The sequence below is a fragment of the Neophocaena asiaeorientalis genome, unplaced genomic scaffold (genome assembly GCF_003031525.2).
Source record: "Neophocaena asiaeorientalis asiaeorientalis breed wild unplaced genomic scaffold, Neophocaena_asiaeorientalis_V1.1 scaffold489, whole genome shotgun sequence".
Classification (NCBI taxonomy): domain Eukaryota; kingdom Metazoa; phylum Chordata; class Mammalia; order Artiodactyla; family Phocoenidae; genus Neophocaena; species Neophocaena asiaeorientalis.
In genome coordinates this window covers 3305399-3366092 of record NW_020174791.1, presented here as the reverse complement: position 1 = coordinate 3366092, position 60694 = coordinate 3305399, and the positions used below count along the sequence as shown (strand labels likewise).

Sequence of the window (60694 nt, the reverse complement as noted above, 5' to 3'; positions counted from 1 at the left end):
GGGGCCGCCGGGTGGGGAGGAGCGCCGGCCCCAGGAGGACCCCTGGTCCCCACTCACCACGCTGTGTCCCAAGCACGTTCGCTGGACCCGGGCCCCGCCCCGCCCCCATCCGCCATCGCTCCTCTACCCCGCGGGTCAGGTTGGCTGGCGGCGGCTGCCGCCAGTGGTGACACCGACCGCCGCGTGCTCCGTAACTACTGGGGTGTGGCCCTGCTTAGAAGGAAAGTGTTTTCGGAACCAAGACTCGGTGTGAGCAGCTGCGACAGAACTGCGCCCCTCGGCTGCCGGCACAGCTGGAGGGAGCGGCCTGGCCCCGGCCCTCGTGGGCCTCGCCCACCCCAAGCAGCCCGGCGAGTCCTTGCACACCACCTGGACCTGAGGGGCCCTGGGCCGGGCGTCTCAAGTAGGGCCCCTCTAGGGTGATTTGCCAACACTGTTCTTCCTCCCTCCCCCCATCCCCTCACTGGAGGACCCAGAGAGGAGGGAGGAAGGGGGCCAAGGGGGAGCTGCGCCCCCGCGACCCCATGTCCAGGCACGGTGGGTTCCCCCAAAGCATGCTGTATTGACGCGTTACCCACCACCACGGCATTGAATCAAGTGTCCCAGCGGTGTGCCTAGCTCCTGGGATGCGTCTGTCAATAAGCTGATGCAGGGCCACTGTGGATGAGCCCGGTCGGCTGTCAGCTACTACTGTTCCTTCTCTACCCCAGGGCCTCCGGGACACAGAGCGCCTGGCTCAGGCCACGTGTGGACCGGAGCCCCCTGCAGCAGCCTGGTCTCTAGGTTTCTCCAACCCCATACCTGCCGCTGACAGTCTTCTCTGGCCGGGACTCCTCGCCCTGTGTTGAGAGACCTGGAACACAGCTGGGCACAGCAAAGGACACCTGTCATTGCTGTCCTGGCAGCACTGGGCCATGGGGTTCTCAAGGGTGAGTGGAAAGGGGGGCAAGGATGGCGGGAATTTGGGGGGATTTCTCAAGCTCCGTAACTTCCCCATCTGGTTATTTTGTAAACCCAACCGCTTCCCCAAAGTGACCCCCCAGCCACACCCACAGAAGAGAAAAGCCTTTTGAGCTGTGTTTTTGGATGTGAGCGTTAACATACTACTACTAATGCTTGGCCAGGCCTCCCAAGAACCTTCAGCAGGACAGTCTGCGGAGAAGGCAGCTCCGGCCTGGTAACTAGCCAAGGTCACACAGCAGGCACCCTTCCTGTGCCCTTTCTAAAAGGAACTTGTGCAGGTGTGTGGCTGTAATCATGGCAGTCTGTCCATTCTGGACCTCAGGCAGGAGCACTTCCCCATTTCAGAAATGAGAAAACGGGGGCTGTGGCTTCCTCCATCGGAGCCTGTTGTGCAATCTCCCAGCAGGCCCTGGGCCCACTCCGGGGATTCCGGAGCCTCCCAGTCACACCCCGCAATCCAGAAGGCCAGTGCTGGGAGGGGCACTTTAGGGCCTCCCGAAGGTTCCTAGAGGAGATCTTGATTGGGCTGAGGGCCAAGGCTGAGCTGGAATGAGCCGGGCAGTGGTGGGGACAGGGAGGGGTCAGCAGCAGGGACACAGGCAGGCGGGCGTGGGGGTGGGGGATGGGTGCCAGTCAGGCCAACGTGGGCGGTGGGCTGGGCAGACGATGCCGGGTCTGCTTCAGAGGGTCTGAGTTCGGGAAAGGCCAGAGGTGTAAACTTTCCCAGTGCCAGAGGTGCAGGACTCTCTTAATGTGGTATTTGTTTCTTTGTGTTCTTTTTCCTAAACATGGCTCCCCTGCTGTTTAAGCTTTAGACCCCCCAAAACCTGGACTCCTACTCTTCTGAGGGCTGAAAGATGGGGGACCACAGAGGATGCAGTGGATAGGGCTGCTTCTCCAAAGCTGGACTCATTCAGGCAGGGGGGTGCCCTTGGATTCAGGGTGCAGGGTGTAGAAAGGGTTTTCCTCTTTGGGGTTCTGCTCCCAGCTCTTGGGGAAGTAGGCCTCAGCTGTGCCTGCTGGAGGGGAATGGGGTAGAGGGAGGCTTCCCAGCACCCAAAAAAGGAAGTGGCCAGGGGCCTGGGTGACAGGTGTGGCCGGGAGGCACCGAGGCTCCCTATGGACAGGGAGTGTCTCAGGCTATCCAGAGGCCACCTTCCCCAGTTCTGGCCTCCAGCCAGCATGCCCCGGACAAGTCCGGCCCCTTCTGTCCCACTTTTCCCAGCCCTCCCCAGGGGCCAGTGTCCGGAATCACGGACTTGGCGGTCTGGTTGGGCTGGCTTTGGGATCGGGCAGCCCCTCTTCTTGCCGGGCCACTAAGTGCCAGGCGCACAATACTGCAGGGAACAAACCCTCCAGGTGTTGGGGCGGGGGCACGGCCTGCTGAAATCCAGGAAGAGCGCTGCCAGAGGGTAGCTAGGCTGAGGGAACCTGGCGGGCGGCGGGAGCCTGGGCGGGGTGGGGGTGGAGGTCTCTGAGAGCAAAGTCGTGAGCAGCCCTTCCCTGCTCTAGCACCTCACAGACGTGGGACTCGCCAGACTCTCCCAAGGGGTCTAGGAGCAGGTGCTCCTGTTGCAGTTTTCACACGGGGAATCAAGAGGCACAGAGAGGCCAAGTAACTGGCCCCAGATCACACAGGGAGGACGTGAAGGGGCAGAATTTGGCCGAACCCCAGGAGTGGGGAATGGTTGGGGGGACACAAGCAGAGTGGTGTGGGTGGGGTGGCCTTTTCCTGCTCTCACACATTAGGAGGAAGAGGAACCGCTGGGATGGGCAGGGGGGCGCCGAGAACCCTGCTGTGCGCTCCGCGTGAAGGGTCAGGCATCATGGGTGCTGGTGCCGGGTGGGGTGGACACCTCGAGTGGACGTGAACGCTGGGTGCTGGAAGAGGCGATGAGACCCAACATCGGGGTGCAGGTGACCCTAGAGCTCCCTGCAAGGCCCCAGTTCACGTCCAGCTGCCGAGGGTCTGGCGGAGCGTGGACATTGCACCTGCAACAGGTGTGCTCACCAGAGCCAGCTGCTACCTCAGACACTAGGGGCGGAGGCCAAAGCAAGGAAGGTGGAAGGGCAGGCACCCTGGAGGAGGGTGGGGCAAGGAGATCATCACTTCCCAGGTGCATCCAGGCCCAGCAGGCTGAGGGGTCCCAGGCTTCAAGCGTGAAATCCGAGGCTCACGCCGGGCAGCGCAGTGCGGAACGCGCTTCGCTTCGCACCACCGCCTGGCTGTCCTCTTAGTGCCCCCGGACACCCACTTTCAGTGACCACTTTGCTGAGAAGGTGGGAGGGCGGCCTCGAGGCCAGCAAGCAGAGGGGCTGAGTCTCAGCTCCCCTGGCCCCAGCTGAGGGCACCCAGTCTAGCCAGCCCTTGCTGAGGCTCCTGTGCCCACGCCATGCCCCTCTGAGGGTGGCCGACAGCAGATGTGTCCCTGTGCCAGCATAAAGGCTTGCTTCCTGACCCCAGGAGACCCTCCCTCCCAAGGACTCAGGCTGCCAGCCCAGGGAGCACCTTAGGTGCTCTCTGGCATTTTGAGACAGCTGGCAGCGCTAAAACGTGCAAAGAGCAGATTTATTCCAGAGAGATGTGGGGGAGGAGGTTGAAACCGGGCGAACCCACTGTTCAGGCTGTCAACCGCCGGGAGGCCGCGCCCATGGTCCTTGTAGGAGAGACCCCTGCCATCGCGCCAGTCCCACCCACCCTTCCCCACGGGCAGGGCCAGGAGGACCGACTGCCTGTGTCTTCCTGACAATTGGAAAAGGGAGCTTCAGGAGGGAGTACTTCCCGCTGAGAGCAGTCTTCACTTACTTATGAATCTGACCCGTGGGAATTACCACGTTACCTTTCGTAACCTTACACAGAATACTTCGGACTAAAAGAAAATCATGTCCTTTAGCACGAAGGCACAGAAGGCAGGGCTGGGGTCCAGGGAAGCGGTGGAGTGAGAGGCTTCCTCACTGACGTGCAATGAAGTGTTTGCTTCTCGTGGGTGTGGGGCAGATGCTCATTTTTTCTTGCAAGACGCAGGTCTTTTCATTCGGACAAAGATGAAAACTGTTCTATCGTCTGAAGGGAAGTATGTCTCTGGAGTAACGTCCTTAGTATCTTAGGGAGGGAAGAGTAGGGGAGGGCCACCAGTAGGGGCAGAGGCTCAGAGAGGAGAGAAAGGTCGGACAGCCACTCGGGAGACTCACGCTGCCGGGGGATGAGAGGACCACGGTCTGGGTGGTGACAGGGGGCCAGGGCTGGTGGCATGCTGCCATCTGAGGACTGGCCATCTGAGGACTGGCCGCTCCTTTCGTGGACTCTCTGTGAGGGGGACAAAAACTCACATGGGCAGAAGAGGGGGCAGCCAGGGGAGGGCAGCTGCCCCCCAGACACCGAAACAGCCCCACAAATGAGCAGCCACGCCAAAATCCCTCATGTCAAACTGCTTTATTACATCTTAAATAACAGTACAGTGAATATAGGATCTATCTTGCATCCAGCTTCCTTGCAGTACACTGACTTTAAAATTAAATACAAAAGGTGAGGGACAGGGTGCAGAGAGCTCTACAGGGGTGCCGAGGGGGGTAGGGCTGGGGTGGGGGTGGTGGTGCTTGTCCCACTCTTTGCGGGTCCAGGGCACAGGGCACACAGGATGGTGCAAACACAGGATGGAGAAGCCGCTGCTGCCTCTACGGGAGTGCTTGGTGCGGGGAGGAGGCCTGTGCCGTCCCAACGCCACTGCTCCACACTGGACGCGCACAAAACCAGGGACGTCTGCATGTTAGAAAAATGGTCTGCCTCGGTGCAAAAGGCTGGTTCCACGGGAGAGCCGGGCTGTGAGGAATCCACAAAGGGAGGCCGGGGTCTCCATTCCCTGTCACCCCGCCCCACCCCCCAATTCCAACAGCAATCGTTTGGAACAGGACTTGTTTTTAAAGGAATAAAGAAAACAGTGAATGTCCCGCTAGGTGAGTGTGTAGAGCCGCTGGCTGCACGGCTTCCGATGCGATGCGTGTGCAGAGAGGAGCAATGGCTACAGCTTTAAAGAGGTTATTTCTGAAAAGAAAGAGAACATCTAAGGACTGAGTCCTATATGCACTTTTGAGCATTTCTACAGCATGCGATTCTAAGAGTAAACCCACCCGATATGGCAAACGATCAAATTTTTTAAAATTTAACTTAGAAAGTTTGAGATCATTATTTTCAAAACATTGATTTGTACATTGTTTCATACACAAATAACTGACTGACTATCCAAGCACAGGACGGGCACCTCGCTTGAGAGCAGAGGCTCCTGACGGTCAGGGTGGGGCACACGGTCGTGTCGCGCTGTTGCTGTTGTATAAACTTCCCTCCAACTTCACAAGGAGACCCAGGGTGAGATTAAAAACTGAACTGAGAAGGTAGAGAGGGCGGGTTGGGGAGCAAAGGTGCCTAACTGGTGTTCACTGTTCGTCCACGGCGCGAGCTCTGTTCCTTGGCTTCTCAGCATCACCCTTCTATGCCGTGTGTGCACACAGCCATCATGTGACACGAGACGGAAAGTAAAACAACTAGGGACTAAATGTACATCATTAACAATTCCAGAGAGGCTGCACTAGACCCTCTTTCTCTGTTTAACTACTGAACAGAAAGGAATATATTTTAAGAAGGAAATATGAATGTCTGCAAAATCCTGTTACAAACACAATCTGAAACTTAGAATCAATTACAAGATGAAGTCCTCAACTTGTTCGCCATGAACATCACAAAACAGGATCACTGATCTAGAATTCAAAGAAACTAGTAGAAAAGTGTGTCTGCCTTACAATTACACTCAAGTTTACCTTCTGGTTAACATTTTTATTATAGTATTTCCTTTGAAATTCATTCAAGACAAAAAAAAAAGAAAAACAAACAAAAAAAGAAAAACAAAGACAATGGTCCCGGAAGGAATGCACGATTTGTTTTAGTTTACAGCACAGAGATTCTTCTCTTAATGGGAATTGTGCTCTTGGTTTCAGCAATAAGTGAAGGGAAAAGGTCTTGCCCTTTTGAAGTTCTGAGGGGTGCAGGGCATCCGCGTTAGTAGGGGTGGATTGGAAATGCTATCACTGTAACGCTCCAAGGTTGGAATGGTCTTCCAGTCACAGCGGCGTCCACCTGCTGCTTTAAACAGAGTTTAGAGAAACATGAAGAGAAACGGACACCCTGGTGCAGGCGCACAGTCAGTATGATGGGTGCACCCGCTCGCGGCTGAGGGCACAGGAAGTGCTCCAAGCTGACACCAATGCTCACGTACCCACAAGTCCAGATCAGCTACATCCAAACTAATCTTAGAAACCCCGACCCACAATTTCATACGTAGAGCTACAGGCAGGGAGGGCACGGAGCTGCCCCTTACCTGTTGGTGTTAGTTCCAGATCTTGAGGAAGCTGTCCCAGGACCCTGTTGCCACGGCCATCCCGTCGTCAGTCACCCCCAGGCAGCTGACGCGGTTGTCATGCCCGGCCAAGACCCCTGGGAGCAGATGACAGCACGGTCACCCCTGGATCCAGCCACTCCCTGAAGCAGACCCAGAAGCCCCCAAGGTTCAGTCCCTGCCAGGCCTCAGTGGCGAGGAAAGGGCACCAGGAAGGAGAGGAAGCCTGGTCAAGTGGAAACTAAACTGAAGCTCACGCCCACACTTGGCCAAGGCGAGGAAGGGTCAGCGTGCTCCTCTCCCGTGGTGGACGTGCCCATGGCCGCGGGAGGGATTCACACAGAAGGAAAACACACTGGAGAATCTGGCAACGTGTCTGTTATCAAGACACGTGGATAACAGCATGACAACAAGGAACACACACAACTGAAAGGCACTGACACACACACTGAACAACCTAGGGCCTCTTGCACCGACTCCTGAGCACTCCTGACGGTAAAATGCTTAAATAAAAAATGGAACGGGGGCTTCCCTGGTGGCGCAGTGGTTAAGAATCTGCCTGCCAATGCAGGGGACACGGGTTCGAGCCCTGGCCTGGGAAGATCCCACATGCCGCAGACCAACTAAGTCCGTGCGCCACAACTACTGAGCCCGCGCGCCTAGAGCCCATGCTCCACAACAAGAGAAGCCACCGTAATGAGTCCCAAAAAAAAAAAAAAAAAAAAAAAAAAAAGAAGCAACAGAAAGCACAACAAAAACACAGCACGACAGTGAAGGCTGTAGGCTGTTCTCCATTTGTTCGTGATGCCCGGGGCCTGGTGCAGAGCACAGAATACAGAAGGCTGGTGATGGACGCTGAGGGAGGGCCTTTGGGATATCACAGAGTGAACCCCACCCCCAAGACAGGCAGGGCCTCCTGTCGACACACGGCAGTCATCAGCCAGAAAGTTCCACATTTTTCCAGAGGAATCCGAGCCACAACTCGGAGCACCCCCATGCGCCTCTTGCACTCCGCTGAGTGTCAGCAGGCACGGTCGGGGCAGAGGCCGCGGGCGCTGGGGGCACGCGGGGGAGCAGGAGAGGCAAGAGGGGCTCAATGCAGAGCGGGAGGCCACGGGCTCGGAGCCACGCTCCCCTCCCCACCCTCTCCTGATGCTCATGGAGCATTCAGGCGCCTGAACCCCCGTCTTCAACACGGCAAGTTCTTGTCTTTTGCACAACCTGCGTTTTAATGCGCTTGGGAAGGACACACCTCTCGCCTGCCTTTCACGTGTGAGCTCCAGTCTGTGCTTCCAACAGGCCCGACGGGAGGGGGCCTGTGAAGACCACACGGCCGGCCCGCTCCTGCCCAGCGTGTGCCGCACAGCGGCCGAGAACCCGCCGCCACCGGCCTGCCTCCTGTCCCCCTGCCGGGCCCACACGTCTCCGCTCGCGTCTCAGCCGGCCAGGCGCAGCCGCGGCCTACCTGCCCTGTCGGCCTTGAGGGCGTCCCAGACGTTGCAGTTGAAGTCGTCGTAGCCCGCGAGCAGGAGGCGCCCGCTCCTGGAGAAGGACACGGACGTGATCCCGCAGATGATGTTGTCGTGGGAGTAAGTCACGAGCTCCTGATCCGCGCGGAGGTCGAACAGCCTGCAGGTAGCGTCGTCCGAGCCAGTGGCAAACGCGTTGCCGTTTGGAAAGAACTGGAGAGAGAAAGCGAACCAAGATGATTTGCAAACGCACAGAAAGAAATACTGGGAACGTAAACTGCCCGACAGCAGAGCGACTGCGGGCCCCGCACGGGGTGGCGCGACGTGCTCGTCCCCCCCGAAGAGCCGGCTTCCCCTCCCCGTTCGTCTTCCCAAGGGAGCGGCGGGAGAGTGGCCATCACTGACGGGCTGGGCTCCCTGCAGGCTGCTGGCAGCCAGGCCGAACCCGAGGAGGACGGCTCCTCGCGAGACCGGGGCCGCCTGTCACGGTGCCGGGGACAAGGGCAGGCTCCCTCAACCGCCGCGCCCCGCGCCCCCGCAGAGCTGGGCCGAGGGGCTCAGCCGCGGCGCTGCCCGTCCCCTGATGGGGGAAGCCGCGTGATACAGTCACTGGCCACCCCAAGGCCGGGAGATACACCAGGCCTCAGCAAGGACAGATCAAGTCACAGCTAAGTCTCCCACAGGGAGTTTTTTTCAATTTGACTGTATCTGCATAGAAAAGAGAGACCATCTAATCCTGAAAACATCTTCAGATTTGACGATGCAGCCCGTGGCTCCAGGGAAGGACTCTAACTTGCTAACGGCCGGCGAAGGGCCCCTGACCCGCACCTCGGACCCCAACTCACACAGATGGCGTTGATGTCGGACTCGTGGCCGGTGAAGGTCTGCCGGCACATCCCTTCTCGCACGTCCCAGAGTTTGGCTGAAGCATCACAAGCACCAGAGACAAACAGTCTGGTGTCCGGAGCGAGTGAGAGGCTCATGACATCGCCGGTGTGTCCCGTGAACGTGGTCGTCTGCTGGCCGGTCTCAATGTCCCACAGGGCACTGGAGCAGAGCAATGACAGCGGTCACCCCGCTTGCTCAGGAGACTAGTCCTGTGACACACGGTCCTTCAAACCCCCCAGGACTGCAGTAAACGTCTGCACTTAAGACAAATCTAAAACCTGTAATCCGACTTTGTTTAGAAGGGTTTGTTACAAAGCAAACGAATAAACGCAGTAAACAAACACAATACAGATGAGCACACGCCCACGGGCTTTACGGTAACCGTGTTTTCCACGTCAACTCAAACACCAACAAAAGAGGGAGCCCGAGTCCCTTTCAAGGAGGGATGCATGCGGCTCCCCGCGTGGGCTCAGCGAGGGGCAGCAGGAAGCTCCCGGCTGCCATCCCAGGCTGGACAGAAAACGCGCTCCCTGCTGCTGCCAGCTCCATGCCTTCCAGGGTCCCACGGGCTGGGACGAGGAGACGACGGCCCTTAACTGGGGTCACTCAGCGGCGGCAGAGCTAAGCTCGGGCCCACAGCCGTCAGCCTGGGTGGCTACACGGAGGGCAGTCAAAGGTGAGACACAGCAGTGCCGCGAGGACAGCGTGTGCTGTTTCTGTGCTCCACCCACAGAAGCAACGCCACCGGAAGCTGCTCGTTTCCCGTAAGCCTCGCAGAAAACCCGGCTCAGCCCAACCACCCAAATCCAAGCGTGCAGGGCCCCTTGTAGGGCCTGAGGGATGACAGAAGGAAGCAAGACATTCCCAGGGTCTGAAGAACATCCCTCATGAATGAAAAAGCTTTCAAAACTATCTTCTAATACAGAAATTCTTCCCCAGCTGACAGTCCGGATAGATCATAAATCTTTGGTGAACCTCTGGACATACATAAAGGACACCTCATGAAACAGGACCCAGCCGGGGCACCCCCTGCCCACTGCGTGGCCCGCTGGCTCCTGACTACCACATGCCTCAAAGGACCAGAATAACCCACGAGGAGAGTTTAAGCCTAAAATGATTCAACTATCTAAAGACTGAAAAGGATATGCTTTGGTGCTTCAAGTGAAAACATTACAGAGGTTTACGTGGTCTATCCAAAAGTAAGGTGAAACTCTAAAAATTAATTAGCTTGATATAATTCACGTGAAATTGTGACAAGTGACAAGTCTTTTAAAGCTGTGCTCAGAGTCCACAATGAGGCGGCGCTCACCTTAGCGAGGGACTAAAGCACACCCACTCCCCCAAGTGCTACTAAAGACAGCCTGGAAAGGTAAAATCTGCAGGGGGGTTAAGAAAAGCGGGCATTTCATGCAAAACTGTAGTTTCAAAATCAGTTCTTTGCTGTTCAAAATCCAACTCTGAGCTTTCAGATCTGCACAGCGCACCACGAACCCACCCACCACTCACTGCCACGTGTGTCTGAAGCCGCCTGGCCATTTCCAGTTAAAATGGCCTAACTGAGAACTCCCCTGCGTCTTGAGCTACGGGCCAAAGCAAGCAGCATGAGGACAGGTCTGGCGCGCAAGTACTCACCAGGTGGTGTCTCCAGAGCTGGTAACAATCTGATTGTCATCCAGAAAACGGCAGCAGGACAGGTAACCTGGAAAACAGAGCCACACGATGGCCCCAGAATTCGAGCCCCCAACCCTATGACCTTATAAATGGAAGAACACGTTGGCAGAACAACTATGGCGGGAAGGTCCACAGCAAGGGAGACAAATACCTCGTCCACCACCCCCTGGCCCCTGCCGTGTGTGCTGCGAAGAGGAAGAAAGCAGCACAGACAACACGCACTGCCGGGCAAGAGTCAGAGCCCGGACAGGCCAGTGCAGCCCCAGGCCCAGAGGACTGGACTCCGGGTGACCACGGCGCCCCAAGAGGCTCGGGAGGCAAGCGCACCTGTCCGCCCTTGCCCTTTTGGACACGTCGGGAGGAGCAGAGCCAGAGATGAGGATGGGCGTGGGGGTGGGTTTGTTTTCTACGGGACAAGCGCTGCTTCTGTCTTAGTGTAGGTGACCCTGAGAACTGCACGTGCAAGGTAAGCACACCTGCCCCCAGAAGGCCCAGGGGATGGTGGCAGAGCAGCCCCTGCCCCCAGCAGGCCGGGCTCTTGCCAGGGAGAAGCATGCCTGCCAGGTCTTCCCAGGCCACACCAGAGCCACGTGTGACGCTGTGTCAATCAGTTAAGATCAAAGACAAAATACAGAGAGGAGGCCCACTGAAGGCTGCTGATGTGGAAAGTGTAAGAATATTGGGAAAATAAAGCACTTATCTAACATATTACTGTACTGTCTCCCATAGAAAAAAACAGAGAGAGAGAACAATTTCAAAACAGCAACTACATGCCTAGACAAGGACCTATGGTCAAGTGCTCCCTGGAGGCCACGTCACGTCCACAGGACACCAGGGACCACACGGGCTCTCTTCCCGCTGCGTCTCAGCCTAAGTTCCGCTCCGAGGACAGCACGCACTTCCTGGCACACTCTCACCCTCGCTGAAGCCAGCCTTCTGGGAACCAGCCCCGGGACCCTCACACCCGCCATCACAGCACTAGCCTGTCTGACTTGGGATCCCAGCAGACAGGGAGGAGCGTCGTGGAGACGGCAGCACCGCCTGGTCTCACACAGGGCCATACAGGGGCACTCCTAGGTCAACAGCACAAAGAAACACGACCTCAAAGATGACCTCTGTCCCACCTTGTGCAGGCGGTGGTCCAGCCCCAGGGAGTCCACGAGCTTCCCGCCCCAAGGACCAGAGGCTGCCGGCTACAGCCTCGGCTCTCGAGCACTAGCAGCCTGCTCTGGCCTCTTCAGGGCCTCGGACGGTCAGCACACGTCAGCTGGCCGACCCTCAGGGGCCAGGCAGGCTGTGGGAAAGGACCAAATCTACAAAAACCACACATGGTCCCTGGGGACCACAAATGCTGTGAAGACTCCAAGACACATGCAGGTGAAGAGGAGGGGCGGGGCAGCACACACGGAGCCCGGCCTGGTCCTGGGGCGAGGGCATCTCAGGGACCTAAGAGACTGCGTGTGGAGAGCACTGGGGTGGCTTTGGTGTTCATTTTCTAACTTCCTGTAGTTTGAGCTTTCAAAATATACACAGTTGACCCCGAACAACGTGGGGGCCGGGGGTGCCAGCCTCCTTGAGGCTGAAAATCTGCACAGAACTTGGAGTCGGCCCTCATGACAGCTGTTCCTCAGTCTCCTTGGGGACGCTGCCCACCCGGGCTCCTGTGTGCTGTATCTGGAGAAAAACCTCAGGTGTAAGCGCACCAGTACAGTTCAAACCTGTGTTGTTCAAGGGCCAGCCCGATCCAAACACTACTTTTCATTAGACAAAGTCAGAGCTGCTGGCTCATAACTCACTTTTTTGGTCTCTGTATTTTGTACATCGAGGGAAAACAACAATAACCAGGTAGATATTATATTTTTTACAAAAATCTTTTTTCCTCCCAGAAAGAAAAGGTGGGAACCAGCTTTCCCTTTTATATTTATTTATGTGGCTGTGCCGAGTCTTAGTTGCGGCACGCAGGATCTAGTTCCCTGACCAGGGGTCAAACCCAGGCCCCCTGCACTGGGAGCACGGAGTCTTAACCACTGGACCACCAGGGAAGTCCCGGAACCAGCTTTTAGATTAGGTTAACAAACAAGTACTGAGCCTCAAGACTCAACAGCCCTGAGACGGGAGCTCACCAACCATGAACACCAAACCGTCCAGCCGGCGGGCTCGGCAGCCGACCCCACAAGCCCAGCGTCCCAGGAGGCCAGTGACGCCCCGCGTGCAGGGGGACCATCAAGGGGCACCCGGGCTCCGGGGAAGCCTGTGGGGCCGTTCTGGCTGGGAGGTGGGCAGTGGCTTCAGAGTAGGCCCGATTCTCAGCGCAGCTGCTAACCTGCAGTGCATGTTCCCGTGAGCTGGCTCACGAGCCCCAGGCTTCCCAGAGGAACTGGGATCATTCTGGAGAATTATCGGGAGGAACAGAGCTGTCTGCACATTTAAGTTCTCAATGAACGGGGGCAGTTACTGTCTTTGCTTATATAAGAGCGAGCAAATTCCCTGAAGGGGCCGTGTGAGTGTGTGAGTGTCCTCAGCAGAAGGGTGGCCGGCCCAGTGGCGCTGCTGCCTTACGAAGGCCTCCAGAGGGGCAGGGAAAACAGACCCTGACAAAAGTGGGCACCAAGTGTGGAGGTGCCAGGCCTCACGGAGACAAGTGGCAGCGGGACACAGGTGCGCTGGGGACAGCCTGGCGCGGGGACGAGCTGGCAGCAGTCCAGAGGGCAGGAGGCTTGAAGTGAGGCAGGGCAGGCGCTCAGGTCAAGGACCCGTGGGAGGGAAGGGGGACGGTCTCATGACAGGGTGTCGCTGATGGGAACCTGGGCCAGAGAGGCAGACAAGCTTACCTCCTCATCCAGAGGGCAGCTGAGCCAGACGGCAAAACCAAAGACCAACGTGCACAGACACGTGAGCCGCCGCGAGTGCTGCCCCGAACCAAACAGCGCAGCCAAGGGAACTCATCCCAAGAACATGGTTACGGCCTGAGAAGTCACTCCTCTGCAAGAACAGTATCTAACAGCCACAACACGCGCACTAGTGACAAGCCGGGAACTGCTGCAATGACCGACGACGGGGACAAATCGGCGCACCTTACAACGGAACCCTCTCCAACTCTGCAGGACAACGCTGCAGTTCTGGATGGGATTAGAAGTTAAAAACACAGAAGAAGAAATGTTACTTTCCCAGCTTTCTACGGTGAATCACGCCGGCAGTCTTAGCCCAGCCAGCACCTGGGGGAGGCGGGGGCAGCTGGCTGGGCGGGGAGGGAAAGCCGCCGACCCGCTCGGAGGTGCACAGGGGAGCGGAGACCGGGAGCAGAGGGTGCGTTCTCTGAGCAGCTCCGTGAAAACAAAAGAGAGACAACGAAGTAACATGAAGGCCTGCGAGTGAGGAAACGCCACCCCAAAGAGACAAACCCAGAAACTGCTGATGCCAAAGGACAAGCACCCAGCAGCAGGCCGGGTGCATCCGTCCACCCGGAGGTTCACGCATCCTCTCAGGCTGAATGCAGGTACAGCCAGGACCCGTGGCCAGCCTGGGAGAGGGGGCTCTTGCTGCCGGGGGGCTGAGCCGGCTGGAGGGGAGCCCAGAGGGTAGCTGAGCCGGCGGCGCAGTCCGTGAGGTCAGGAAGTGCGCAGTGGGATCTGAGTTTCCCAGACTGCGACCACGGAAAGCCTAAAACTGCTGCCACGTTAACTAACCGCCAAAGAACAGGGCGCCGCAGAGTGGCACAGTGCGGCCCAAAGCAGAACTGTGGGGCACGCCTCTCCTCCCAGAGTGGGGCCTGCTGGCGCCTGTCAGGAAGAAGCAACTCACAGGCCAGGGGGCCCGTCCACTGTGCTTTCACGTGCATTCAAGCCCCGGGCAGCATGGACAAATCATCCCTGGAAGACGAGATTTTAGCCACCGCAAGGGCTTCTGGCAAGAGTACAAGTCAGTCATGTCACCCCCAGGAAACCTCTGGCGAAATTCTTGACCATGGTGATCTCAGAAAGGGTCAATGTGTCTGCACTGCGATGGGAGGTTTAGGAAAGGAGAATGTGCTTTTAGGGTATTACTAATTTCTCAAATATACTATCTAATGCCTTTTGTATTATTATTTTCACCAAGAGAGCACTCAGCAAGTTTTATTCTATACGTAATATATTCATAGTAACAGCAATAATGATAAATGTTCCGTCTCAATCGTTATGAATTCATTCCATTAACCATTTCCAGAGGGCATCCTTTACTCCTTAAGATAGAAACTTAAAAGGCAAAACACCAGAAGATAGAACGCCATCTGATGTTTGCTCTCTCAAGGATTGCTAGCGTTTCCAAAGCCTGGGTGGCCAACTCTAGAGAAGGAAGCTTCTGTTTGTTCCATATGGGCCCTTGTATTTTCTGGAAACAACAGCAACACAAAACTGACCACCAAGAGCCTCTCTCCTGAAACTGAGCGCAGAGGCTCGACTCCCGCCCTCACTCCATCAGACACCATCTGAGGGCTCAGGGAGACCGCTGAGAAGAGCACCAAGGTGGGTTTTCTGCGCAACTGAGTTTCGAAGACTCTACGACAAAATGTCCCAACCACAGCTTAACAGAGAGCTCTCAACTTAAGGCTCAGGCCAGAGAGAGATGCCTGAGTGATAGCACTAACGTCATCAGACGGAGGCTTAGAAGGACTGAGACAAGATGCAGACCGCACAGCCTCAGATCTTGAACCCGCTAACCATTCACACCTTTACCCCCCGACTAAAGTGAGGCTGTCTGAATTTACCAAGTTTTAACCTTTATTGATTTGAAGCTGAATTATGTATCATGTCTGAAGAAAGTCACAAATACTCTTAAGAGGCCAGATGTTTAAAAAAACACTACCACTCAACTCCCAAAGCAGTAACATTTCATGATACATGAAGGAAACAAAATTTCGAAAACATTCTAATACTAGATTTATTTTTTTGTTTCAGCAAATAAAGTGGTAAAAAGATGTAATTAAAAATGGAAGTCCATACACTGAATCTGATAATAAGGGATCGATAAACAGTAAGAATGTGTTTTTCAATGTGCTGTGAGTTCATCAACGCTATAAGCAAAGTGCTTTAGGAAGGGTGCTCACTGGACAGAACCCCCAGTTTACAAGGATGGGGCAGGCAGCCTAGGCTGGGTTCCGAGAAGGGGGGTTCCCACCCCCAGGAGCAACCTTCCCACAGAAACCACCATGAGCTCCGGACAAATATAAAAACAAAAACCTGAAAGCACTGGAAGCAGAAGCAGACAAACCGGAGGGGAGCCTGCACTTGGGAGAAGAGAAAGGCACTGGGTGAGCTTGTTTTTCAACAAGCTTGCTTGTCCTGTGCCTGAGGGCAGGCCCCCTCTTGCAGCCACGTCTCAGATGCAGATCTATGGCCCAACCTTCTTGAACAGCCAGTAAATAGGGTTCTGGTCAACCACAACTGGAAAGTGCAAGAAGGAAACCTGGAAAGGAGAAAGCCACAGAAGGCCCTAAAAATCACACACCTACTGCCCCAACATCTGTCCAAACCACACAGGCAAGACAGCTGCTCCCACACGGCTGTGTGGCTGCTCCCAACGGAACGAAATGGCAGGGCTTCAGGGGAACAGAGTCTGCACAAAGCCCAGGACACAAGTCAAAATCACTAGATGTACCAAGAAGCAGGAAAATGTCGCCCGTATTCAAGAGAAAAGAGCCACCAAGACCAAACCTCAAGGGCTTAGTTGCTAGAGCTGGCAGGTAAGAATTTTAAAGCCAGCTCTTGGAACTCTGCCCAAGCATCCTAATATGCTCATCATAAACAAACAGGGACGCCAGCGGAAAAATAAGAGCTCTTTTTTTAAAAAAGCATATACGCCTTGCTGGGCAGTCCTAACAACACACTGGAGGTGACAGAAGTCACGTGTACTGGAGGACAGCTCTGGGGAAGCAGGAGACGGAATAAACAAGAACAGAACCACAGGAACCTAAGAGACGATGCGAACATGCACCCACTGGAGTACAAAAAGACAGAGAGCAAAGAACAGAAAATGGATTTCTAATATTTCCCAAATTTAGTGAAAGACAAAACTTTACAAATTCAAGGTGCTTAAAGCACAATAAACAAAGAAAGTCACCCCAAGGCACATCACAAACTTAAAAAAACGAAGAAAAATCTTAAAAGTGCTGAAAGAAAATAATACCAACCCAGAATTAAATATATCCAGCAAAAACTTCTTCAAGAATGAAGGATAATCGACATTTTCAGATAAATGAAAACAGACAGAATTCACTGCTAGGAGACCTGCACTCACAGTAAGAAACGGTAAAGCAAGTTCATCAGGCTGAAGGGAACCGGAAAAAAGCTCACGTCTTCAGGACGTGATGGTAAAGATTTGAGTGAATGTAAAAGACGACTCAAACTTCTTCAAGTGGCTAAGAACATTTAAAGGAAAAAAATAGAACAATATGTTGTGGGGCTTAGAACACATGGAGATGCAACACCTACAAAAACTTCATGAAGAATGAGGAAGGGCAGAAAATGGGCATTTATGGCCACAAGATTCTCGTATTTCATTTAAATGGATACACTATAACTCTGAGTGCGCCGTGAAAAATTATGAATGTACACTGCAATCCCTACATAACCCTTTTTTGGAGGTAACCAGAAAAGCCAACAGATAAAACTAAAATAGAATTCTAAAACATCAAGTAACCCAAAAGAAGGCAGCAAAGGAGAGCACACCATAAAGCGAGAGAGCCAAATCCCACTGCACCCACACTGCATGAAACAGAAATGAACCCCATACTATTCGAAAGGCAGAGACACTTAGAGTGGATAAAAAGAAAGAACCAAGTGTGTGCTGTCTCTAAGGGACTCTGTTTATAAATACAGTTAAGTGGATGGGAAAAAATACACCATGCAAACAGTCGGACTAAGAAGGCTGGAGCAGCTACGTTAACATCAGATAAAGCCGACTTTCCAACACAGAAGGTTCTGAGAAAGAGGGTCACTTCATCAGGAACGTACGACAGTCATGAACATGCCTTCTACCAACAGAGCCTTCTACCAACAGCTGTGAACGGTGTCAAAGTCCTGCTTTGACGAACACGCTGAGAACCTGACCCACAGCCTGGACTCCCAGGCGCGTGCGGTGTGTCATCCTCAGACCACCCGCTCCACCGGAAGCAAGTCTCCATAAATGTGAAAAACTGAACTGGTACAGAACATCTTCTCTGAACATAATGGCATTTGATTAGAAACCAGTAACAAGTTATCAAAAGGGTATTAAAAATATTTCCCACTGAATGATAATACAGTTAAAGCCACGCTTAGAGGGTAATTTATATTTGAAAAAGTAGGAAGATCTAAGTTTCTACTTTAAGAAGATAGAAAGTTAAGAAGGAAGCAATCCCAAAGCAAACAGGAGCCAAAATAACACACCACCCCCAATGCTTAGAGCTGGCTACGTTCAAAAGCACTGAGCCTGAAGGACTCTGTTCTGCTTCCTGTGCAACAAGAATGCCAGTCATTATGAAGGATGCTAAGAGATCAGTAAGGGTGTCTCGATATGTGGATAAGTACATGTGTGTGCGCACAGGGAGACACGTGCACGCTCGCGCATGTCTAGATTAGGAACCCTTCTGGAAAGGCACTCAGGATGGAAGGAGGTTCAGAAGGAGGTAACGCCTCGAACTGCATCCAGCTGCTGCGGAGCGACCTATGTTCCCAAGATCCTTGACAACAGCCACTACAGCGACTTATATCCAAAGGCTTCTTACTGATAAAGGAATATCAAGGCCTGTGTTTGATTTCATTTTAAGAGTATATCTGGCCATTGATGTAGCCAATCTCATTAAATAATTGTTGAGAAGGGGTGAGTGTCCATAGCATGTAACTCACGCAAGGCACACAGCGTATAAACTTTGAGGTCACTGATGAGAACATGTACCTGTATGTCCAGCCAGTTCACGACTCACACGTACATTCCCTTCACGAGTTTTCAGATTGTAAATGGAGCAAATGTTATCCAGGCCACCGCAGGCCACATAGTTGCCAGAAGGGGCATATGCACATGTCATGACCCACGAGGAACGCAGAGGGATGGCATGAACCTAAATGACAAGACACACATGATGCAAGCACGCTCAAGGTCAAAAACGTTAACTACTGACATTTATGATCCTGCTTCTAGTCTTCAACTTTCACTGCACAGCAAAACAGTGGCCAAAATTATTTTGAAAATATTTTATATGTGTGGGCAGTCAGATAAGATAATAATTTAATTAGAAATCCAGTGCTGCACACCAATTTAATGTAGGTTTGTTGTTTTTTGTTTGCGTTACGCGGGCCTCTCACTGTTGCGGCCTCTCCCGTTGCGGAGCACAGGCTCCGGACGTGCAGGCTCAGCGGCCATGGCTCACGGGCCCAGCCGCTCCACGGCACGTGGGAGCTTCCCGGACCGGGGCACGAACCCGTGTCCCCTGCATCGGCAGGCTGACTCTCAACCACTGCGCCACCAGGGCAGCCCCTATGCAGTTTTATTTATTTATTTAGGCCACACCACGTAGCTTGTGGGATCTTAGTTTTCCAACCAGGGAGCGAACCCAGGCCCTCAGCAGTGAAAGCACTGAGTCCTAACCACTGGACTACCAGGGAATTCCCAAATGTAGAGTTTTAATAAAGTCATAACTTACAGTTAGGTAGACACTTAAGTAATAGCAACACAGTCTCTGAATCACAATTATATATTAAAAGGAAAACATTTCACTGGCTTGTCAAAATGGCTATAAAATTCACTCCGAAAATAAAGCATTTTTAGTGAAGTAATCAAACTAGAAATTACCGTAATTAATCCTACCACATACCTCCCTGTGTTTGAGATAGATTTGTTATAAGTACTGGATTCTGTTATACACGTGTGGTATCCTCCAGTAAAATAAAACTGAATTTTGTCTGTTACACACGTTTAGACCAACGATAGTACTTTTTTCATTCAATATGATACAACCCTGGATTGAAATTTTAAAATAATTTAATTTATACTTCAAAGTATAAACTCTTTCAGATTATTTCTTGTAAAAACTAGTTGACTAAACGGAAAGCTGTATTTCTGTATTTTTAAATAAAGCATGAGATTTCCCAGACTGAGCTAAAATTGGACTCCAGTTGCCTAGAAACTTGAAGGAGGCTCCCCCAACCTGCTCTGTAAAGAGACGACACATCACAGCAACACCACGCTGGCCCAGCAGCACCAGTGACACGTGCCAGCCACGTGACTGGGCTTCTACCTGACCCATATGACTTTACACAAAAACGAACTCACTGTGCTCCCCCACCCTCTCCTGTTATACATTTTACGGAAGTGAACCCAGAGTTTAAACACCCGCCTTGCCCGGGCCGCTTTTCAGGGAAGGGTTTGCACTACCTACCTTGTTCGTGGTGTAGCTATCCCAGATGATAAGCTTACCATCCTGTGAGGCACTAACTAGAAGCCTGGAGGAAAAAGAAAAAAGCAAACCATCAGTATCACACCAACAAGGGAAGTCACCCAAAGACAACGAATGAAGACTAAACTTTCGTGATGACTAACCCGCTTCAACATTCTGTTTGCTGGCAGAGCGCTCTTATCTATAAGCACCGCCCCCCGCAAAAAAATGTTCTCATTGTCAGACCAACTTTGAAAGCATGAAAAGAAAACATTGCCAGCGATAACAGCTCAGGTTCAATCGTGCTTGTCTTCAGGTGAAGACCTGGCCACAGTCCCTTGGCTGGTCAGATGAGACAAGTTGGTTGCCTAGAACTGCTTCTGTTTGTTTTCTGTTCACCATAAATCAGATTTGAGACCTACAGATCTTTCTTTCATGAGTCAAAGGTGGCAGAAAATATTTAGTATGTAATTTTCTGTTCCATTCTGACACGTAGAAAGCCTAAATATAAAGGACTAATAAGTTTTTAGATATTCGAAATTTATGAGACATTTCTCACCAAAGATACCCCATGAAAATTTCCCAGACTGAGCCAAAATGGGACTGCAAGGCCCTTACAAACATTAAGGAGGCACCCCCTTTCCACCTGCTTTGCAAAGAGATGACAATCTAAAGCACAGCTGTGCCTGGTCCCACAGAAGACACTAGTTAACTATCAGGAATATTTTTCGTAACAATTTTCTTGCTCTGGTCAACTGTGCCGTTTGGGATCTGTGTCTTGAAAAGGTGCTCTGTCTGTATTTGCAGAAAGAAGACAGGAAACTGCAAAAGGAAAACATGACTAATGGGCAAAGGAATTTCAAGTGAGAGTAAATTCAGGGAACCACCGCTACTCATAAGATATCCTAAGGAACTCTGTTGTACAGACTGTGCTGTTTTCAAGGAACGGCAAGAAGGCTCTCTCCATAATCCCACGCAGAGATACGTGTCAGCATGGTAAATAAGGAGAACGATTTTCAGTTTTAGAGATTTTATCAAAACACAGGTCTCAACCATTTCAGCCGCAATACACTTGGCTTCCTGAACTGGTCAAAACCTGGAGGTAAAATCACTCGAATCCCTCTGACAACGGGTCCTTTTCATCCAACTCTACGCTCCGATGCATACCCTTCTCAGGGAGCCAGCAATGAGTCTGGCAGGGAATAAATACGTGTTCAGCACTGCATGAAAAACTTATCCAGGAACTGAACTACATGCAGGCTGCAATCCTATTATTCTTTGGATGCAATTTCTTAAAGTAAATCCCTGCATCAAGGTGCAGTCATAAACATATGAGGCACTTGAAAGACCCCATGTAATCGGAACCAGGCTTGCTCTGCGGCTCTATTTCTGCCAGGCTCCTCTAAGCACAGGCTTTGGATGAACATCAGAGCTGACGTAAAGAAGCTCGTCCTCCGGGAGGGTCACCTCTAGAAAGGCCTCCTGGTCGGAAAGCTTACTATGTGCTGACGCGCCCCAGGGTTAGAGAGACGTTAAGCAGCCCCTGATCCTCCAGAAGGTGAGAAAAGACACACCTCTTAATCCCCAGTAGGACGACCGCTTGGGACCTGGTTCCTTTTGTCTCCTAGAGCTCTCAGTTCCCCCGAGGTGCCACCCACCCAGAACACCGAGGCAAGAGCCAGGAGGAGGCCCAGGGCTCCAGGACACTGAAAACAGGGGTTAAGTAGATAGAGGTCCAGATCCAAAGGCCTCACTCAGGCCCTTCATTTACTCTGAGGAGGGAGGACTCTCAAGCCTCGCTGGGTTAGCAGCGTTTCACTCTCAATTATAACACTTCAGCAGACTTCAAAACGGGGAGATAGGGCTTCCCTGGTGGCACAGTGGTTAAGAATCTGTCTGCCAATGCAGGGGACACGGGTTCAAGCCCTGGTCCGGGAAGATCCCACATGCCATGGAGCAACTAAGCCCGTGCACCACAACTACTGAGCTTGCGCTCTAGAGCCCGTGCTCTGCAACAAGAGAAGCCACCACAGTGAGAAGCCCACGCACCACAACGAAGAGCAGCCCCCGCCGCTGCAACTAGAGAAAGCCCACGCGCAGCAACGAAGACACAGCCAAAAATAAATTAATTAATTAATTTAAAAAGGGGGCGGGGAGTTTAGCATTGATTCATGTGACTGAGACTCTCAAATGTTATAAAAAGTAGACTTTAAGTATAAAAAAATTACAACGTATTGATAAACATGTTATAAATGCATACATAATGTGTACTGACACATGCGTATATGCAAACCTCACTGTGGGTATCTCCTATAGTTTTAAAAGAAAACTCCTCATCAGTGCAATAGTTTGAGAGATTCCATGAATTATACCAACATGATCAAATAACTGGCATTCCCAAATTTTAGTTCTGAATCATGAAAAAAGGCTGTACAATACCCTTTGTTTATGAAGATGCCTTAAACAAAACGTACATCCAAAATAAAAATAAACTTTCTTTGGACTTTAAAGAGGCAAAATTTTACCTATTTTACCTCTCCAGAAAACACGGCTATCTACAAAAAACAAAAAAAAAAATCTCTGAAGGGGTCTGGATAGCAAAGGTCCTCTTTGGTATCATTTTTTGTTTTCCTTGTTTATGACTGTCAAATACAGATCTCACATAAGGGCATTATAAAAATAAATGTCATTTGAAGAGCAGCTTTAAAACAAATGCCCACGTACCCACAACGCTGTCCAAGAAAGAGAACAAGACCCATGCAACACCCAACAGCGTCTCCTGGGTCTCCCACGTCACCCCTTCTCTCAGGGGTGACCACGACCCGGAATGCGGTGTTGCTTATTCCTGCCTTTGCGTTCGTTCCTTCGACCACAGGGCTCTCAAGGCAGAATTTGTGTTGGAACCAGAGGGCACGCAAGGCCTGGCAGCAGTGCTCAGGACGCCTGTGAGATCTGGTGCTGCCGGCCCCCGGCCTCCCCCGAGCCCCTCTCCACGTCACCACAGCTCTGGCCACACACCTGCCTTAGTTCCTTGAGCACAGCTCTTGGTCACCTCTCAGGGCACAAGTGACACATCACTAACCATCCAACGTCCTGTCTAATCAGGACACTGATGTTCCCACAGATGGGAGGAAAGACCCAAAGGTAAGATACTGTTTGGTTACCATCTACTTTTGACAATAAATTCTAAGGTGGATTGACTAGTAAGGGCATTTTTCTTTCTTTTTCCATTTTTATTCTTTCTGATTACTGCCATCATTGAAATGATCTAAGTTAGCTCTCATTTGCATTTGGAATTATATGGGATAGTCTACAGAAAAAACTAAAAATAGACTCTTTTGTTCTGTAGCTGTTGACACTCTAAAGCAGGCAATTTCATGAACAAAGAAAAAAACAACCAAGCAAACAATTCTTCTCTGATAATTAAACATGAAAAAAATGCTCCTCTAAGAAAGGCATCTGAAATACCATGTTAGCTATTTGAAAGAACATGTTACAGTCACAAAGTCACACAGCATTTTATGTAATTACTTGGGTGGAAAAGTGGAGAAAGACTTCCCAGCAGCCTCTAAAAGAGGAACAGAAAAGAGCTGAATGGATTTCATTTCAATGCTGCTGCAGGTTAAGGGCAAGGGGAGGAGGGACCGGGAGGGCGACGGAGATGGGGAACCTAGAAAGAGGTCCGAACACGGGGCAGAATTCAAGGCAGAAAGAATGAGAGGCTAGAAGAAAGGGAGGTGGGGCAGACAGGCCGGGGAGAGGCAGTGACAGCAGCAACAACCAGCTCAGACTCATGCAGGAACCTTGGGACACGAGTCGCTGTTCTAACCCTCCGGACACGGACACCGCGGGAAGTGGCTTCTGATCCCTGAGCCGGGGCACCGAAACCAGGAGAGGGTGTGGACAAGAGGCCACGAGGAACAGGCTGGAAAGAGGAGGAGCCATGGCAAAGAGGACAGGTCACCTCCCCAAGGTGGCACGGGCGCCGAGCCGCGGAGCTGGGAGGACAAAGGCGAAGGGAGGGTGGTGAGGAGGTGACCGTGTGCAGTCGGCCGAGGCAGGCGGGAACACAGATGGAGCTCGGGCACCCGGGCTGCTGTCTTGGCCTGCTTGCACATCTGACGCAAATGCCTTATTTTTTCTTTACAAGTCACAGCCAATGAGTTCAGGTTTTCTCCTCCGTGCACGTGTCAAGCGCTCCGTGTGCCCACGCCCCACACACCTGGAATCTGTGCCCCAGTGCATGGCGTAGATTTTGGCCAAGTGCCCCCTCAGCGTTCTCCTGGTACGCATCTGGATTCTTCCCACTGGGTCGACGTTGTTTGTGATCTTAAAAATAAAAGTTACTGCAAATTAACACTGCGTGACGCATGCTCTCCCCGCGAGGTCTCCTCTCCTTCACGCCCAGCCCGCTCACTGGCCCCGGCGCCCTGGCCACGGCTGCGCCTGCCCTGCTCCTTCCAGTCTGCCAGGCCTCGCTCCGTGATTTCTCCCGTTTCCCAGGGCACCTACCTTCCCTCTCCCGGTTCTGGAAAGTCCGCTACTCTACCTGTTCTCCAGGACCCCTGTCCCCTGCCCCCGTGCGCACCAGGCCTGGGGCTGGCCCAGAGCCGCCTCCCCTCCCGTCTCTGCTGTCTCCCTAGCTGGCCGCCCGGCCCAGCTCCTCCTGCCTCCGTCAGTCCCTCACGGGTTTCCTCTGAATTAGAGCCTCGTCAGCCTACATCACAATCGAACACAGGGCCCCAGCCCTACAGGCTGTCCAGCGACCAGGCTGTACGCTGAGCTGGACCACGATGGAATCTCCTCTGTACTCTGTAGCTTAGGGCACAAAACTGTACATGCAAACCTGCTGTTCACTTCAACATACAAACCCTGACGTTAAGGATTCTGGGTTGACAAATGGAATATAAGTGTATCACAATAATGAGCTTTAAAAACACGTACAGTCCAAAGTGCATTTGAGATTCAAATGCAGGTTATCCTATGCAGTCTAATTTTTCTTTAACTTATTGTTTAACCCCAATTAAACAACATCTCCTAAAGCGCTAAGACAATGTAAAAAAATCATCCTCAACAGAAGTAGGAATATAATTTTTCTTTCACATTTCTGTTCAATTCTTTGGACAAAAATATTGTTTTTCAATGAGTTGAAATGCACCATTTGAGAGTATGTCCTATCTAGCCACGCAGCTGCCTCCTAAGACACTCTCACCGCCCCCAGAGGAAACCCCACGTTCATGAAGTGGCTGCTCACTACAGCCTCCTCCCCAGCCCCGGGCAACCATGAACCTATCTTCTGTCCCTACAGGGTGACCTGTCTGCACATTTCACATGCATGGAATCACACAACATGTGACCTTCTTTCACTGAGCGCCATGTCTCGAGATTCATCCCTTCTATGGCTGAGTAACGTCCCACCGCGCGGACAGGCCACACTTGGTCCCTGCGCTCCTCCAGCTGCGGATATCTGCTTCCTGCTCTGGCCGCTGGGAACCGAGACGACGTGAGCACGTGCGTACACGGGCTTGTTTGAGCGTCAGCTCCTCTGGGCGTGCATCTAGGAGTGGAACTGCTGGGTCATGACTAATGTTTAACTTTTTGGGAGTGTGCCAAACCGGACTTTAGAAATCGAAGTTCTGAAGCAGATTTTGCTAGGGAGAAGAACTCTGAAATAGCTGTATCGAGACTGCAATAACCTTTACAACTCCGACCTCCGCAAGAAGGCTCGAGAGACATTATTTGTCATCTGCGACGCACCACGGCCTCGCCTAGCGTGGTAAGGGTCCGCGCAGGAGAACCCTTCGGGCAGTGCCCCACACCCTCACTGTGCACAGGAGAGAATCAGAGCGCTCCCTCTAGAGGTCCCAAGTGGAGGCGCCACAAGCACCAACCTCCAGGCCAGACCAGCGACCGCTCTTACCTGGGAGAGAGTTGCATCGGCACACGCTTTTCTAGCATCCTAGGGAAAGACAACGATAAAGAGGGAATTAGTGCTGTTCCAGATACAGTCACTCCAAGGTGCTGGCACTGCAGTCCCGGAGAGCCTCCACCGGGGGGGAGAGCTCAGACCCCTTCCTTCGCCGCGCCCCCACCCCAGCCCCGCACCCACTGAACCGAGAACCAGCAACACACAAGTGCGTGCCTGGCCTGCAGACCACCCCGTCTAACGCGCAGCGCCCCCGCGCCCCCAGAGCCTCCTCTCCTGCCTGCGAGGCTCCGGCACCTTCCCACAGACCTGCACGTGCGTCTTGCTCCTTCTACCAGCCCAGGAGCCGTGGGGCCCACAGAAACAACGTCTAAAAAGCACTGACTGGCCGGCCCAGAGAACTTTCCTTCTAGAGTGTGTTAACTAAGACTCTTGTTTTCAAGCCAAACAATCCCTGAAGCTAACCTCTACACAGAAGAGCGAAGGATCTGGGGTCAAAACCACCAAATTCAGGTGAAGACTCTGGCTGTTGGCAGCCTGTTACCTGTTTTCTTATCTATAAAATGACCTTGTGAAGCAGGTGAGAACTACAAAGGGATGTTACTCAAGCTAATTAAAATGTTCTCATTGTTCCTAAGTGATTCAAGTTACTAGAAAAAAAATCTTGATATCTCAAAATTAGCGTGTATATATATATACATATACATAGAGATATATATTTTTTGGCTGTGTTGGGTCTTCGTGGCTGCACGCGGGCTACTCTTCGTTGCAGTGCGCGGGCTTCTTCTCACTGTGGTGCCTTCTCTTGTCGCGGAGCATGGGCCCTAGGCGCACGGGCTTCAGTAGTTGTGGCACGTGGGCTTCAGTAGTTGTGGCACGTGGGCTTCAGTAGTTGTGGCACGTGGGCTTCAGTAGTTGTGGTGCACGGGCTTAGTTGCTCGCGACATGTGGGATCTTCCGGAACCTGGGATCGAACCTGTGTCCCCTGCATTGGCAGGCGGATTCTTATCCACTGCACCACCAGAGAAGCCCCAGCGTATATATTTTTACAAATAGAAAGCCATACATTCTGAGGGAAAATGAGACAACAGCTTTAAGAGGATCAAAATTTGAATATAGGGATGGGGCCTAAAACGTTTTTTTGTGTAGGAATAATTTCAAAGGAAATAACGACAATTTCTAACAGAAACGTTGCCACAGTGTCGTCATCTGACCACCTGCTCTCACTGACATACATATGAGCACTCATGTGCGAGGGGCCGGGGACCCCTCCAGGGCAAACGGTCTCACCGCTTCACAAAGCTGGTGCTAATACTCACCAGCCCAGCACAGGGGGTATATTCAACGAGATGGTGATTATAGAGGGACCAAATATCTAGATTCCAAATTCAACTCAAACTACCCTATCAGAAGCCGTTCTGCTTAGTTAAATCTGCTTATTTAATTAAAACACAAAAATTATATAAACAGGTATTTCTGTGCCAGCACCTGAACTTGGGGTCAAGACCAAGAGGAGGGGAGACCCAGAGCAGCAGGTTTTCCATCAGGGACTCTATCAGTTACTTACAGAGTTCAATATTTATTTCTGAGTACCATTTTTAAAATTTGTTATTTATTTATTTATGGCCATGTTAGGTCTTCGTTGCTGCACGCAGCCCTTCTCTAGTTGCGGCGAGCAGGGGCTACTCTGTTGCAGTGCGCGGGCTTCTCATCGCGGTGGCTTCTCTTGTTGCGGAGCACAGGCTCTAGGTGCACGGGCTTCAGTAGTTGTGGCACACGTGCTCAGTAGTTGTGACACACGTGCTCAGTAGTTGCGACACACGTGCTCAGTAGTTGCGGCACAGGGCTCAGTAGTTGTGGCATGTGGGTTCAGTAGTTGTAGTGCATGGGTTTAGCTGCTCCACGGCATGTGGCATCTTCCCAGACCAGGGGTTGAACCCGTGTCCCCTGCATTGGCAGGTGGATTCTTAACCACTGCACCACCAGGGAAGCCCTGAGTACCATTCTTACTGATATTATACACAGCTTTCAATTTTAAAAAAGAGTAACAAGAATTTCTAATTTGTTTTTTGGCTGTGCCATGTGGCTTGCAGGATCTTAGTTCCCCGACCAGGGATTGAACCTGGGCCACTGCAGTGGAAGCGCCAAGTCCTAACCACTGGACTGCCAGGGAAGTCCTTAACAAGAATTTTTTAAATGGAAAAACTAAACCATGGGACTTAAGTGGCTTCATTCTGGTTAGTGTCCAGAGATTGAAATGGGTTTCGTGATGTCCAGAGCAGACTGCAGTGACACCACAGAGAACAGAGAGAAAAACCATTTTAAACACTAAACACAGGGAACTCAAATTCAGTCTTCATTTTAGCCCACAAGTGCTCAATGTAAATGAGTACAACATCCTCAGAGCAATTCAATCTTCAACCTCCAACCCTGTAGGAAGAAGTCTTCTAATGGAAACCATCTCTGTAACTGCTTAATAAAGACAGAAATCTTCAACATTTTTTAGATTAAATTCCAATTTAACGGCCTGGTGATACGTTCACAATGGCTTATTATTTAGCCAAGGCTCCTGTACTGTCTGTGCTGAGAAAAGTCACTGAAGACAGCAGGTCACCTTCCTGGCCCTCACCCAGAGGAACACACACAGACCCACAGTCAGTCAGGCCTTATCCCGGCTGGATGTCGGTCCAGCACAGGGCAGCACGCGGCCAGGCCCATCCCACTAGGGCCGCACTGACCACCGCGGCTCTGCTGTCAATGGAGACAAGCACCCATACGCGTCACTCGGCCCGTCTTGTTCACTTGCAGGGTCGGCACAGTCACTTTGAAAAAAAAATTTGCGCCTGTACATTTCGTGGAGTTCTCCCCTTCATCCACTGGTAGCCCATGTGTTTAAGACATGCCGTATTTCAATCGGCATCCCATTGAGAGCCCGTGTTTCCTCACAAACATGATCAAAAGTAAGACGACACGGTCCCTCTGGGGTCTTTCAGCTTAAAGACCAATCTAATAAAGCAAGCGACCCCTCTCAGAATCATCTACCATCTCTTGTTTGATTTGCTGTGCCCTACATTCTTTAACAAGCATGTGTTCCTTGGGTAATCGGGGGGAAAAGGGTGTTTTTTTCCTTTGTTAAAGAAAGTCTTCTGTTCCCATTTGATGTAATGGACTCAAACAGCTTTGTCGACCCTATACTGTGCAAAGAAACCAGCACAGCCTCAGAGGCAAGGCCTGTGCAGATGGGTGTGGAGATGGCTGTGCAGCTCGTCCACTCTCCTGGGGATGGTCCACGTGGAGCAGGTGCCACGGGAGATGCCACGGGTACACGCTGAGGCCATTTCATGTAAGAGACCCTGAACTGGCAAGACTCAGTACCAAAAAAGAGTGTAAAAAGTAAATGTATTTATTAATTATATATCAAAATGGTGATCTGTTAGATATATTGGTTTAGATACAGTTGTTAAGAATTAATTCTACCAGTTTCTTTTTACAGCTTTAAATTCCACATGTGGCTCACACGACAGCTCTGTCCCCTAAGAGGAGGGTTTTGTGTGCTTTACAGAAAATGGGTCTAAAAAATGGGAAGAAGAGATGCAACACTGACTTTCAGCCTTTATTTTTTTCCACCAAATTTGGATTTTTTTTTTTTTTTACCTATGCCATATGAACTCTTATTTGCTACGAATAGATCTGAACCCACTATTTATGAACAACTTATAAACAACAACTTATTGTTGCTAGAAAAACAAAATTCTAATTTCTATATTCTGGAGTGTGGCTGGATGTATCAAACAAATCTGATCAGGGCAAACCATTAAAAATACTAACTCTTCCTTATTTTTATTGAGCTGTATCGTATGTTTTAAATGTTAAGATTTGAAATTCGTACAGTAAAAGGATATTTTCTGTTTCCTCTTTGATGGTAGATCTCAGATAATTCCATTACCTTTTCTCAACTTCAAGAAAAAGTCGGCTAAAATGATGCTGATCTTTCTTTCCAACTACCACTAGGCTTTCTGAACATATAATTGGTCTTTTAAAAGGAAATCATTAGGCTCCATCCTTATAGTTGGACCTAGTATGCATCCCCTTTTAAAAGTTCATGGGTCCTGCAGTGTACCATTATAAAGATCAGTGACAGACTGGGAGGTAATGCTTGAGAACTCTGCGACTATCCTACCTTCTACAGGACAGCTGAATGATGCTGGCTGTTTTTATCTTCAAAGAGATGCTCTATTTGAATAGAGCATCTCTTTGAAGACAGATGTTAGTGCTAACAGCCATAACCATCCCTAGGAAACCCCTTTCTTCAAAATTAAGAACAAGTCACCTGCACGTAAATACTTTTTATTACTGCTGTTAATACTCTTATCTTTAAACAAGTTTCCTGCCCTCAGCTTAGCAGTCACAGTGGGGGAAGTGAATACCACACTCTATACAGTGACCAAAAGAATGTCACAAAGCTAATGCCCAAAGTCAAGAAAAAAGGTACAAAAAGATGTCTATAAATTCTATGGAAACATTTGCTGTATAGTGAAGTGAAAATATGCTAGAAAACAAAATCCTAGCAGAAACTAACAAAACATTGTAAGGCAATTATACTCCAATAATGATGTTTAAAAAAAGAAAGAAAGAAAACAAAATCCTGAAAATAATGTCCTAGGCCAAATACCTGGATCTGTAATTTCTTTTTCTTTTTCTTTTTCTTTTTTTTTTTTTTTTTTGCGCGGTACGCGGGCCTCTCACTGTTGTGGCCTCTCCCGTTGCGGATCCCAGGCTCTGGACGCGCAGGCTCAGCGGCCATGGCTCACGGCCCCAGCCGCTCCACGGCATGTGGGATCTTCCCGGACCGGGGCACGAACCCATGTCCCCTGCATCGGCAGGCGGACTCTCAACCACTGCGCCACCAGGGAAGCCCTGGACCTGTAATTTCTACATCCTGGGCCACTTAAGATTCAATTTCAATCCAAAACAATGAATAGTCTGTATTCTGTAACCCATCTTTCCTTAAAATGGTAACATCGCATCTGAAATCCAAATGATTAACAAAACGGAGCACACATAGCTACGTACTCTAATCTGGTTTTTAAGCTGTTCGGCCTCCTGCCGTAACTGGTCAAGTTCACTCATCTTCTAATCTTAGTGCTCTTCAAAGCCACCTCAAAGAATCTTAGATCTGAAAGAGAAAAGCACAAAAAATTAATAAACAATGACTGAGTAATTTAATGAAGCAGGTGAGAGAACGAAATTGAAATTTTGAGAGCTATGGTTTCATTACAAATCAGAGTACCTTTCTTTAGCATTCATAAGAAGGTATAAAATGCCTACAAGGGCTGGGTTAACAAAGTATAATTACTATTATACACAAGCTTTGTTCAATGACAATGTCTAATAGACTATTCAAAAGGTGGTGGCGGGCTGAAGAAAGAAAAATCTGTTTAGAAGCAGGTTTCACGAAGGATTTGGGTCTCACTGTAAACTAAGACTGACGTTCAGAATAGCTCTCACATGAAAACCCTGGGGTAGCTAGTTCAGGAAATAGAGTACAGTGGCAACCTGGCAACCCAGCACCTCAAAGCCGTGTCAATGATCTTGAACCTGTGACTGCCCAGAAGACATCAGAATGTTCACACAGTGATTCTCATTGTTTTTTTTTGGCTGCGCTGGGTCTTCGTTGCTACACGCGGGCTTTCTCTAGTTGCAGCGAGCACAGGCTACTCTTCGTTGCGTTGCACGGGCTTCTCGTTGCAGTGGCTTCTCTTGTTATGGAGCATGGGCTCTAGGCACGCGGGCTTCAGGAATTGCGGCACACGGGCTCTAGAGCGCAGGCTCAGTAGTTGTGGCGCACGGGCTTAGGTGCTCCGCGGCATGTGGGATCTTCCCGGACCAGGGCTCGAACCCGTGTCCCCTGCATTGGCAGGTGGATTCTTAACCACTGCGCCACCAGGGAAGTCCCACACAGCAATTCTAAAAAGACTCAGTTTGGTGTCCAACAGGCCTCTGATTCAGGACAACTTACTCTCCCACCAAAATGAGCTCTGGGATCCCAGGAGAATCAGAAACAACACCGCAGTCCTTATAGGTACAGGCCAAAGTAGGCTCAGTACAAGCGGCCCTGTTGCCCACTCCTGACCCTGCGCCACCCCCAGGCTCGTTAGACAGTATTCCTGAAATCAGGGTCAAAACACGATTATCCTATTAAACAAGAGACTTATTTTCCCAAGGGAATGTCGTAATTGGGGGTTGCATTTCTGACCAAGAACGTAGCGGTTAGGTCAATCCTAACTATGACCAACCTATCACAAAGCTGAAGACACAATTACCGACATCTTTTAATCACTTAAGAATACAATTAGCTCCCACAGGCAAACACAGCTTATGCAAGGGCCCCGATTTCCTATGCAAACAGAGGGGAGATTCTTCCATCACAGATTTTGTGTGAAAGTCACAGGGCTGTTATAATATACACCAGATATTTAATTAACAGTAATTACTTTCTTAAAATGGAAACACATCTGGGGGAAATAATCTGGATGACCCAAGAAACGTAGTTGTTAGTTCCCAGTCTAGATAAACTTTCCTTTTCTGTACAAAAGCATTCAAAATAATTGTTACATGGTCTATATTACAGAATACTTACTGAGAAAACAAAAATACCTTTCCCAATAAAAAGCATCTTTAAAAAGTATGTGTTAAGTTCCTGGTTCCTGCCCTCACCTGCACCCACCAGCCCACATCTATTCACAGCCACAAAACGCCATTAGCTGCTGGGGCGGGCCGGGAAGGAAGCAGAAGGGGAAGTGCTGGGCTTCTAGAGGCATCAAGTCCCTCGGGCTGACCCTAAAAGAAAGTCTGCAGAACTACCAGGAAAGGCCTAACAGGGTGGGGCCGTGACACGGAGCTGAGGCATCTCAGAGGACAAAGGCAGGGCCTGCCCCTCCAGCCGTCCCGGGAAGGCAAGACAGTGACACCACTGTTCCTAGAGGCATTACTTCAAGTGGGTGTTGTAAGCCCGGGCAAGCTTCGCCCACGCAGACTCCCCGGCGCCTCCCTGGACAAAGGGAGCATGGCTGGAGTTACCCTATGTGATAACCGGGCTCATTCTCTCTCTCGTTTTCATGTATCAAACTCTGAGGACTGCAGCTGATGAATATTAATGTATGAAATAATAACTAACAGTGCCAAAAGAACACGAAATAATTTTAAAACAGAAAGCTGTGCCGATGCGTTTCCTGAGCTTACGGACGGCCCTGCATCCTCCCCACCAACCCTGGCGGCCTGTTGCAGCGCACGTGCATTTCACACGTGATCAAATTATACTGTAAGGACAATCCGGCAGAGCTGGGGGCAGTTTTATCCCAGTAACACTCCCCACCCCCACGTTAAAGAATTGTTCTTAGTCTGTGGAGAAGCTACTTCATTCAATCCTTCCAAAATCAACGTGAAGAGAACTAACAGCTAATGTTGTCATAAGGTACACTGAATTAAACGGTTAGTTTTAGTCAACAAACCATGTTTTCTGATCCTAATTTAAACACTAAAAAGCTACGCTAGTTTTTAAAGTAAGGACAAAACCAACAAACTCCTAGGATCGAGATAAACAGAAAGAACTTTCACAGATGCTAGGTGGTCTTTAGGTAAAGACCCAAATCCTAGTATTAGATGGAATAGCTCCTGAGATATTAAAATTAAATATTTCTTTTAATTAGGTGCTCTTTTTTTTTACATATTATAAAAGAATACATATCAATACACGATAATCACCCAGCTGTATTGCTTTAAACTAGAGAAATTAATTTATTGAAAACTTAACTACCTTTAAAATGAGAAGCTCCAATTCAGTTCTCTCTCAAAATTTCAGAAGCAATAATACCAATACTTGCTGACTTCAATCTTTAGTCAGAAGCAAAGAGAACAAAACCAGATCTATTTCTCTTTCATCATTAAGTAACATAAATTATTAATACTGCCTTTTAATTACGGCTCTCTCTACGACCAGTGTCCACATTCAAGTTGCAATTAGGCGACTCAAAATTCGTAACCGTTAATTGTTAAAGAAAAGGGTATTCATATCTCTACTACCAATAAAAATAAGTGTCCTGAAAGGCCCTTTTTGATCTCTACAGTCTGGTCAGAAAGAGAAACCTACTGGTAGACATTTAAAAATTTTTTTTCAACTACATTCTTTATTCTACATGTTGAAGGTGTATTTTTTAAAATCCAATCTGGAAAAGAAGTTATTTGCAGCTGGCCTCTCACCGATGGGGGGACACTCCAGCACGCTCACTTCTCCCCGTCGCCCTCTGGGCACTGGGGTTCGCTCTGACGTGGCACAGTCCAGGACCTCCTCTGTGGGGCACACACACATCCACGATGGACAGCCTCCCACGCCTTGAGCTAACGGACACTGAAACTGGCCTCAAAGGATGAGTGTGAAGGGACCGGGCAACACCACCATCACACAAGACCAAGCAGTCAGCACTCCCCCTAAGAGAAGTCGGCGACCCACGGACAGCAAGGAGCCTGCAAGCAACCCACGGACAGCAAGGAGCCTGCACACTCAGATCCAGAGTGGGGCTGGTGGGAAGCTAACAATTCCTAATTCCCACAAACTAAAAGTTCGTCCCAAATGCTCTGCTGTGACGATAACAGCAAATGAAAGAGACAAGGTACAGAAAAATATATGAATGATGATATTTCTCCTTTTGTGTATAGAAAAAGAATAAACATCTATGCTAACGTAAGCAATCTTTTTTCTATCTACACAAGAAAATGTTAATGGCTGTTTTGGGGGGAAATACACAGGAATAGGGGCAGCTCTGATTTTTCATACTATCATATATATATAAGGAAAAAAGACAAATTATATATGTAAAATTATATGTGTATATACATTTTTTTCTTTTCCAAAAAAAGTTAACTGGTTATCTGGGCCGTTGAACCAAGAAGCATTCACAATTCTTCCTCCATACTTTTCAGTTAAAAGAAAAAAGCTAGTAAATGTTAACCGTTTACTGGGTGAACGATTACGTATCACTAGGAACAATAATGGAGATAGTATAAAAACCTAGAAGAATGCTCATTATATGCTAAATGAAAAACAAATGTGTGTGTAACAATTTTAGCTACTTAAGAAGGCCAGAAACATACCTGATTTAAAAACACATGTAATAAGACAGCATTTCTGTTAGAATTACTGGTCTTATTTTTCTCTTCATTTTCCAAATACTGGACATGCAGTTTACATTCCTTTGATCACAAAAGATGAATGTACATTTTAAAGGTCTTACTTACACGTAACTGCTTTTGCTGTTCTCTTCACTATCCTTAGTCCCCCAGAGCCTCTGAGAAGCCCACCATCAGGTTGACGTGGCCTGGGCTCCTTCTCTCCTCCAGGGCCAAAGTCACGGCTAAGCACTGGCCATGCTGACTCAGCGCACTGACCAGTCTAATCCACTAAGACAGGACCTGCTGAGAGTCTCACTTCTGTTCTTTATGACCCACATCTGCCACCAGCTTTTATTTAGAGCTTGTTTTGGAAATACTTTCCACAGAAATTTAAGTATCTTAAAAGCGAGTATGTGAAGTGATCTGCCCCTACTTTAGGTTATACCCAGTATCTCTGTAAGTTAAAGTGTTAACATAATTTTTTACTTAAATATTTCACATTTGTGATATAATGTACTTCACGATTAATGCAGCACCACGCCCCTCTAATCAAGACCCCTGTAAAGTCTAGGAAGGACACTTCAAGGGCCCCCAGTGTCCCAGTTATTACCCAGTCACTAATAATGATACGAGCTGATATTAAGGACAAAATGGAGTGACTGCATCAAAATATAATTTCAGGTTCTGGTTTTGCGACACACAAGGAATGTGACTTTCACCCGCTCACTTTCCACTCTGGTCTGCTGACTGCACCACAGGAACGACAGCACCAACACCGCAGGGCCAAGAAGAAAACTAACAAGACAACTGTAAAGGGCTCTGTAAGCCTTTCTGTGTGATCAGTGATCGGACTACTAAGTGCATCCCCCACAGAGCAGCTGCCACGCACACGCGGGTTTGCGACCCACAGGAAGGCGGCCCGGGACGCCAGCCACCGGTGCCCGTGCTGCGCTCAACGTCCTGGGGCAACAGCAGCCCGCCGAGCACCCCGCGCCACAGGGGCAGGAGTCTGCCAACCTGCTCGGCCCACGAGTACCAGTACCACACCTCACCTCCAGACAAAAGAGCATTCTGAGAGAGGGGAGTTTGCATAAGGGATTTGAATCAATTTCACCAGCTTTTCTGGTTTTTCTTCCATTCCCAAATCCAAGTTAATCTCCGAAATCGAGACAGCACAAGTCCAAAGGGCGATGGACAGCAGTCAAGCCCTTCCTGGGTCACAGCTGCTTTAACAAAACCCGAGCAGTGAGGGCAAATCCCCAGGGCGCGGGACAACTCCACCACGAGACACCCGCAGGCTTCCCTGGCGTGGGAAGGTATATACCCTGACAGATTTAAGAATAAAATGATGTGTCTGAAATTCGCTGTAGAACAACCAAGGAGGGAAACGGGAGAGCACAGAAGAACAAGTTTGGTCGTGAGTTGGTAATTGCTTTAGTTTGGTGATGGAGTTCCTTATACTATTTGTTAACTTATTATGTATTTCAATTTTCCATTAGAATAGTTTCTGTTTAAATGTTAGAGACCTTGAATCTTGATTTAAAATCCAAATGTACAGAGAAAACCAGGAAAATCTGAGTATCGTCTGGGTATCTGATGACAAGGGGCTGCTGCTCTTTCATTCGGTGCCATAATGAAACTGAAGTCCTTAACCGTGAGAAAGGCTTCTTACTTATGAGTGAAATGATATGATTTGGGGACTTCCTTTAAAACTCTCTGATAGAAAGAAAGGAGATTAAACAAAACTAGCAGAATTCTGTTAGAGCTGGATGATTTCATAATAGTCTGCCTGTAATCTATGTTTGCACATTCTCTTAAATTTTTTTAAAAGTCATTACCTCTTGGTATCGTTTGACTACATTACAAGTATGTATGAAACCTGTTATATATCTCTTAGTTTTAAAAATATAGGAGCACAGGGATCTCACAAGCAGATTGTGTTGTATTTTGACATGGATCACGCTGCCACGTTAGCTGGTTGTCTGTGAGAAAGAGACAATCCCAAAAATTCTCAAATTTGTCTGAACAACTGAATGGTTGACCATGGAGGCTGGTATGTTTCAAAAGTGACAAAAAATTAAGTTTTGATGAAACATTACGTCAGCTTCTAAGAAGTAGCAGATAGCAGAATATTCAATACAAAGTCAACCATAACTAGTTTTTAATATGGGTGACCAGCTGGTAATGGAGACTAACAGAGGAAACCTAGTTACACACAAAATTCCCGTCTGGCTCCGGATTAAAGTATCCAGCAAATTTTTACACGTTATTTTAAAACTGACATGTGTGTGTGACATTTTACTAGAATGCAATGATTTAAATAGTCTGTCCCCAACATCTAAGATACCTCACAAGATTTTCCTGTATCTCAATTTTCTGATGCAAATTTTAAAAGAAAACTCACAGCCCCTCAGTTAAGTGTTTACTGATAATGCATACATAAGACACTTCTATTTTCCACATTTTACATTTACGGACAATGTAGTATATACTCTTCTTCTAAATTACTGTTTAACTCCAATTTAAGCATATCCCCTTAAAGCACTAGGACAATGTAAAAAAATGTAATCATTCTTACCAGAACTAAATTTATACAACGATCGTACATTAGTTTTGTAAATAGGAATAAAAAAGATACAAGATATAATCTATACATAAAGTGAATTTACTTATCAGCCTTACAAAGGTCTGATCACTACGAGGCCCCCAGCTGATGTTCTGTAAGAGGCAAGAAGAGCCTCACTTCCCTTTACGACCTTTTGAAAATAAAGGTTCTTGTACTTTTCAAATCACAACAGAACCTACACATAACTTCATAAAGTCACTGATAGTCAAACGCCACGTACACTCAAACTGCATTTCTGGAAGCCCATGTGTCATTTTAGGAAATCCACGCTAAACCCAGACATCACGGCAGTGGAAAAGCCCCCAAGATGGTACCATGCTGATGCCCGGTCTGATGCCCTGTGAATGGTTCCAACACCACTGCAGCACGTGCTTTCCTGATTTCCCAAGACCCAAAGCCAGTCCTTGAGTGAGTGGGGTCATAATAGGGTTAAATGCATCCAAAGGGATTTACTGCCCAACAAAAAATCAAATATGTACCGGGACTTCCCCTAGTGGTCCAGTGGCTAGGACTTGGCACTTTCACTGCTGGGCTCGGGTTTGATCCCTGGTCGGGGAACTAAAATCCTCCAAGATGCGAAGTGCAGCCCAAAAAATAAAATTTAAAAAATCAACCATGTGCCTGAGAACAACAGGAAAGTACTCCAGCCCCATGGACAGATTGCAGAGAGCACAAAAAGTAAAAAACATATCTTTTGTAAGCCAGCTCCATCCTCCCTCCAGAGATGTGCCTCATCAGGCAGGCAGCAGTATCAAGAGCCGCAAATCCCACCGTCTGCTCCTCTGAACCCATCACTCAGAAGGCACTACTTAGTTTTACCATCATATGCAAACTATTTATGGCTGCTACGCAATGTCGCATTTGAAAATTACTGCATTTCAGGGCTTCCCTGGTGGTGCAGTGGTTAAGAATCCAACTGCCAATGCAGAGGACGTGGGTTCCAAGCCCTGGTCCAGGAAGATCCCACATGCCACGGAGCAACTGAGCCCGTGTGCCACAACTACTGAGCCTGCACTCGAGCCTGTGCGCCACAACTACTGAGGCCTGCGCACCTAGAGCCCGTGCTCCGCAACAAGAGAAGCCACCGCAATGAGAAGCCCGCGCACCACAACGAAGAGCAGCCCCTGCTCGCTGCAACTAGAGAAAGCCCGCACGCAACAGCGAAGACCCAACGCAGCCAAAAATAAATAATATATTAATATAAAAAAAGAATTTACATTTCAGAACACATTAAAACATCTGATAAGAAGTACGTTACTGAAAGCGAAGTTGCAAACATACTGTTATTGTGCTGACTAAAACCCAGACTTATTTTATTTAAGCTATCATACGAATACTGTTTTGTGCCTGTTAAGAAAAATTCTTGAACTAGAAGGGAACGTGAATCTCAATCCACCTCACATCTCTAGCTAACAAAGTACCGGAGCAGGCCTAGAAGACCCAGGGGCCCTGGCAGCACGGACAGTGGGAGCCAAGGGAGCCCGAGCGGGCAGTGCTGCGGGGGGCGGGTGGGGGCTCAGGGAAGGCAGAGACCACCTGCTGCCCAGCTCCGTGCTGCCCAGGGCCCACCTCTGCCGGCTGGCACCTGCCTAGGGGTGGCAGGAATGTGCTTTCCGCCCCCCCCCTCAATTCCCAGCATCTCCCAGCCCCGCCCCAACACGCAGCCCCCGCCGCATCTCTGCGTCTCCTCCACCGCGAGCCAGGCGCAGCTCAGGCTCCCCTGCTTCCTTCGAGGCTGTGGGATTCTGTCTTCCCACCTGAAGGCAGCAGCCAAGGTTTGTCCATGATGTGAAAAGTGGGCCACGAGAGAGAAACCCCTACGGACGGGACGCATAACTACACCCTTGCTGACAGTGGGAGAGATGTCCTAAGCGACAGCCCAGGGAGCCGAGGTCTTGTTCTACGCGAGCAGAGCTGCCCTAAACTGCTCCTCTCAAAACCGTCAATTCAGACAGCCTACAGCTAGCGTCTCCCCACAAAAGTTACAGAAAGTAAAAGCATGACTCATACTCATCAAAGTATATTAATTTCTTCTGAATATGTCTTGACTTTTGCAAAACAGCTCTGTGATTCTTCGACACCCAACATCTCTGCTGAGCGGTTCTGCTGCAGGAAACGGGGCAGCCTGTCTGCGTTCCGACCAGGCGTGGCACCCAGGCCGAGTCCGGGAACTGGGGCCATTCTCCCTTTATCAGCAGTGCTCTTGGTTTCGCTCTACAAACCCCTTATTTGTCTTCCTCACCCCTGTCTACCGAGCATCTGCTGTGGACAGAAGACGCTGTGGCTCCATCCCCCAAGACCAGAGTCTAAACGAACGACAGACGAGGCCAACCTCACAAGCCGGCTCAGGAAAGTCTATAGGGTCTCACCACTTGGATTCCTGACTGCTTCAAAATCACATAAAAGGTGATTCACAATATACTCTGAGGTCACAGCTGACTTAGGACCCCTTGCCGTGTAATGTCACATGTGTCCTCACCACCCTCTAGGAGGAGGTTCAACCGATTGTCCACACAGTAAACAGGAGGAAAAGGAGTCACAACCTACCCGAGGTTCACAGTCACAAACGGCATTGGCCACGGTTCTGATTCAGGCCAGCTCCAGAGTTAACCATGCAGGCCCTCTAAGCAATCTGGCTAGAAATGGTCAAGGGACCACAGAAAGAAATTTCACTCCCTTAATCACCTGCTCCCACACGTCATTCCAGGAGGACAAGCTCTCCGACAACGGTGCAATGGAAGTTAACACCTGGACACGGCCTTCTGCCCCAGCCGGGGGAGCAGTGTTTTCTTCCTAATGGAGGTATCCCACCAGGGGCAAGAGATCTTAGGTTCTCCACTTCTAGAGGCAGCATCTTAAAACCACTCTACCCACCAAAAAAAAAAATTTTTTTTAATGTAAATTGGTGCAGTCACTATGGAAAACAGTATGGAGGAGGTTCCTTACAAAACTAAAACTAGAGTTGCCGTACGATCCAGCAATCCCACCCCTGGGCGTGTATCCGGAGAAAACTCTTTTTTTTTTTAAGGGCTTCAAATGCTTGGTTTATTTATTTATTTATTTATTTATGGCTGTGTTGGGTCTTCATTTCTGTGCGACGGCTCTCTCTAGTTGTGGCAAGCGGGGGCCACTCTTAATCGCGGTGCGCGGGCCTCTCACTATTGCAGCCTCTCTTGTTGCAGAGCACAGGCTCCAGACGCGCAGGCTCAGTAGTTGTGGCTCACGGGCCTAGTTGCTCCGCGGCATGTGGGATCTTCCCAGACCAGGGCTCGAACCCGTGTCCCCTGCATTAGCAGGCAGATTCTCAACCACTGCGCCACCAGGGAAGCCCTGGAGAAAACTCTTAATTCGAAAAGATACATGCACCTCAACGTTCATAGCAGCACTATTCACAATAGCCAAGACGTGAAAGCAACCTAAGTGTTGCTTAGGAACACTTAGGAATGGATAAAGAAGATGTGGTGTATATATACAATGGAATACTGCTCAGCCATAAAAAAGAACGAAATAATGCCATTTGCAGCAACATGGATGGGCCTAGAGATTATCATACTAAGTGAAGTCAGACAGAGAAAGACAAATACCGTATGATATCACTTATATGTGGAATCTAAAAATGACACAAATGAGTTTATTTATGAAACAGAAACAGACTCACAGACATAGAAAAGAAACTTATACCAAAGGGGAAAGGGGATGAGAAGGGATATTAGTAGTTTGGGATTAGCAGATGCAAACTACTATATATAAAACAGGTGAACAACAAAGACCTACTGTACAGCACAGGGAACTATATTTAATATTCTGTAATAAACCATAATGGAAAAGAATATGAAAACGAATATGTATATACAACTGAATCACTATACACTATACACCAGAAACTAACATAACATTGTAAATCAACTGTATTTCAATTAAAAAAAATTAAAAGTGCTTTGACCATTAGCTCGAAAATTGAATGTCATTAGTTCAGGTGAGCTGTGATTCAGGTTTACGAGTTGCCAGGTGTCACCTCCAGGCCCCAGGCTCATAGGACCCAGTGCCTAACTCATCTCAGCTCCTACCCATCTCCTCCAATCAGCTCATTGCTCTAAGCAGGCGCTGTTCGATACAAGTACAACGGGAGCCACATGTGGAATTAATTTTCCATCAGCCATAGTAAAAAAGTAAAAAGAAACATGGTTACATTAATTTTAATAGTATATTTATTTAATACAACCAAAAACGTTATTTCAACATGTAATAGATATAGAACAATTGTAAGTAGGCTATTTTGCACTCATTTGTTGCACTAAGTTCTCCTTGTTTTGTTTTTCTGGTGGAGCCATGCGGCATGCAGAATCTTCCCTGACCAGGGATCGAACCTGTGCTCCCTGATTTGGGAGTCCTAACCACTGGACCGCCAGGCAAGTCCACACTAAATTTTTCAAGTGCAGGGTGTATTTATAGTTCAATTTTGGCGAGCCTCATTTCCAGTGCTCACCAGTCACATGTGGCGAGTGGCCACCAGCTATTGTAGTGGCCAGCACGGCACTGGGCCCTTCTCATCTCTTCACTCACACAGCAGGCACCCAACCAGAGGCTGCCTGACCCACTTCAGTATCCTCCTAAAGGAACAGGAACTAGGCTCTCCCCCCATGGAACTAACCCGTCTCCCAGCTGAGACACTGAGCAAGATGAGATGGTCTTACCTGACCCCAGTATCACCTCCCTTACGTCGCCTTACAGATCAGCTCGCTCACCTACCGGATGCTGGCAATTAGGAGTGACAGCAGAAATCACAGTGGGAGGCACGAGGTCCTTTGCAAGTGGCAGCTCAGAGAGTGGGATGGGAAGACAGGGCTGAGCCAGTGCTGGACAGCAGGTGTGAGTTACCCTCACCCAGGTCGCCTTTCCCTCTGGAGTCACAGGAAACGGCCAGTGACCCTTTCTCCTGAATCCTTCTGTCTGATGCACTAAAAAACCCATCTGTTCTTCCGTCCTGTTCTCCCTCTACAGCTGACCTTGCTTCCCAGGTTGAACACAGAGCCTAGTACATACCCCTTCAAACCCGTTGAGGCCACACAGGAAGTCCCACTTGAAGGATTTCAGAGCCAAACTTCATACATAACTGATGCTATCCGAGAAGTGAACGGCACACACCTAGCAGGAAGATCTAACTGGGAAAGGTGGCAGGGACTGGACATCAACTGCACAAAACAGAGGCGCCTCTGAGAGGCTGTAACCCTCAAGTTTGGGGGAGACTCTGCTCTCAGCTGTGCCACTTGCACTCCAGTACGCAGACGTAATCTCTGCTTTCACACTCACTTCCTGCAAACTACGATGAGCACAACTGGGTCTCCCACGTGCCTCTGCACGTCCAGCCGGCCTGCGCAGGACCGGCTGGCAGAGGCTATGTGGCTGCACCTGGCTGCGGGCCGCACTTCTGACCTCCAGACCCCACTCTCAGTACCAGGTGGCCTCCACCGAGTTGACAATCTCTCTGTGCCTCTGAATTTTGGTCTGAAAGTGGAAACAGTAACACTACCTACCTCACATGCTATGAGGCCTCAATGAGAATCCACATGAGGTCCTTAAAACCTGACTGAACCACAGCAAATGTCACTAAATCGAACTTGTTACAAAAGCAGTAATAGGGTTTTCCACTTGAAATGATTTAAGTAACAGAAAACGTCTCCCTCACCTGTCACTCTTCCGACCCAGTCAGTGGAACAGGCCCTCCGCACAAACGAAAAATATGGGCGGCGGCAGCCACCAGCGTGATACAGGGGTTCAGCAGGTAGAGGCAGGGCCTGCTCCTATGCTAATTGCTCGTTTAGCTTAAAAAATATCTTTACTGAAGGTAAATAACACAATAAACAATTACAATTTGATACACTCTGACATATTATACACCTATGAAACCACCACCTCAGTTAAGGTAATGAACACATCTATACTCCCAAAAGTCTCCTTGTGTCCCTCTGTAACCCCACCCCCGACGCCTAGGCAACCACGAATCTGCTTTCTGTCACTACACGTAAGTTTGCATCTTCTAGAGTTTTATATACGTGGAATCATACAGTATGTACTTTTCTGTGGTCTGGCTTCGCTCCCTCAGCATGGTTACTTTGAGATGCATCCATGCTTGTTGTTGCATGGATGTCTGCCCTCGTTTCTCTTGGGTAAACACCTAGGAGTGGAAAGGCTGGATCATACACGGCAAGCATACGTTTAACCTATTAGGAAACTGCTGAACTGTTTTCAACACGGTTGCACCATTTTTCATGCCCACCATCAGTGCATGAGAGCCCGGCGCCTGCACACCCTCGGCAGCACGTGGTATGGTCAGTCTTTTCCATTTTAGCCACTGTAATAGGTGGTTAGTGGTGTCTCGTGTGTTTTTTTAATAAATTTATTTATTTTATTTTATTTATTTTATTTTTGGCTGCGTTGGGTCTTTGTTGCTGCGAGCGGGCCCCTCTCTGGTTGCGGCGAGTGGGGGCCACTCTCCACTGTGGTGCACAGGCTTCTCACTGTGGTGGCCTCTCCCGTTGGGAGACGGGCTCTAGGCGTGCGGGCTTCAGTAGTTGTGGCACACAGGCTTAGTTGCTCCGCGGCATGTGGGATCCTCCCAGACCAGGGCTCAAACCCGTGTCGCCTGCACTGGCAGGCAGACTCCCAACCACTGAGCCACCAGAGAAGCCCCTTGACATGGACCATTTTTAAAGTCGTTATTGAATTTTGTTACAATATTGCTTCTGTTATGGTTTTTTGCCACAAGGCATGTGGGATCTTAGCTCCCCAACCAGGGATCCAACCCACACTCCCTGCATTGAAAGGCGAAGTCCTAACCACTGGATGGCCAGGGAAGTCCCCTCGTTGTGGTTTTAATTTGCATTTCCCTGATGGCTAATGATTTTTCACGTGCTCATCTGCCACCTCTCTATATTCTCTGGTGAAGTCTCTGTTCAAATCACTTGCTTTTTTTTCAGGTTGTTGTTTTCTTAATATTGAATTGTAAGAGTTCTTTACTTATTCTAGACATAAGTTATGTAGAAAACGTGTGATCGGCTAGTATTTTCTGCCAGTCTGTGGCTTGTCTTTTCATTCTCTTAACAGTGTCTTTGAAGGAGGAGATATTTTTAAATTTGATGAAGTCCAATTTATAAATATTCTCTTTAATGAACTGTGTCTTTGATGTCATTAAGAAATCCTTGCCTAACCCAAAGTCTCAACGATTTTCTGTTTTCTTTTAGATGTTTTCTAGTGTTAGGTTGTGTCTGATTCATTTTGAGAGTTAATTTTTGTCTATGGAGTCAAGTTCACCTTTTACATATGGATACCGAACTGGTCAAGCACCTAATTCATTCGTTTTAGTTTTGTTTTTCAATTTAAAATTATTTCAGGGACTTCCCTGGTGGTGCAGTGGTTAGGAAGCCGCCTGTCAATGCAGGGGACATGGGTTCGAGCCCTGGTCCGGGAAGATCCCACATGCCGCAGAGCAACTAAGCCCGTGTGCCACAACTACTGAGTCTGTGCTCTCTAGCCCGCGAGCTACAACTACCGAGCCCGCGAGCCACAACTACTGAAGCCCACGTGCCTAGAGGCCGTGCTCTGCAACAAGAGAAGCCACCGCAATAAGAAGCCCACGCATCGCAATGAAGAGTAGCTCCTGCTCGCTGCAACTAGAGAAAGCCTGGGCGCAGCAACGAAGACCCAAAGCAGCCAAAAAATAAATAAAAATTTTAATAAATAAATATTAAAAAATAAATAATTTCAACTTACAAAGAGTTGCAAGAATAATATAAAGAACTGGATACCCTTGCCCAGATTCACCACCAACACTGTGACACATTTATTGCCCCCATTCCATACATACATATTGGAATTTTTTTCTGAATTGTGTGGCCTCACCTTTATCTGTATGATCTGCTGGTATTCCAGCCAAGATGTGATTTGCAAAAGGGGCTCTTCTGCTTTCTACTGAAAGAAGCTGGAGAAATACTGCTCTTGTCCAGAATGTGGACCATCATCTCTGGGACCTTAGCCCTTCGTGCTGAACACTGACTGGATGGCGACTTTGATGAGAAAACCCTTCTCTGGATCAATGTGTTTGAAAACAACTTTGGGCTTAAAAATGAGAGATGGGCAAAACTGTAACAAAAACCAGGTTCTTAACCGAAACCCTGAAGAAATTTAAATACTGTACTCCAAAAACTGGTAAGAACCAATTACGTCAAAATTACCTTAATTCAGAAGTGCTTCTGGTCTGGCCTCCAAAACATGTAAAATCGTCTGCAACAGAGAAAAGGCTGTATTTGCATTGATTCAGGTTGCGAGGCACAGTATTCCATACATTTTAAGAAGCACATAATTCCGCCCCTTCCCCATCACCATTTCTTGCCCCCAAATCACTTTACTTATTAGTACTTTGTATTAACTTAGTGGTAAGTTTTTCAGTGTGGAAAAGAAGAAATCTGATCTCAATTTCTTTTAAAAAAAAAAAAAAGAAAAATCCTTAGAAATGCCTCAGGGAAAATATCTTGAATTAAACTGAAAAGCATCAGGGGGAAGGGGTGTTTAGAATCCTGTTACTACAAAAATTATAGTAACAGCAACAGAAAAAAAACACTGCAATTCAAGAAGCTTCTAAGAGTAACCTTCCCCAGACTTTCCCATCTGGCCCACAGAGGATCTCATGTGAATGTCAAAGAAGCCACAGGCTGACTGTTCCCTAAGTGCAGGCAAGTCAAACTGGGCACATCTCCAGCCCATCCCTCTGGCCCAGTCCAGCTGCTGCAGTGCCGTCCAAAGATGTGGCCCTGGGCGTCCAGAAGGCCAGAGCAGCAGACACAGCAACAAGCCTCTGGACTTGCCTCTCATCACACTGCAGCCAGTATGAAAAAATATTTACTTCTAGATTTCTTCTGAAATACCTGCTTGCTCTTTCCCAGAAACTAAGTTTCAGTACACTTAAAGATGTTCTGGTAATCTCTCCAAAATACTCTGTGGAAAGGCCGCTTTGGGACATTTCACAGGTTACCTCTTGATCAATTCTCTACTATGTTTACAAACTCAGTGCATGCCTCTAACCTGGGGGTCAGGGAGGCATCAACAAGCTGACATCCCCCAGCTGAACTATGAATTCTAAGGCATTTATTTATAACAAAATAGTTTTGTTTTCAAATTATGCTCGAATGCTGCTTATGTTATAAGCAAGCACATACTTTTCTGGCAGTAAAAGTGGGCGTGGAAGAAAACAGTGTGGTGGTTCCTCAAGAAGTTAAACACAGAGTCACCATACAACCCAGCATTCTACTTGTAGGTATACATCCGAAAGAACTGAAAGCAGGTATTCAATACACGCACACATATGTTCACAGAAGCACTATTCACAACAGCCGAAAGGTGGCAACAGCCCAAGTGTCCATCAACAGGTGAATGGATAAACAAAATGCGGTACACCCACACAATGCAATCTTATTCATCCATAAAAAGGAATGAAGTACTGCTACACATACAACATGGATTACACTACGTGAAGAAGCCAGACACAAAAGGTCACATGTTGTATGATTCTGTTTATGTGAAATATCCAGAACACGCAAATCCACGGCGACAGGATGCAGTAGCTGCCAGGGGCTCTGTGTGCGATGGACAACCGCTCGGCGGATACAGGGATACTTCTGGGGTGACGAAAATGCTCTGGCACTAGGTAGGGGTAGTGGTGGCACAACACTGTGAGTTACTGAAATGCCACTGAATTGTTCACTTCAAAATGGTTTTGTTATATGAATCTTACCTTGGGGTGGGGGAAAGAGCAAGTGCTGTTACAGGTACTTGAAAAAACCAAACCAAACCAAACCAGTGGGTGTGGAAGAAGGTGGAGACGGGGGCAAACTACGGCTCTCGCCCCCACGAACCCTCTGAGCCGGGCTCCCAGGAGTGTACACCCAAGGCTTCATGAAGCCATCAAACTGAAAGCCGGGGAATCTCAACCTTGGCACAACCGACGGGTTTTTTTACATTTATTATTTTATTTATTTATTTATTATTTTTGGCTGCATTGGGTCTTTGTTGCTGCGCGCGGGCTTTCTCTAGTTGCAGTGAGCGGGGACTACTCTTTGTTGCGGTGCGCGGGCTTCTCACTGCGGTGGCTTCTCTTGCTGTGGAGCACGGGTTCTAGGCGCGCGGGCTGCAATAGCTGTGGCACGTGGGCTTCAGTAGTTGTGGCTTGCGTGCTCTAGAGCGCAGGCTCAGTAGTTGTGGCGCACGGGCTTAGTTGCTCCATGGCAGGTGGGATCTTCCCGGAACAGGGCTTGAACCCGTGTTCCCTGCATTGGCAGGCGGATTCTTAACCACTGTGCCACCTGGGAAGCCCCACAACTGACATTTTAGAGTGGCTTGTTCTCTGTGGTGGGGGCCGTCCTGTCTTCTGTAGGATATTCAGCAGCTGGCCGGCCTCAGCATCCCCTTCCCCAGCTGTGACAACCCCAAATTTCCAGACACCACTAGATGTCACATGGGGAGAGCAATACTAATCCGAGGTGAGAGCCACTCCTTTAAGGTAACTGTCACAATCACCCCAATCTCCAAATGTAAGTCCTTTCACGTATTTTCCACATCAAGAGACAGACAGAAGAAAGTAAAATAGAAAAATGTATCATTGTTTACTCTAATTCAAAGGCCTAGACTGCCTTGTGGCTCAAGGCATGAAACAAAGTTCAAGCTCTCTATTCTTTGGAAGAGAAGACAGGGAGCTAACTCCCAGAGAGCACTGACCCTCCAGAGGATGGGTCACAGAGGATGCTGAGAGCACCACCAAACCAACTCCCCCTGATTCACATGGACAGCTGGACTTGTGTCTGGACTCATTTCTGGCTAAAAATAAGACCCAAGTGGGGTTCTTTTTCTGACTGCCCAGCCCACAGAACCCAGCACAGAGAACAAGACCATTGTCTTAGACAGCAGCACACATTCATGTGATCCTAAACTAGGGGTACCACTTTTACAGAAAATCAGAAAACCAGGGATTTAAAAAACCAAAGGCTACATTTTACAAAGCTACCACACCTACTAGAGGCAAAAGGTACAGTGGCAAGTGAGCCCCACCTTTAGACCCCTAAGGGCTGAGCACACTAGACTGATGAGCCTGGCCGACGGGTTTCCAGGGCCCACAGGGGAGGGGGCGGCGCATGGCCAGACAGTCAGGAGAAAAGATGGTTCTCAGGCAGCAGGCTGGCAGGGAGGACGCTCCATGGTTACTCTGAAGTCCAGCCACGAGGGGTGCTGCTACAGAGTGGAAGTAAGGGGTGGCATGAGTACATGCTGAATTTTTCTCTATTTAACGTTCTTAGAAAGAGACCCAGTTAGAAAGAGAAGTTGGAGGAAGATACAAACATAAAATTCAAGAAAAAGGTACAACCGTTTATAGACCAATTTTTAGTCAAATTTTAAATACGTGAAATAAAATTCAAATCATATATTAAACAGAGTAACAACAACTCTATCATGATTTTTATGAGCAAACCAAACACTTTTAATATTCCAAATAAACAGCGCCTCGCCTACCCCAACACTGCTTTTAGACCATCTTCCTTTGGCCGGTGGCGGCCTCCTGGAAGGAGGGCATGAGCCCTGCATCCCTCCCTCTTATCCTCTGTACACGGTCTGCCTATGCAAACCCATGCAGCACAAAGCTTCCAGACCACTCCCTCACAGAGGGACCAGACAGCCGCACACCACACCCTCCCTGCCCAGTGCTGCCTTCAGGCTGCCTCTGGCTGCACCTCAAACACTAGTCTTTGAAGTCTACCCAATACCTTGGCTTAATTTTAAGTGATGTATGGGTCAAATCCCTTGAACATCCATTCACTCAACAACTATTTCCATGCCTATAATGTGAGATAGTGTGCTAACGCTGAAAACAACATGTCAACAACCAGGTATGTGAGCCACCTACATGGGTCTTACAGTCTAGTGGAGAAAGCATGAAAAATTATCCTATGAGGTACCGAGAGAAAAAAAGAGAGAGGGACTGTACCAATACAAACTAAACTAATAAAAATCTAGAAGGGCTACTTTCTACAGACCTCCAATTATAAAATAAGACATGGCATGTAATATACAGCATAAGGAATATGGTCAGTAATATCGTGATAGCTTTTGTATGGGGACAGAAGGTTGCTAGACTTATCGTGGGGATTTCATATCGTATGCAAGCGTCACACCACTACGTACTGCACCTGAAACTAACGTAATATTGTACATCAACGTCCTTCGGTTAAAAGGAAAGGGCTAGTTTCACATAGAGCTGTGTGGTATGGGCACAGTCCTGGAAATGCACGCACAGGCCAGGACCCCAAGGTTCAGAGAGCAGAGCGCTGAAGCAGGTGTGCGGCTGACCCGACCCCGGCTCTGGAGTCAGAGGGAACGGGCCCTGCCCCCAGCCCAGAGAAGCCACTGCACAAAAGCTGGGGTGGACTCCGAGCCATTCTCAGTGGCCAGGGGCACCACAGTCCACTCAAGGCGCTCAAGAGCCAGGGCAGTTCTATTCCCATGATTTTTTTTTTTTTTTTTTTGGCTGTGTTCGGTGTTGGTTGCTGCGCGTGGGCTTTTCTCTAGTTGTGGTGAGCTGGGGCTACTCTTCGTTGCGGTGTGCGGGCTTCTCACTGCGGTGGCTTCTCTGGTTGCGGAGCACAGGCTCTAGGCGCACGGTCTTCGGTAGTTATGGCACACGGGCTCTGCAGTTGTGGCGCACGGGCTTAGTTGCTCCGTGGCATGTGGGATCTTTCCCGGACCGGGGATCGAACATGTGTTCCCTGCGTTGGCAAGCGGATTCTTAACCACTGCACCACCAGGGAAGCCATGTTCCCAGGATTTTATTAGGCTAATATCCTTAGAGAAGATTTTAAAAGATGGAATTATTCTATGTCAAAGATTAGGCACTTCAAGGCTCCTGATAAGATCAACTAAGCCTATGCGTTGATTCAGTACAGTTGTTAATTTAGCAATATTAAATCTCTCTGTGATGAACTTCCTTGTACACACATAATCTAGTACCATGAGATTTTAAGCATCAAATACTAGCATTTGTATGAGTACTGTTATTCCAACATTTTTCAAAATCTAAAAACTGAGTCCTCTTGAGATATACCTAGAGAATTCCTTTATTGGGGACATTAAAATTTCAAATCAAGCAAAGGTACATCTGTTGGGAATGATTCCTTCTATATCCACATAACCTCACACATGTACCCTGTTACTTATTTGTAATTCTGAGATACCTAAACCCGGACAGAACGGACATAAGGGCATTAATTAGCCTTTATCCTGTTCAGTGTGAACAGCCATACATTTTATCACAAGCTTTAAGGTGTCTGATTGTAAGTCCTGCTGCGGGCACCGTGCATGTGTGATATACACACCACTTCATCTTTCTAAACCCTGAAAAAGGCTGAATTCTAGAACACACCCAATCCTAAGAGTTTTGCATAAAGGACTGGGGGCTTGTAAGAGACGAAGTAAACTTCTCAGTTCTGAATAATTCTCTAGTACAAACCTGTCCTGAAGAGGCAGAATATGAAATGATAACATGAAGGAGGTCCCCTAGCCAAATTTAGGAATAAATCTGAGGGTAAAAAGGAATAATAATTAGGGCTTCCCTGGTGGTGCAGTGGTTGAGAGTCCACCTGCCGATGCAGGGGACGCGGGTTCATGCCCCGGTCCGGGAATATCCCACATGCCGCAGAGCAATTGGGCCCGTGAGCCACAACTACTGAGCCTGCGCTCCACAACAAGAGAGGCCACAATAGTGAGAGGCCTGCGCATCGCGATGAAGAGTGGCCCCCACTTGCCACAACTAGAGAAAGCCCTCGCACAGAAACGAAGACCCAACACAGCAAGAATAAATAAATTAATTAATAAACTCCTACCCCCAACATCTTAAAAAAAAAAAAAAAGGTGGGAAGACTGCTCAAGGTGTAGTGACCCTCAGGAGACAAGATAACAAAATGTGCAACACGTGACCTTGATTAAACCCTGAATTTGAATAAAGGACATGAAGACATTCTGAAGAAAACTGAAGAAATCTAAATGTGGACTTGGATTACGCATTAGTGAATCAACGTTAAGATTTGGGGTATCACGAAACTACTGTGGATATGTAAAAGGACATCCTTGTTCTTGGGACAGGCTGGAGTTGTAAAGAATAAAGTATCATGACACAACAATCAAATGGTTCACCAAAAAAGCAGAGAGAAAATGTCACAAATTACCGAAATTTGGTGAAAGGTACAGAATGTTCACTGACCTATTCTTTCAACTTTCTATAGCTTCAAAAGTTATTCAAAATTAAAAGCTGGGGAAGGGAAATACTACAGCCAACAAAAGGCAAATACAGATTTTAAAAATATGCCCTTGCAGTGATCAAATGAAAGATGGGATGACCTGAAGATAAAGTCAGAGAAAATAACTTACTTTATAACTATTTTTTTGACTTTTCCACTGACCAATACAGTAAAAAAAAGCTTTAGTAGCTGGAAAACTTGGTACAACCTCAAGATTTAATGACTCAATCAATGCAGTTTGATTTTTAAGAGTATGCTTTTAAAAAAAGATGAATTAATATTTAACTTTTCATATTTAATTAATTTTTATTCATTTTAACAGTGTTTTAAGTGTTATTTTTCTCAGGCTGGCTAGAGGTTTATCAATATGATTCTTTCAAAGGACCAATTTTCAGTTTCACTGATTTTTCCTACTGTATTTCTGCTTTCAGTTTCACAAAATTCTCTCTTACTGTCATTATTTTCTTCCTTGTGCTTGTTTTGAAATCAATGTGCTCTCCTTTTAGTTTCTTAAGGTAGAAGCTTAGATTGGTGAGACCTTTTCTGTTTTCTGTAGTAAGCATTTAATTCTACAGATTTCCCTATAAGCACTGCTTTCACTATGCCCCACAAATGTTGATATGTTTTGTTTTCACTTTCATTCAAATTAAAATTTTCAAGTTTCCCTTATGAGGTCATCTTTAATTTTCAACTACCTGGGGACTTTCCAGACAGCGTTCTGTTACTGTTCTCTAATTTAACTCCACTGCAATCATAGCTACTGTCTAGCCCCTGACAGCTCCAACTGCTGGGTCCTCCTCAAGTCTGGCTTCCATTGATTCCTTTATCTCTTAACAAATCACTTTCTGTGTATCACATATAATTTTTCACTGTGCACCAGAGAAAAGCAACAGAAACCAAAGTAAACAGTATCTACACCTACGGACGGGACACCCCTTCTTCTGTGGGGCCATCAGTATGGAAAGTTGAGTCAATCTGCTCTTCAGCTGAGTTGCACGCAGGTTTTGTAATCCTCAGCACGCCACAGCCTTCAAATTTCTTCAACAGTAAACTCCTTCACCTTTACGACACTAGAATACCGTTCTCAAAAATTATTGGCCAAAGAAGAAATATACCCCTCTCAAACCCGCTGCAAGCCGGAAGTGAGGCAGAAACGCAAGTCATCCAACTTCTGCTCAAAATTCAGATTCACATGAAGATGAAAACAAATGTGCAGGCTGCCTCAGTTTGAGGATGAGCCTTCAACTTTATTTTGGCAGAAAGGTGGGTGTTTGCTAAACTGAAAAAAAAACCCCAAACACCAACAGACTGCGATAGAATATATAAGGACTCCCCCAAAGTTAACATTCTGCCCCACACAGTACACACAGTCTTTGGCAGAGAACACACCTTGCCCCACACCCACAAAGGCTCCGTTAACCCCGTTTCCTAGGAGGCTGGGGCTCTGCCTTGCTTCCACTCGTGTGTCCAGAGGTTCCTTAATGAATATCTTCAGGTGCTACGTTGGATGTTCTGTACAAAGCTTGGACTTGCCTGTAGAACACTGCCAGCCACATTCCCGGCATCATACCACACAGTGATTCCATACAGTGACACATCAAGAACCTCATGTCTGCACCACCTCCTTCTCATGCACTGTGAAAATGAAAGAACACACTGGGGCTGCAGTTTCCACCATCACAGTCTGGGAACCAGCTCTGTATGAAGGTGCACCAGGGGCAGGAGAGGCGCACAGGAACACTTGTGATGCTCCTACCTAAAGCAGTTTTGGCTAACCCTAGCTGCTGAATAATAAGTTTCTAACCATGCTCAGTTTTTTGTTTTTTTAATTAATTAATTTATTTTTGGCTGCGTTGGGTCTTTGTTGCTGCGTGCGGGCTTTCTCTAGTTGCGGTGAGCAGGGGCTACTCTTCATTGCGGTGCACGGGCTTCCCATTGCGGTGGCTTCTCTTGTTGCGGAGCATAGGCTCTAGGAACACGGGCTTCAGTAGCCGTGCCTCGCAGGCTCTAGAGCGCAGGCTCAGTAGTTGTGTGGCACACGGGCTTAGTTGCTCCGCGGCATGTGGGGTCTTTCCCGGACCAGGGCTCTAACCCGTGTCCCCTGCATTAGCATGTGGAGTCTTTTTTTTTTTTTTTCCTTCGGTATGCGGGCCTCTCACTGCTGTGGCCTCTCCCCTTGCAGAGCACAGGCTCCCGACGCACAGGCTCAGCGGCCATGGCTCACGGGCCCAGCTGCTCCGCGGCATGTGGGATCCTCCCGGACCGGGGCACGAACCCGTGTCCCCCGCACCGGCAGGCGGAACCTCAACCACTGCGCCACCAGGGAAGGCCTCAATTGTTTTTTAAATTATCCTGTATTCTCTTGTGTTCATTAAAAGCTTAAAAAAACACACATTTCACTGTGGTTTCCATATGAGACAGTAAATCTTTGGGGGAAAAGTTATGAGAGAAACTATTTATTTTTTTGCAGAAGGGTGGTTAACTATGCAATATGACCTGCAAAGAGTTCCAACTGGGAATGTAAATTGATACAGCCACTATGGAGAACAGTATGGAGGTTCCTTAAAAAAGTAAAAACAGAATTACTGGGCTTCCCTGGTGGCGCAGTGGTTGAGAGTCCGCCTGCCGATGCAGGGGACACGGGTTCGTGCCCCGGTCCGGGAAGATCCCACATGCCGCGGAGCGGCTGGGCCCGTGAGCCATGGCTGCTGAGCCTGCGCGTCCAGAGCCTGTGCTCCACAACGGGAGAGGCCACAACAGTGAGACGCCTGCGTACCACAAAAAAAAAACAAACAAAACAATTACTACATGACCCAGCAATCCCAACAATGGGCATATACCTAGAGAAAACCGTAATTCAAAAAGACACATGCGGGGCTTCCCTGGTGGCGCAGTGGTTGAGAATCCGCCTGCCAATGCAGGGGACACAGGTTCGATCCCTGGTCCGCGAACACCCCACATGACGAGGAGCAACTAAGCCCATGCACCGCAACTACTGAGCCCACATGCCACAACTACTGAATTCCACGCCCCTAGAGCTCGTGCTCCACAATGAGAGAAGCCACCGCGATGAGAAGCCAGCACACTGCAACGAAGAGTAGCCCCTGCTCGTGGCAACTAGAGAAAGCCCATGTGCAGCAACGAAGACCCAACACAGCCAAAAATGAATAAATAAAATAAATAAATTTATTAAAAGGAAAAAAAGACACATGCATCCCAATGTTCACTGCAGCACTATTTACAATAGCCAGGTCATGGAAGAAACCTAAATGTCCATGAACAGAGGAATGGATAAAGAAGATATGGTACATATATACAACGGAATATTACTCAGACATAAAAAGGAACGAAATTGGGTCATTTGCAGAGACGTGGATGGATCTAGAGACTGTCATACAGGGTGAAGTAAGTCAGAAAGAGAAAAACAAATATCGTATATTAACGCATATATGTGGAACCTAGAAAAATGGTACAGGTGAACCAGTTTGCAGGACAGAAACAGAGACACAGATGTAGAGAACAAACGTATGGACACCACTGGGGGAAAGTGGCGGGGGTGGTGGTGGGATGATTTGGGAGATGGGGATTGACATGTATACACTGATATGTATAAAATGGATAACTAATAAGAACGTGCTGTATAAAAATATAAAATAAAATTCAAAAAAACCCGAAAACAAAAAAAGCTCCAACTTTTTCCCCAACTTTGGTCTGCCTAGGAGAATAGCTCAAATTTTGCAAAAAAAACTAACTTTACTATCAAGCACAGTAGTAACTGCTTAACATTTGGTATGTTTTGGGGGGAAGAAGTATGGAAATACAGCCAGGGATACATCAATATGGAAAAATGGATAGAAGCAGCAATCTGCTCAGAGCACTTTCAATCCAATACAGAAACAGAAGGCACAACCGTAATGCTGACAGTGTCCTCCCAGGGCTGCCTATATTTCCAGACTGAAACGACGTGCCAAGCGCCCAGCACAATGACTGAAGAGACACTGAAATCAAGCTACATCATGTTTCAGAACTCCAGAAGCAAAAGTAAGCTCCTAAAAGCTTCCAGATGGAAAAAATCGGTGGTATACAAAGGATCAAGAATCAACAGCTCTGAATTTCCAACAGCAACACTGGAAACTGGGAGAAAACAGAGTAATGTCCTGAACTAATTCCGAGCAAGAACTGTATACTCAAAATTATCAATCCTAAGGTCAGAATAAAGACATACAAAGTCTAGGAAGCTACTAAAGGATATTTTCCCCCAACAGGGGAAAAAATAAGGAAGACATCACATCTGGAACTCAGGAGATCCAGAGGAGACATGATTTCCTTCTCTTTCTTTTCTGGACCTTAGATTCGGCGGTTAATGCACTCTTCGACACAGTAATGATATTCCGATACAGTGACCATCCCAGAAGGTCTGACCCACATGGCACTCACGTGCGTTACCAGGCACTGCTCTGAGCGCTGTGCCTACTGTTCCCCTAAGGCCCATAGCAACTTACTGAGCAAGCCTCAGGAGTGTACCCTCTGTCTTACGGATAGCTGAACTGATAGAGCCTAAGACCCCAAACTAGATTTTAAACATGTACCTCGGAAAAAGACTTAGGTCAAATTATTGTTAACCAACCCTAAAAGTTATCGGGCATTTACTATATGGCAAACGCTGCCATATAGCGAAGCGCTTTATACACAGCATCTGATTAACTCCTCAATAACCCGACGGATACATCCTGTTACCATCGTTCCTCGTCACTTCAATTCTGTGAAATTACAGAAAAGACAGCTCAGGCAAAGAAAGGTCAGCAACTCACTCAAAGCCGAACAGAGAGGCGCAGTTAGCACTACACCCAGTGAAGGGACTCAAGCCCAGGGGCTTATGTTGGCACTAAACTTACTGTCATTTTAAAATAATAAGTCTGTGTACATTTTTTAAAAAGAAAGAAAATCAGATACAAAAACTAAATTTGCCCCTTTGCTCAGAATGTCCTTTGGCCTCTCTTCCCCTCTGCCAGGAAACAGCACTCAACCTTAGAGACAGAGCTTTATTAAACCTTCCTGACCGCCCCTCTCCCCAACTACCCAGCCTCCCTCCTGTTCTCTGATGCACTGCCATGTTCCCACCGTACCAGGCTGTAAGCAAGGGTTGTGCCTTGCCTTCATCGCTGCTTTGGACACTTTGCTTTGGAGCGGAGGGGTCTGTCGCCACCTTTTCTAAGAGCTGCCCGCAGTGTTCCTCCTCCAAACCCTGATCTTGGGACGGTCCCCTGGCTCCCACTCACCCCAGTCAGAGCTGATCACACCAAGGACAGGCACCCAGCTCAAGTCAGACCAAACGAACTGTATCCCCCAATAATGTGGGACCCGAGACTGAGGGTGCAGTGGGCTCTCTGGGTCTGGAAGTGGGACGTGAACTGGAGAGCTGTGGCAGGCCACCCTCCACAGCGTAGACAGAGCAGCAGGAAGAAAAGCACCACTGATGTACAAGAGGGGCACACTCCCCACTGCTCCTGTCCCTTCCCAGGGCCTCTGCATTCCAGTCTTATAATTAATTCTTGTTTTTTCTTTTTTTTTTAATATTTGAATTTTATTTTTTTATACAGCAGGTTCTTATTAGTTATCAATTTTATACATATTGGTGTATATATGTCAATCCCAATCTCCCAATTCATCCCACACCCCTCCCCCACTTCCCCCCTCGGTGTCCATACTTTTGTTCTCTACATCTGTGTCTCTATTTCTGCCTTGCAAACCGGTTCGTCTGTACCATTTTTCTAGATTCCACATATATGCGTTAATATACGATATCTGTTTTTCTCTTTCTGACTTACTTCACTCTGCATGACAGTCTCTAGGTCCATCCACGTCTCTACATCTTCTTGTTTTTTCTTAATCTGGAGCTTCAGTTGGTCGGTTTCTTGCAACCAAATAACTCCACTAAAACTACCTGTATATCATACCTACACCAGCACCAAGCATCCATTCCCTAAGTGCTTGCAAATAAGCCCATGACCTCCTCAGTTTAGGGCTTCACCAACAGTCTGCGAGAGGACCCCCAAATTCCCACCTGTCCTATCTTCCAAGCCTGAACCCTTAGCCTCCAGTTACACACCCTTTGCCTCCCACCTGGGGGATGGCAGCAACAGACCCTTAGCCCCCTTACCTGACTGTACGAGCGACACCTGACGTGCCAATCACCTCCACCCCCTCGAATGCTGGGTGAGGGGATTACCAGTCTTTTGCTGTCCCCCATCTCCTTGCTACGCCCTTTTCTGACTACAGCCCGATCCCTGGAGTCCTGGCAGTGCAGTGCTCTAAGGGCTCAATCCCCTATCACAGTAACAGGCTTTCCTTTCCAAACCCACTGACGGTGGATTCACCGCTCACTTCCGGCACAGAAAACCCCCTCCCCGCAAGCTGCCACTCAATCCTACCCATCTGCCTGTCTCGCCCCCTGGACTCCACTCCCACTGTCCGGGCCTTTGCCTAGCCTGCTATTAACTTGCTTCCCCAGCCACCTCTTTCCCTCTCCAGCCATCCTATACACCACTGCCTGATTTATCTTTCTGAAGGGCAGCTCTTGACATCTGACTCCAGTCTTCAAGTGCTCCTCGTACAGAAGAAAATCAAACTTTTGTAGCCTGGCCTAGTCGAAAGCCCTTGTACCTTACCCACCATACTTCCAGGCACCCTCCCGCAGGATTCTGCTTCATCGAGTCTGAGGATGGCCAAATACACGTACACAAACGCTGCGGGTGAACTTGGGGCTCTCCGCCAGATTTGGACCAAGATCCTGACCACTGGTCCCTTACAGAGAAATCCGAGAAACATTAACGTATTCTTGCCTTGAAGAGTTAGAGACAACTTTTAAAAAGTAATATATTTCCTCACAGTCAAGAAAAAGGACATGCTTCCAAAACTTACCAGCTGAAGACGTGAGCATTGTATTTCCTGTGAAAACTGCAAAACAGAAGGCGCTCTGAATTGAAGTGTTTCTGTCACTCATATTCTAAAGCGTCTGTGATTTATGATGGGAACTGGAAAGAAGCAAGAATCACAGACACTCTGGGCCTTCAGACCATTCAGAATCCGGCAGTGCTCTTTACTGTGAAGCTCAACTGATGTCTGTGTTTATTATGTGGTCTCTGCTAGAAAAGCATTTCGCGAACCTGTTCTTGTGCCATACACCAGTTTGGGCCAAATATTTAGGAATATTTACAGGCATACTTTGTTTTACTGCACTTCAGAGATACCGCGTTTTCTACAAACTGAAGAGTTGTGACGGCCCCATGTTGAGCAAGTCCATCAGCGCCGTTTTTCCAACAGCATTTACTCGCTTTGTGTCTCTATGTCCCGTTTTGGTGACTCTGAAATATTTCAAACTTCTTAGTTACTACTGTATTTGTTATGGTGTTACTACCTAATGTGACTGCTACTGCTCACTGAAGGATCAAATGACGATTAGCGCTCTTAGCGATGAAGTATTTTCAGCTTAAGGTCGGTATGCTTTCTTAAACATGCTGCTATTGCACACCTAGCAGACTACAATAGCGTGTAAACACAACTTTTATATGCACTGGGAAACAACCAAAAAAGTCATGTGATTTGTTTAATTGCAATACTCGCTTAGCTGTGGTAGCAGAACCGAACCGGCAGTATCCCCAAGTATGCCAGTACTTCCAGTTTGAAAGCACTAAAATAGGATGAACGTTTTAAATTGTCTATAAAACATTTAACAATAAATGGTCTTGATATCTGGGCTCACGTTTGTGAGCCTTCATTCATGCATTCATCACGCCTGTTTCGTGCCAGGCACTGAAGCAGGGGCTCCACACACTGACTTGTCCTTGCCGCTCAAGTTTCTCACCTGGTTAAATTAAACACTGATAAACGCAGCCGCGTCTTATCTCTCTGTGGATATGACAGGAGTTGCCAGATTAACTTTGTTTTCTCCATTCCTGGATTTTTACTCCAATTGCTATCCCTCTCTTAAAGGAAACCTTGTTGGTACAAAAAAGCCCAGTCATCAAAAAAGGGGTGAAAAGGGGGACCACAGTAAAGAAGCAGAAACACAACAAAGAAACGGGCATCAAAAATCTGTTTGGAGCACTTCCCTGGTGGTGCAGTGGCTAGGAATCCACCTGCCAATGCAGGGGACACGGGTTCGACCCCTGGTCTGGGAAGAGCCCACATGCCACGGAGCAACTAAGCCTGTGCGCCACAACTACTGAGCCTGTGCTCTAGAGCCCGTGAGCCACAACTACTGAGCCCACGTGCCACAACTACTGAAGCCCATGCACCTAGAGCCCGTGCTGCACAACAAGAGAAGCCACCGCACCACAGCAAGGAATGGCCCCCACTAAACACAACTAGAAAAAGCCCGCACACAGCAACGAAGACCCAATGCAGCCAAAAAGAAAAATAAACAAAAATCTGTTTGAAGGAGGATCTATATGTATCATTTTGGTCCCAGACTTTCCTTCCTAATTAAGCTTTAAGCAAGTGAATGCTCAAGATAAAATTCCTTGATCAAAGAATCATTAGTCATAGGAATTCACCAAGATGCTTACTGAATACAAGAAAACCAAGCTTATAACCAAGCTTTGGTTATTGTAATAACCAAAGTTCCATCCAAGTTATTCATTAATTAGCAATGATTAAAAAGTAAATGGGGGCTTCCCTGGTGGTACAGTGGTTGGGAGTCTGCCTGCCTGTGCAGGGGACACGGGTTCGTGCCCCAGACCGGGAAGATTCCACATGCTGCGGAGCGGCTTGGCCCGTGGGCCATGGCTGCTGAGCCTGCGCGTCCGGAGCCTGTGCTTCGCAACGGGAGAGGCCACAACAGTGAGAGGCCCGCGTACCGGGGCGGGGGGGGGGG

At 48.3% G+C, this 60694-nt stretch overlaps 2 protein-coding genes across 5 annotated transcripts in view; both read right to left on the bottom strand.

The window, feature by feature from the left end:
• NADK (NAD kinase) overlaps positions 1–952 on the bottom strand; it is a 23396-nt gene extending 22444 nt beyond the window's left edge. Inside the window, exon 1 of one of the 2 annotated variants that reach the window (XM_024760184.1) lies at positions 802–952. Coding sequence is in view for 1 of the 2 variants with exons in the window: in XM_024760183.1 (XP_024615951.1) it covers positions 579–589 (11 nt within the window). In the remaining variant the exon portion in view is untranslated. Of the gene's footprint in view, positions 1–578; positions 605–801 lie in introns of those variants that run through there. The other variant, XM_024760183.1, reaches the window with a different exon arrangement.
• Positions 953–4377: 3425 nt separating this feature from the next.
• GNB1 (G protein subunit beta 1) lies at positions 4378–45772 on the bottom strand. 3 transcript variants are annotated; one of them, XM_024760272.1, is made up of 11 exons: positions 45718–45772; positions 30766–30868; positions 25687–25725; positions 23989–24095; positions 19770–19833; positions 18290–18452; positions 10340–10406; positions 8665–8866; positions 7816–8032; positions 6333–6448; positions 4378–6097 (listed from the first exon to the last, which is right to left on the bottom strand). In XM_024760272.1, exons 2-10 carry the CDS (start codon positions 30820–30822, stop codon positions 6342–6344), a joined length of 1023 nt encoding a protein of 340 aa, XP_024616040.1. In that variant the 5' UTR covers positions 30823–30868; positions 45718–45772; the 3' UTR covers positions 4378–6097; positions 6333–6341. The 3 variants fall into 3 exon arrangements, with proteins under 3 accessions (XP_024616040.1, XP_024616039.1, XP_024616041.1); XM_024760271.1 differs by having other exon boundaries at positions 4378–6094; XM_024760273.1 differs by having other exon boundaries at positions 4378–5005.
• Positions 45773–60694: the final 14922 nt, after the last annotated feature.

Bases quoted from the DNA above. Each gene is read 5' to 3' on its own strand.
- GNB1 (XM_024760272.1), bottom strand. From the start codon at position 30,822: ATGAGTGAACTTGACCAGTTACGGCAGGAGGCCGAACAGCTTAAAAAC. The intron at 10,407-18,289 runs GTACATGTTCTC...TCTGTTTTCCAG, and splicing joins TGAACTGGCTGGACATACAG to GTTACCTGTCCTGCTGCCGT. The intron at 6,449-7,815 runs GTAGGCCGCGGC...ATCTGCTCCCAG, and splicing joins CCTCAAGGCCGACAGGGCAG to GGGTCTTGGCCGGGCATGAC.